Source organism: Carcharodon carcharias, chromosome 31 (assembly GCF_017639515.1).
Source record: "Carcharodon carcharias isolate sCarCar2 chromosome 31, sCarCar2.pri, whole genome shotgun sequence".
In the NCBI taxonomy this organism is placed as follows: domain Eukaryota; kingdom Metazoa; phylum Chordata; class Chondrichthyes; order Lamniformes; family Lamnidae; genus Carcharodon; species Carcharodon carcharias.
The window spans coordinates 14,145,356-14,208,482 of record NC_054497.1 but is presented as its reverse complement, the minus strand read 5'-3'; the positions used below and the strand labels follow the sequence as shown (position 1 = coordinate 14,208,482).

At 44.6% G+C, this 63,127-nt stretch overlaps 1 protein-coding gene and 1 long non-coding RNA gene across 2 annotated transcripts in view; one reads left to right on the top strand and one right to left on the bottom strand.

Annotated features, from left to right (window-relative positions):
• Positions 1 to 3,925: 3,925 nt before the first annotated feature.
• Positions 3,926 to 25,477, bottom strand: sox10 (SRY-box transcription factor 10). Its single transcript, XM_041177887.1, has 3 exons — positions 24,646 to 25,477; positions 9,370 to 9,626; positions 3,926 to 7,105 (listed from the first exon to the last, which is right to left on the bottom strand). The coding sequence occupies exons 1-3, from the start codon at positions 25,032 to 25,034 to the stop codon at positions 6,393 to 6,395; spliced, it is 1,359 nt and encodes a 452-aa protein (XP_041033821.1). The 5' UTR covers positions 25,035 to 25,477; the 3' UTR covers positions 3,926 to 6,392.
• A 9,898-nt stretch (positions 25,478 to 35,375) lies between these two features.
• Positions 35,376 to 63,127, top strand: part of LOC121271542 — an 84,675-nt gene continuing 56,923 nt past the window's right edge. Inside the window, exon 1 of the long non-coding RNA XR_005941734.1 lies at positions 35,376 to 35,615. This is a non-coding gene — a long non-coding RNA (uncharacterized LOC121271542). The remainder of the gene's footprint in view (positions 35,616 to 63,127) is intronic.

The window sequence follows — 63,127 nt, the reverse complement described above, 5'->3', positions numbered from 1 at the left end:
AAAAAACTCAGCGTTTCCGCCATTTGGTCAGAGCTGAAAAGCTAGAGAGATCCCTGCTGGAGGGCAAAGCAGAAAGAGCGGTCGACCAAGGTGTAGTTGGATGACAGATGTCACAGAGCAGTTGCAGATGAGCTACAGTGGATGTGAGAGGATTCATAAGGCAGATGAGTGTCACATACCATGACAGCAGATCCCTTGGTAGGAGTAGCTACAAGCAGCAGCCTACAACACACAGACACCGACACGCCAAGGAAAACCTGTGAAAGGATTTATATAAGAAACACGTAAGCTGGCATATCCATTTTTACACTTTTATTTTGTCAAAAGCACAGTTACATTATAATAAACTAGTTGTAACAAAATGGAAAGCTATGGAACTCACAAAGTGTAAATATACTATAATACAATTTCAGACCTGCACAACAGGGTATATAAATACTCCAGTTCACATCATTACTAGCAACTGAGAGTGGGGAATGGGAGAGTCAGATTGGACTGGGCATGAGTTATAAGTTATGAGTCGTGAGCTACAACACTTCATACTCCCGGCAAGCACCTGCCCCTCCCTCACCAGCTGCCTTAGGCAAATAAGCCGAGATCCATTAATAGGGGGAGCCGGGCTCTCCTCCAGCCTTCTGATCACGAAACATTGGAAAAACACGAGAGCCCCATCTTTTTTCCCAGTTTAATCCAGGATCATGGGCATCGAGGTCAGAAATCCGTGAGGAAGAATAATATTTCCCAACTTGCTCATGGATTGAGGGAGTGCAGTTTGTGGGAGGTGGGGTGGTGGTGGTGGGGGGGGGGGGGGGGGGGGGGGGGGGGGGGGGGGGGGGGGGGGTGGTGGGGGGGTGGGGGGGGTGGGTGGGGGATTGATTTTCAAACAATTGAGCCTACCAAAAATATTAACAAACTACCCGGACCAGCCCCCCAGCCCCACTGCCGCCCAAACTCCCACCAAATAAACTCTGAAAAAGCACAACCGTTTTCTATCATCTGACAGACACTGTGGTTACTCAAACTGTAATAAATAATGTGCTAGAAATGGCATAACACCATGAACCTCCTTCCCTCCCTTTCCCCTCCCCCCACTCCCAGGACCCTCTCTCAGATCCCCCCTCCCTCCATCAGGAACCCAGGGAACCCCATTTTGACTGGGAGGAGGAAGCAACCTCGCAATGCGTTGTGTTTGCTTCAAAAGATAGAGAGGGGCAGAAAATTTTTGCAGTGTAAAACCGAGTTGTTCAAAATCAAATGGGATTCAGCTGGGGGCCTGAGAAAGGAAATGGAGAACAACGCCAGCCACACCGATGGAAAAGGGTTTTGCTGAAACATGATTTCATGGTTCAGATGAGGAGATATGCCCGTATCAAGATCTCTCCCAATTTAACCAATACACACATACGCTGATTCCGCTATTTTCTCCACACATGCCCTTCTCCCCAACACGTTGACTCTTGCTCTGGAGCTCACCCAAGTGGACATTAGCCCTGGCGGTGAATGTCAGAGGGCTATACAACTGCAGCAGCATCACAGTAGAACCCATCCTGGGGATTACCACTGACCAGAAACCAAATGGGGCCAGTCATATACTATGGCTACAAGAACAAGTCAGAGGCTGGGAATCCTGTGGTGAGTAACTCACCTCCTGACTCCCTAAAGCCTGTCCACCACCTACAAGTCAGGAGTGTGATGGAATACTCTCCACTTACCTGGATGAGTGCAGCTCCAACAACAATCAAGAAGCTCAACACCATCCAGGACAAAGCAGCACCCCTTGATTGGCACCCCACTGACGCACAGTAGCAGCAGTGTGTACCATCTACAAGATGCACTGCAGCAATTCACCAAGGCTCCTTAGACAGCACCTTCCAAACCCATGACTGCTCCCATCTAGAAGGACAAGGGCAGCAGATAGATGGGAAAACCACCACCTGGACGTTCCCCTCCAATCTACTCACTATCCTGACTTGGAAATATATCACCGTTCCTTCACTGTCGCTGGGCCAAAATCCTGGAACTCCCTCCCTAACACCACTGTGGGTGTACCTACACCACATGGACTGCAGCGGCTCAAGAAGGCGGCTCACCACCACCTTCTCAAGGGCAATTAGGGATGGACTGACCTTGCAAGTGGCACTCGCATCCCGTAAATGAGTAAAAGAAATTCAGTTTGCAACTAAAGTTGCCAGTGTGTCACTAAGTGGTGGCTGGGAGAGCCCTGATTCTTTATGATAAAGGGCTTCCATTAGTTGGAGATTGTTCCTCTTAGGATCGAGGAGTTTAAAAAGGGGGAATTGATAGAGGCATTCAAAATCATGAGGGGTTTTGAAGGAGTAAATAAGGAGAAACTATTCCCACTGGCAGGAAGGTCAGTAATCAGAGGGACACAGATTTAAGATAAAGGACAAAACTAACCAGAGAGGAGAAACGTTTTCACACAGCAAGTTGTTGTGATCCGAAGTAAGCAGTGGAAGCAGATTGAGCAATAACTGTCAAAAGGAATTTTAATAAATATTTGAAAAAAGACAAATTTGCAAGTCTACGGGGAAAAGAGTGAGGTCAATTGGATAATTCTTACAAAGAGCTGGCACTGGCATGATGGGCCGAATGACCTTCCCGTGTGCTGCATCGTTCTCTATCATTTAAGTTCTCATGTCCTGAACACCTTACTCTGCTGGAGTCACCCAGCTTCATACAGTCTAGAGATTGTTTCTGGATTCATCCCTGGACCGATTGAGGGGTGTCCGTACCTGCCTGGTGATTAATCCCATTTCTAGCTGCAGTCAGGAATCCAGATCGGTCAGAAAATGCCCACCAAAATCCTACACTCTGCCTGCCTGGCAGGTTCAAAATGGTGGTTGAGGTGCAGGTGTTGGGAACCCAGCCATCAAAAAATAGGATTATTAAATATTAATAACAAAAGAAGCGATGGAATTCCTTAACACTATAAAATAAATATATCTTTATCACAACTGCCAGCAATTCCGCTGTTGTACCATGTTCCCATAGCAACGCTGATTTGACCACATTCCCTTCAGGAGAGATCTGAGCAACAATCAGACATTCGGTTCGGTGTCACTCTCATGCTCTCTCCATTATCTTGCAATCATAAGTTCAGAACCGTTGAAAGGACCTTCCCCATCTTCCCCCCCCCCCCGCCACCCCCCCCCCCCCCCCCCCACCCTCCCCCACCCTCCCCATCCCACCCCACCAATAGAAAAACAGGTTTGCTCTCTTTACAGGAATACCATTTCCCCATAAGTTTATTTCTGAAACAAATGGGTACAAATTTCCCCTGAGGGAGTTGCGGTTGGAGGAGGAGAACCGATTAATCTGGTTTCATTTCATTGATTCTGCTTTGTTTTAATTTTGCAAGTGACATCGGGGTAGGTAACTTTTTGATTAAAACCTGCTTGAGAAAAAAGGATGGGAGTATTGGATGATTAAATGATTTAACCAGGTTGGCAGTGAACAGGTAGTATGACCAAGCCTGGGTTAAGCGACCTTGAGCTGATTGGGTGTGTGTGTGTGTGTGGGGCGGGGGGTGGGGGGGGGTCTATATAGCTATAATCCTTAACATTTATTCTCACTAGCATTTAATGCCCATGCCTAGTTGCCCATTACTGATCCAACTAAATGTATTTTGTGGGAGATGGTACCGTAATGGTAATGTCACTGGACTATTAATCCAGAGGCCCAGGCTAACGTTTTAGGGACACGGGTTCAAATCCCACCACAGCAGCTGGTGGAATTTAAATTCAGTGAATAAATCCGAAATATAAACCAGTCTCAGTAACGGTGACCCTGAAACTAACATTGATTGTTATAAAAACCCCACCTGGTTCACTAGGGGGTGGGAAACCTGCCATCCTTACCCGGTCTGGCCTACACGTGACTCCAGGACTGCAGCAACGTGGTTGGCTCTTAACTGCCCCTCTGAAATGGTGCGGTGAGCCACAAGGGCAGTTAGGGATGGGCAACAAATGCCAGCAACACCCACATCCCATGAAAGAATAAGTTTTAAAGTATTTCAGGGGGGTGGTTATGAGGTAACCGTGTTGGTGTCAGACTGGAGTCACATGTAGGCCAGGCCGGGTAAGGAAGGCAGATTTCCTTCCCTAAAGGTCACTAACTTCACGGTCACTATCACTGATCCCGGCTAATTGTTTTTAAATTCTCAAAACTGCCATGGTGATAATTGAATTCATGTTCTCTGCATTATGAAGCTCTGGGTTACTGATTCAGTGACGTAACCACTATGTTAGCGTATACACATGTGAAAGGTCGTTGAATAAATTAAGTACTTTGATGATCTTTAAGGATCCCACTCACTTTTCTGCTCTTGTTTGTACCGTCCCCTCCCACTTAGAGGACCTGAGAACCGTTACTGCTGCTGTGAAAAGATGATTGTAGCTGGGCGAACACAGCAAACCTCCCTCTGCCTCAAGCCTCACCACCAGGCCTAGAGACTCAGGCCTAAACTGCAAGGCTGTAGAGTTGGCCAACACTGGTTGGACATATTCCTGGAGGCTTTATCACATGATCCTCCGGGTGCTCTTGCCAATGGTTGTCCAACACATCCATCCTCACAGATTCCTATCTTCTCACAGCCAATCGCAAAGCAAATTGACTGTCTCTTGGCTCTGCTGGATGAATCTTGACTATCAGTCAAACTGCCTCCCTGCCAATGCCCCCAAGTCCTGATTTCCCCCTCCGTCCCATCTCCAATACTGGTCTCAACTAATTAAACAAAACAACCGCTTGTTTTTTGTCACCTGACTTTGCTCCTGGAAGCTTTATCTGGGAGGTCAACCTGCAGTTCCCGGGGACTCTAGGGTAATCCTGGAGGGTTGGCAACCCCTAATTTGGCCGCCAGCTTGAAGGTAAAAAGGCCATAACCCCACCAATGGACCCTCACTGAGGCGAAACTAATAGACACAAAAAGCTACTTATTGTACACCTACACCTAATTAAAATATACGGGTCAAAACTCCTCCCTCGCTAACTTTAACAATAGCTGGTGAGAACACGATGAAGTGAATCAGGAGGAATCTTCTCCCTCCAGACTCCACGACGAATCTCATTTTATACCACGGCAGGAGCTGGCAGGATTTGACGCAGCACAAATACGAAACAGAGAGAGAGGGCAAAAGGATTCTTCCAAAGCCAAAAAAAACTTCCAATTTCCTTACAAAATATGTACACATTTCTGTGTTTCAGATGAGATGTCTAACTGCAGGGTTCCGTCTGCTCTCTCAGATGGATGTAAAAGATCCCACCACCACTAGTTCGAAGTCAGGGGAGATCCCCCTGGTGTGCTGGGGCCAATATTTATCCTTCAAATCAACAGCACTAAAAGAAAAAAAAAATCATCTGGTCATTATCATGTTGCTGTTTTGTGGGATCTTGCTGTGCGTAAATTGCCTGCTCCCTTTCCTACATTAAAGCAGTGACCACACTTCAAAAAAGTGCTTAACTGGCTGTGAAGCGCTTCAGAACTGTCCTGAGTCCATGAAAGACCCTACAGAAATGCGAGTCTATCTTTCTTTCTCTCCTGCTCTCCCACACCCTCCCCAACCCCCCCAGCACTTTTTCTGTACAAATATCTGGCTCGCACGTAGAATGTTAGCAATGCTCTAGTAAGATGGCCCTGGTCAAACCAAACCACAGCCTGCGAGAGTTAAGCAGATTAAAACAAAATAAAAGAAATGTTACTTGCAACTGAAGCAAAGCAGGTTTAACAATTTGACAAAGTACAGGACGTTGGCAATCAAGGGCTCACTTTGCTTTTGGGCTTGAGTCCTGCTTATTTTAATATCAGTATTTTAAAGAGTTCTTTTTTTTAAACGACTTCAATCAGTCGAATGCCACTTGGACGTGACGTCTTGCTGGGCTGATTGAAAACTTCAGTTCCAGCAACAAGGTTGATGTCTCCGGTCGCTTCACCCGGGGTTGGGAGATGGAGGCTGCGTACTTGTGGTTCTGCGGCATTAAAGGCAGCGCTGTAGGCACGAGAGATTTACAGAGAGTTTTCTTTTTCCAGAAGCTTTGTTTATTGTTTTGCGTCACTTCGTAATGGGGGCATAACCTCGCTGCGTAGATAGGCAGGAGGCAGCGGGATAAGTTTGAGTTTCTTGTCTAGTGCCAGTATCTTCGCTCAACTGCTTGGACCAGTCTGTCGTGACTTTTTTTTTGCTTTGTCCCTCGCTGTCTTAGCCGGTAGGCGAGAAACTTCAGTTCGACCCTGACAATGGGAATAATTGAGGCGCTCGTTAACAGGGTCGATCTTTAGAACCGTACGTGTAGATTGTTTTTTGTGATTTCTTTTGGTTTTAAAAAAAAAACCAAGTCCCATTTGGTCCTCAACTTGGCAAGAGAGGGTGGGGATCCTATGGTCGAGTGAGTGTTGTGTAGACTGGTTGCTCCCAATGGGTGGGGCTGCGAGACTGAGGCACGGAGGATGGGTCACTGATAGACGTGTAGAGCGGGCGCTGAGATGCTCCCATGTAGGAGAAGGCTGTGTAGAGTCCGGAGGCCTGGCCAGAGGGGCTGTAGTAAGATCCCGAAGGTTGGTGGTCAGGGTAGTCGAATTGGGACCTGGTGATGCTTGGGAATGCCGACCCATAGTGTGGAAGGCTGAGGGAGGTGTAGGTGATCTGAGCAGAGGAGTGCTGTTGGTCAGTGTAATGACTTGGGTGAGCTTGCTCCGTCTTGATCTGAGCTTTGGACTCAGATGGACCAGTCGCTGAGGCAGAGGATGATGAACTCCCGCCATGTTGCTTGGCGATCCACGAAGAATGTCCACCCGATCCGGCCAGCGTGCCCCCCAGCCCATAATTTCCAACGTACGTTCCACCTCCTAAGGTTTGCCCGTGGCCTGGGTGCCCATTAGGGGGCAAGTACTGGTCAAACTCATGGACATCAAAGGTTTCCATGTTGGACATGACGTCATGGCTGAGGTCGCCAATGTCCATGTTGCCGAAATCGATGTGCGGCTTCCCTCCTTCCACTAGTGGGCGCCCCTCCCGTTTCCCCTCTGCTTTTCCAGGCTGTATCTCTGTCTTGGGGGTGGTGGGGGGAGTCGGAGGGCCGTGGTTCTGGCCTATACAAGAGAGAATAAAAAGACAAGAACGAACTTTCAGATGCCAGCACAGAGGGAATAACATCAAGTTTGTCAACGGTACCAAGTCAGCTGAGGAAGAAGGGGGAAGGAACTGCAGTGGGGTGTGCACAAGTGGGCAAATACGTGGCAAATGCAGTTGAACAACAACCTGCACTTATATGGCATCTTCAACATAGGCACTCCAAGACGCTTCATAGATTAAATCAACCATAAATAGTGAAATAAATTCAAAGCTCTGCATCTATAGGAATGAAAGACAGAAATACAGGGTTCAGTTTTCATTGGCGTGGAGGAACAGAGATCTAGGTGTACAGATACACACATCACAAAAGCACATACACAGTTCTTCAAAACAAGAAAAAGTTTGATATACACGTGCAAAAGTCTGGGTTAAATGGCGCTGTAGTGGGTAATGTTGCTGGACTAGTAACCCAGAGGCCCAGGTTATTGCTCTTGGGGTGGGGGGAAGAGCAGGGCCAAATCCCACCACTGCAGCTGGTAGAATTTAAACTTAATTAATAAAATCTGGAACATAAGGCTCGTCTCAGGAATGGAGAGCATGAAACTATCATCGCTTGTTGTAAAAACCCGTCTGGTTCACTAATGCCCTTTAGGGAAGGAAATCTGCTGTCCTTACCCGGTCCGGCCTACTCCAGACCCACAGCCATGGGGTTGAGTGGTAGCAAGCCACTCCGTTCAAGGGGAGCTAAGGATGGACAGTGATGCCCACATCCCACGAGAGACTAAAGAAAGAAAAGAGGGTGGTGAATCTGTGCGACATTCTGGTTAATGCACACAGCTGGAAAAACACACAGTCTGCATCTTTGGCCAACGCATTTATGTGAAGGATATTGGAGCCCACAGAAAAGGTGCAATGTGGATTCACTGGGATCCTAGCAAAGATTGGAATAAAAAGTTAAAAACAACTCGTGCTGTATTCAGAAACAGTTAAAGGGGACCTGATATTGGTGTTCAGCATTCTGAAAGGGTAGGTAACAGCAAAATGGACTGAGGCAGAAAGGAGGCGTTACATAATTCTTAGTATCAGGAAAATTAGCTGTATTTGAGAGGGAATTTAATAAACATTATGGGGAGGTGGTGGCAGTGGTATTGTCACTGGACTAATATTCCAGAGACCCAGGGTAATGCTCTGGGGACCCAGGTTCGAATTCCACCACAGCAGATGATGAAATTTGAATTCAATAAAAATCTGGAATTAAAAGTCTAATGATGACCATGAAACCATTGTCAATTGTTGTAAAAACCCATCTGGTTCACTAATGCCCTTTAGGGAAGGAAATCTGCCCTCCTTACCTGGTCTGGCCTACATGTGACTCCAGACCTACAGCAATGTGGTTGACTCTTAAAATGCTCTCTGAACAAGGGCAGTTAGGGATGGGTGATAAATGCCGGCCTAGCCAGCGACACCCACAAAAAAAATTGAAGATCAATCTTTTGAGGATAGAGCAGAGAAATCAAGGCGGAAAGTTCCAGAATGGAGCGAGGTGGGTGGGTCGAATGTTCTCCGATTGGACTGTATGGAATTTTATGAAGATAAGGAACCACATTAGAGAGAGTTCAACAGAGTTTCAGTGAAGAGACCAACGTTAAATTGGCACTTTAATCTTTCAATCATGGAGTAAATGTTGGCAAGTTCCTGAAAATTCCACCAACTCTCCCTTTGACAAACCACCTAATTTTCCCACCGATGCATCTCGAGAGCTTCCATGTTGAAGGCTCCAAAGTAATGCAAGTTGTTGTTGTAGTGGACTGGGGGCACTTCCTGGCACTTCAACCCTTGGTGAAGTCCAAGGGGTCAGCTCCAGTGAGTCCCTCAGTCCTTCCCTTACTAGTACACGTGGACAAGGATTGACCAGCTCCCTGGAGGGGTTGAGGTGTGAGGTGGGTGCGGGGGTTGTGGGGGGGTGGGGTGGGGGCAGGGAGTCAGGTGGAGGCTGGTCAGTTGGCAGCAAGAACGGGCATTGGGGATGTTCACTCTTGCCTGCCACCTTAACTGGTTCCCAGTCACCGATTGACTGGCTGAATATAACTCCAGTAGCGGGAAAAGATTAAATGTCGGTCACGCTACTGATAGAGCGGCTGAGGCCATGGGGAGAAGAACGTCAACCTCAGTCCTCGGAACGCCTCCTGGTGCTGACAGAGTTGGGTTTGGCAAAGTCCGAATACCGGAGAAATTGGGAGCGGGAGACTTGGGCGAAGGGCGGAAAGGCGTGATTGGTCACCTGTGTGCTCGCCGTGCCCCTCCGAGAGCGGGGAGCTTCCTGCCCCACGGCCACGGTCCTGAGGCACGGCCTTGTAGTGGGGCTGCACCGTGGAGATGTGGCTGTCCTCCGGATGGGCCTCGGCGTCAGCCTGGCCGGGTTTCATGTTCTTCCGGCGCCGGGGCTGGTACTTGTAGTCGGGATGGTCCTTCTTGTGCTGCGAGCGCAGTCTCTCCGCCTCCTCCACAAACGGTCGCTTGTCGTTCTCATTCAGTAACCTGCAGCAAAGCAAAATAATCCCGCACGTTTGAAATTCTTCCCAACTTGAGTTCGTGCGATCAGAGAATGATACAGCACTTTAGGAGGCTATCTGGCCCATCGTGCCCATGTTAGCTCTTTGATAGCGTTATCCAATTAGCCCCACTCTCCTGCTCTTTTCCCCATAGCCCAAGTATTTATCCAATTCCCTTTTAAGCAACACATTCACTGTTTGCATCGTATGCTCTGACCTCCTGTATTGGCTGCCTTTGCAGACGCAGGACATATTAAGGGTTTCATTTAATATACTCCAATTACATGGAGAATCTGGGGTTTATTCTCCTTCGGTCAGAGAAGGTCAAGGGGAGATTTGATAGAGATCTTGAAAATCATGAATGGAGTAAATAGGGAGAAACTGTTTCCAGTGGCAGAAGGTATGGATAAACAGAGGGGGACACAGATTTAAGGTAATTGGCAAAAGAACCAGAGGGGGAGACGAGGAAACATTTTTAAAATATAAACACAGTGAGTTGTTGTGATCTGAAATGCGCTGCCTAAAAGGGGGTTGGAAGCAGATTCAATAGGAACTTTCAAAAGGGAACTGGATAAAAATTTGCAAGGACACAGGGAAAGGGCAGGGGAATGTGTCTAATTGGATAGCTCTTTCAAAGAGCCAGCACAGACACACAGGGCTGATTGGCCTCCTTCTGTGGTATATCATTCTATGATTCCATGATAGTCTGCCCTAATGATGCTGCTCCGCTCCTCTCTGTCCACTGGTCTGCAGGTACAGGTAACTCTTTCGAGTACAAACCCGTTTCCATCTGTTTCAGATGAAGTTACATTGTTTCATAGTTTGCCATTGTGAGATTTCAATTCTTGATTGTTTCATAGTTTACCATTGTGAGATTTGAACTCTTGATCTCAGGGTTATAAACCCAGTACCATAACCACTTGGCTATTTAGGCCAAGCACAGGTCCAGTTATAGTGCCCTCACTTGTCTGATGTACAGCAATTAGAAACAGCTGCAAGATCATCAAACTCATTTCACACAACACCCTGTTGGGCCCATGGCATTATTTCGGAGACGGGCAGGGGAGTTTCCCACAGTAGTCTGGGCCAACAGATTATCTGGTCATTATCTCAATGCTGCTTGTGGGATCTTGCTATGCACAAATGGCTGCTGCATTTCCTACATTACAACAGTGATTACACTTCAAAAAGTATTTCATTGGTTGTAAAGTGCTCTGAGACATCCTCCTAGCCCAGGCTTATCAGGCAGCTCAGGATTACTTAAACACATTTAAACTAACCACATTAAAGCTTTGAATATAGCCAAGCTTCAGGGAGATATTTGTACACTGACTGGTGTCTCTCACTCCCTTCCCCTCAGGGAGATATCTGTACACTGACTGGTGTCTCTCAGTCCCCTCTCTCTCAGGGAGATATCTGTACACTGACTGGTGTCTCTCAGTCCCCCTCTCTCTCAGGGAGATATCTGTACACTGACTGGTGTCTCTCAGTCCCCTCTCTCTCAGGGAGATATCTGTACACTGACTGGTGTCTCTCAGTCCCCTCTCTCTCAGGGAGATATCTGTACACTGACTGGTGTCTCTCAGTCCCCTCTCTCTCAGGGAGATACCTGTACACTGACTGGTGTCTCTCAGTCCCCTCTCTCTCAGGGAGATATCTGTACACTGACTGGTGTCTCTCAGTCCCCTCTCTCAGGGAGATACCTGTACACTGACTGGTGTCTCTCAGTCCCCCTCTCTCTCAGGGAGATATCTGTGCACTGACTGGTGTCTCTCAGTCCCCCTCTCTCTCAGGGAGATATCTGTACACTGACTGGTGTCTCTCAGTCCCCTTCTCTCTCAGGGAGATATCTGTACACTGACTGGTGTCTCTCAGTCCCCTTCTCTCTCAGGGAGATATCTGTACACTGACTGGTGTCTCTCAGTCCCCTTCTCTCTCAGGGAGATATCTGTACACTGACTGGTGTCTCTCAGTCCCCCTCTCTCTCAGGGAGATATCTGTACACTGACTAGTGTCTCTCAGTCCCTTCCCCTCAGGGAGATATCTGTACACTGACTGGTGTCTCTCAGTCCCTCTCTCTCAGGGAGATATCTGTACACTGACTGGTGTCTCTCGGTCCCCTCTCTCTCAGGGAGATATCTGTACGCTGACTGGTGTCTCTCAGTCCCCTTCTCTCTCAGGGAGATATCTGTACACTGACTGGTGTCTCTCAGTCCCCTTCTCTCTCAGGGAGATATCTGTACACTGACTGGTGTCTCTCAGTTCCCCCCTCTCTCAGGGACATATCTGTACACTGACTGGTGTCTCTCAGTCCCTCTCTCTCTCAGGGAGATATCTGTACACTGACTGGTGTCTCTCAGTCCCCTCTCTCTCAGGGAGATATCTGTACACTGACTGGTGTCTCTCAGTCCCTCTCTCTCTCAGGGAGATATCTGTGCACTGACTGGTGTCTCTCAGTCCCCCTCTCTCTCAGGGAGATATCTGTGCACTGATGGGTGTCTCCCAGTCCCCCTCTCTCTCAGGGAGATATCTGTACACTGACTGGTGTCTCTCAGTCCCCCTCTCTCTCAGGGAGATATCTGTACACTGACTAGTGTCTCTCAGTCCCTTCCCCTCAGGGAGATATCTGTACACTGACTGGTGTCTCTCAGTCCCTCTCTCTCAGGGAGATATCTGTACACTGACTGGTGTCTCTCGGTCCCCTCTTTCTCAGGGAGATATCTGTACACTGACTGGTGTCTCTCAGTCCCTTCCCCTCAGGGAGATATCTGTACACTGACTGGTGTCTCTCAGTCCCCTCTCTCTCAGGGAGATACCTGTACACTGACTGGTGTCTCTCAGTCCCTCTCTTTCATGGAGACATCTGTATATTGACTGATGTCTCTCTATCCTTCTCCCTCTCTCTCAGGGAGATACCGGTACACTGACTGGTGCCTCTGTCCCTCTCTCAGGGGGATATCTGTACACTGACTGGTGTCTCGCAGTCCCTCACTTTCATGGAGATATCTGTATATTGACTGATGTCTCTCTATCCTTCTCCCTCTCTCTCAGGGGGATATTTGTACACTGACTGGTGCCTCTCCATCTCTCACTCTCTCAGGGAGATATCTGTACACTGCTATTTAGATCTTTACTAATAACAGCAATCGCATACAGTGGTCAGATTATCAACAATTTATATCTTTATGAGGTCCAGCATGGTAAAGACCCAGACAGTCCACACACACCTAAGGGAGCAGGGGAAGAGCTCATGGCGTTGACTGAAACCAAGAACAGTTTTGAGAAGGATTTTGAAGGTATGTAAAGAGAGTGTGAGGAACTACAGATGAGAGAGAAAGTTCTGGAGTGTTAGATGGTGGTGAATGTAACCTCTGGCACCAAAAGTAAAACAGCAGAGGAGAGCACACCAGGAATCTCAGAGTTGTTAGGTCATGCAGTATAACTGTGATTATATTTCAAAAGTATTCTATTGGCTATAAAACACTTTGGGATGTCGTGAGGTGGTGTAACACAGTATCACAGAATCTTTACAGTGCAGAAGGAGGCCATTCAGCCCATTGAGTCTGCACTGGCAATCTGAAAGAGCATTCCACCTAATTCCACTCCCCTGCCTTACGCCATAACCTTACACATTCTCTCTTTTCAGGTAGTATTCCAGTTTCCTTTGGAATACCTCGATCGATCCTGCCTCCACCACCCTCTCAGGAAGTTTGTTCCAGACTCCAAACACCCCCTGGGAGCAAAAATTTTTCCTCGCATCACATTTACTCCTTCTGCCAATTATTTTGAATCTGTGCCCTCTAGTTCTTGATGTTCTCTTGAGTGGGAACAGTTTCTCACTATTTACCCTGTCCACACCCCTCAGGATCTTGAATCCCTCTATCAAATCTCCTCTCAGCCTTCTTTTCTCCAAGGAAAACAGTCCCAACCTCTCCATCTATCCTCATAGCTACAGTTCTTCATCCCCTGAATCATTGGGAATCTCCTCTGTACTCTCTCCAGTGCCTTCACATCCTTCCTTAAGTATGGCGCCCAGAACTGGATGCAGTACTCCAGGTGAGGCCTAACTAGTGTCCTATACGATTGGTGCTATAGAAATGCAAGCTCCTTTTAAGATTACAAGATGCTTCTGAAAAAAGATGATCATGTTGGAACTTTATGATCACTGGCTATGCCTCAGATAGAAACCCCACTTCAGGAAAGATGCAATGGTATTAGAGAGGAGATTTACCAGGATGTTCTCAGGGAAGAGAGGCTTCGGTTATGAGGAGGAGTTGGAAAAGTTCAGACTGTTCCCCTCAGAATGGAGGCGGTTAAGAGGTGACTTAATCAAGGTTTTCAAGATGAGAGGTTTTGATGGAGTAAAGAGAGAAAAACTAAACCCTCTGGTGAGCGGGTCAATAGCTGGAGGTTGGAGATTTAAAATCATTGGTAAAAGATCGAGAAGGGAAAATGGGGAGAAACGTTTTCACTCGGGTAGTTGTCAGGATCTGATGCAATTGACCCGAAAAGGTGGCAGGAGCTGATTTGATAAATAATTCAAAATGGGAGTTGACAGGTGCTCGAGGAACATTTAGGGTCACAGACGAAAAGTGGGGAAGCCAGGACTAAGCATGACTGCTCTTTCAAAGAGCCAGCATGGACACAATAGGCCAAATGGCCTTCTTCTGTGTTTTAAATTTCTACAGTTCCATGATACTAACAGGCTTCCTACAGTGAGCTAATTTTTAAATTTCCCTGCTATTTCTACTTCTGCGGTCAATGGCAGTGACTGCCTCTGTGAAGAAATAAGGAAACACACACTGCTAACCATATAGATGTTGGCGAAACGCGAATATTACTCTTTGATGCTGACTTAACTAAAGCAGAAGGAACAGGAATCACACCCATCTCAAGTTGTGGAATTAAAGCTTAGAAGTTTCTACATCTCCAACAAGAGACATTTAACCATCGCCCCTTGACATTCAATGGCATTAACATCGCTGAATCTCCCACTATCAATATCCTGGGGGGGTTACCATTGACTAGAAACTGAACTGGACCAGTCATATAAATACTGTGGCTACAAGAGCAGGACAGGGGCTAGGAATTCTGCAGCGAGTAACTCACCTCCTGACTCCCCAGAGCCTGTCCGCCATCTACAAGGCACAAGTCAGGAGTGTGATGGAATACTCCCCACTTGCCTGGATGAGTGCAGCCCCAACAACATTCAAGAGGCTTGACACCATCCAGCCACTTGATTGGCACCCCATCCACAAACATTCACTCCCTCCACTGACGCACAGTAGCAGCAGTGTGTGTACCATCTCCAAGATGCACTGCAGGAATTCACCAAGGCTCCTTAGACAGCACCTTCCAAACCCGTGACCACTACCTTCTAGAAGGACAAGGGCAGCAGATACATGGGAACACCACCACCTGGAAGTTCCCCTCCAAGTCACTCACCACCCTGACTTGGAAATATATCAGCCGTTCCTTCACTGTCGCTGGGTCAAAATCCTGGAACTCCCTCCCTAACAGAACTGTGGGTGTACCTACACCACATGAACTGCAGCTGTTAAAGGAGGCAGCTCACCACCACCTTCTCAAGGGCAATTAAGTTTGGGAATAAATGCTGGCCCAGCCAGCGACACCCACATCCCGTGAAAGAATAAAAAAAGCTCCCGCCTGCTCCCTGTACACTGGGAGGTCTGTTGGCCCCGAGGCAGATGGTAAGCCTCTCTACAGCTTACTGCTCCAAAGACTGAGTGCAAAACTCATCACAACTTAATGCACCACAAACACTGACTCATACCACAGGCTGGTCAGCTCGCTAACACTCAGAGCTTCAGATTTTCTTCCCTGTGCTAGGACTTTCAAAAGCAATTGTAAAAGTTGCAGAATAGCACAGAGCAGAAGGTAGCCATTCAGCCCATCGGGTGTGCACCTATCTGAAACTGAATCCTAACTTGTTTGAATATCGTGTTCAGTGAAGTAGGACTTGAAGAGGAAACATTTGCAGAGCTATGGGGAAAGGGCAGCAGGTGGGAGGTAGGGACTACCTGTGCAGCTTTTTCAAAGAGCCAGCAAAGGCGTGATGGGCCGAATGGTCATCCTCTGAGCAGCATCGTTCTATGAGATCTCCCAGAATGGTCCAGAGTGATGCACAGCTATGAGTCTGACTCCTGTTCCTCATGAAGGCATGGGAAGTATTTGGGTTTCAAGGTTGCACTGTTCTTACCCCCTCCTTAAGTTTGGCGGGGGGAGGGGTGGGGGGGTGGGTGGTGCGGTAGGGGTATGACTATGAGTCCCGAACATCAGGAATCCCTGCTTCTCCACATCAAGGGGCGCAGAGTGTGATGTGGAAGTGAAAACTCCGCGTGTGGGTGGAAATAAAAGCACCAAGAAAAGAACTTGCATTTACATAGCACCTTTCACAACCCTTCAGGAATTCCCAGAGAGCTTTACTGCCGATGAAACAGTTTTGTTGCCATTGTCGTAAAAACCTGAAAAAGCAAAGCAAGATCCCACAAGCAGCAATGTAATAATGATCGCTGATTGAAGGGTGAATATTCTCCCAAAAACTGGGGAGAGAATTCCCCTGCTCTTCTTCGAAACTGGCCTTGGGAAATTTTTACATCTACCTGAGAGGGCAGGTCAGGCCTCAGTTTAGCTTCTCATCCAAAAGTTGGAACCTCTGACAGTGCGCACTCTCTCAGCACTGACCCTCCCACAGCGCGGCGCTCCCTCAGCACTGACCCTCCGACAGCGCGACGCTCCCTCAGCACTGACCCTCCCACAGCGCAGCGCTCCCTCAGCACTGACCCTCCCACAGCGCGGCGCTCCCTCAGCACTGACCCTCCCACAGCGCGGCGCTCCCTCAGCACTGACCCTCCCACAGCGCGGTGCTCCCTCAGCACTGACCCTCCCACAGCGCGGTGCTCCCTCAGCACTGACCCTCCCACAGCGCGGTGCTCCCTCAGCACTGACCCTCCCACAGCGCGGCGCCTCCTCAGCACTGACCCTCCCACAGCACGGTGCTCCCTCAGCACTGACCCTCCCACAGTGCGGCGCTCCCTCAGCACTGACCCTCCCACAGTGCAGCACTCTCCTAGCACTGACCCTCCGACTGTGCAGCACTCCCTCAGCACTGACCCTCCGACAGTGCAGCACTCCCTCAGCACTGTCCCTCCGACAGTGCAGCACCCCCTCAGCACTGACCCTCTGACAGTGCAGCACTCCCTCAGCACTAACCCTCTGACAGTGCAGCACTCCCTCAGCACTGACCCTCTGACAGTGCAGTGCAAACGAGTGCCGCACTGGGAGAATCAACCTGGATTTAATGCTTAAATCTCAGGCAGCTTATGCAAAATCCAAGATGCTTGGGGTTGAAGGGAGGGTCGGTGTGCTGAGTGGGGTTAAACTGGACAATTCCCTCAGCAAAGGTCAGGCTTATCCGCTCTCCTGGGAGCCAATTATCAACAATTTCCTTTTCGATGTAGCAAAACGCTTCACAGGCACATTATCAAACAAGACACACAAAGAGATATCAGGATCGCCAACAGTGTAGAAAGAGCTTTACTCTGTATCTAACCCCGTGTTGTACCTGTCCTGGGAGTGTTTGATGGGGACAGTGTAGAGGGAGCTTTACTCTGTATCTAACCCCGTGTTGTACCTGTCCTGGGAGTGTTTGATGGGGACTCTGTAGAGGGAGCTTTATTCTGTATCTAACCCTGTGCTGTACCTGTCCTGGGAGTGTTTGATGGAGACTCTGTAGAGGGAGCTTTACTCTGTATCTAACCTCATGTTATACCTGCCCTGGGAGTGTTTGATGGGGACAGTGTAGAGGGAGCTTTACTCTGTATCTAACCCCGTGCTGTACCTGTCTTGGGAGTGTTTGATGGGGACAGTGTAGAGGGAGCTTTACTCTGTATCTAACCCTGTGCTGTACCTGTCCTGGGAGTGTTTGATGGGGACAGTGTAGAGGGAACTTTACTCTGTATCTAACCCCGTGCTGTACCTGTCCTGGGAGTGTTGATAGGGGTAAAAGTGCAGCCTGAACCTCTAACAACAGCCAACGCAGCAGCTGGTGCCCTTCGAAAGAGGGGACGAGGGAGATCATATTAAAAATGTGTAAAGCCGTTTTTAAAATAAACTTTAAATGTTGACTTTAGGTGTGATGTGAGCAGGGCAGATCAGGAGTATCAGCATCCTGAAAGGGACAAAGGGTGAAAGCTACTGGGCTGAATTTGCTGAGTTTGTTCTGTTTCCATTGCCCGGCATGTGGAGCGCAGGGAATTTCCCCTCATCTCCGCTTCTGTTCACCTTTCCTGTTATCGGCCTCCAATCTCCCTGTTCCTCATTCACACCCATAGAGTCTCCGTGTGACCCCCAGCCTCTCAAGCGGTGACCCCGATTCCCCAAGTTCACTTGGGCGTCTCCCAGTGTGGATCAAGTGACTCGTAGCTCTGAAGCATTTTATTGCAGTTGGCATTGCCTCAGTATCCCTGTGTTCGTGCGCACATGATGTATTCCTTCCCCTGACAACAATTAACAGACGGGAGATAAAATGTCAGCGTTTTATTTGAAAGCTGTGCCTGCAGAGGTGGCGTGGAGGGGGGGGTTGCTGGGAGCAGGGGCGGAGGATGTCACAACTGTGACCCTGAACTCAACCCAGAGTCTGTCGGGAATTCTCATCCCACCACTCCTACACTCCGCTTCTCTGTAAATTAATCTGAGCAAAAGTAGCAAGTTATTGAAAAACGCAAATTTTTCTGACAATAAAACGCCGACCATTAACCCTTTACTGCCTGCTGAAAGTTAGAATGGGGTGGGGTGGTCTGAGGTGGGCAGCACTGTCCCTACATCTCCCTCACCCTCACGTACAAATGTGTAGTCGGTTATGCTACTGGTCTTGTAATGCGGAGAACATGAGTCCAGATCCCACTAAGGGGAGTTCATGAAGTTGGATGCCCTTCAGGGGAGAAATCCTGCCCATCCTTGCCCGGTCTGTCATCCTTGGCCTATATGTGACTCCAGTCCCACGCCAACCAATCTTAAGTTTAAGCGCCCTCTAAAGTGGCGATTTGGTTTTGTCAAACCACTTGAGAAAATGATAAGAATAAAAACAGACGGACCACTCAGCTCAGGCCTTACAGCACTGTGGGAGCATCTTCCCCTACACGGTGCATGGCTCATCATTAGCTTTTCAAGGTGCAACTAGGGATGGGCAATAATAAAATACTGGCCTTGCCATTGATGCCCACATCCTGAGAATAAATAATAATAAATTGTGGACAAGCGGCTAACTATCATCCAAAGACAACTTAGCAAACACGCAGATTGAAGGCTAGGGGGTGTTAGTCACTATGTACCCTACACCCCTGCAACTGTGGATTCATGGAGCTAATGGAATTCATGTCACTTTTAACCGCAGACTTGCATTAAGCAATGGAGATGGAATAACAGCCTGGCCTCAGCATACTGCTGTCTCCTGGTTTACAGACCCACCCAATGTGGGGCTGAGCTGGCAAATTCATCCACTGATCCCATGACTTACGGGCAAGGCAGGCACCCACACCAGTCATGGGGAGGTGGGGGGGTGGGGTGGGGGGGGGGGTGCGCAGGTGGTGGAGTGCTCAGCAAGTATGAAAGGCTGAGACATGGTGGCACCGCTACCAGCGACTGCAACACTGAAGTGCGCAAACACCCCTGAGGCTCACTCGGGTGAATCGGAAACACATCAGCAACAAATTTCATTTATATAGGGCCTTTAGCACAGTGAACCATCCCATGGTGCTTCACTGCAGGGTCATCTGACAATACTGATGGCTGAGCCACATAAGGATGTATCAGGACAGTTGACCAAAGGCTTGGTCAAAGAGTAGGTTTTAAGGAGTGTTTTAAAGGAGGAGGGAGGTAGAGAGGTGAAGCGATTTAGGGAGAGAATTCCAGAGCTTAGGGTCCAAGCAGCTGAACGCATGGCCGCCATTGACAAAGTGAAGGAAATTGGAGATGCGGAAGAGACCAGAATTGGAAGAGCACAGAGGGTTGTGGGGCTGGAAGTGATTCCGGAGATAGGGAGGGGTGAGGAGGAGATAGGGAGGGGTGAGGAGGAGATAGGGAGGGGTGAGCAGGAGATAGGGAGGGGTGAGGAGGAGATAGGGAGAGGTGAGGAGATAGGGAGGGGTGAGGAGGAGATAGGGAGGGGTGAGGAGATAGGGAGGGGTGAGGAGGAGATAGGGAGGGGTGAGGAGGAGATAGGGAGGGGTGAGGAGGAGATAGGGAGGGGTGAGCAGGAGCTAGGGAGGGGTGAGGAGGAGATAGGGAGGGGTGAGAAGATAGGGAGGGTTGAGAAGATAGGGAGGGGTGAGGAGGAGATAGGGAGGGGTGAGGAGATAGGGAGGGGTGAGGAGGAGATAGGGAGGGGTGAGGAGGAGATAGGGAGGGGTGAGGAGGAGATAGGGAGGGGTGAGGAGATAGGGAGGGGTGAGGAGGAGATAGGGAGAGGTGAGGAGATAGGGAGGGGTGAGGAGGAGATAGGGAGGGGTGAGGAGGAGATAAGGAGGGGTGAGGAGGAGATAGGGAGGGGTGAGGAGATAGGGAGGGGTGAGGAGGAGATAGGGAGGGGTGAGGAGGAGATAGGGAGGGGTGAGGAGATAGGGAGGGGTGAGGAGGAGATAGGGAGGGGTGAGGAGGAGATAGGGAGGGGTGAGGAGGAGATAGGGAGGGGTGAGGAGGAGATAGGGAGGGGTGAGGCAACAGAGGAATCGAAACCATGGATGAGAATTTTAAAATCAAAATGGTGCTTGACCGGGAGCCGATGTAGATTGGCGAGCACAGGTGACAGATGAAAAGGAGTTGGCGTGAGTTAGGATACAGGGCAAAAAGAATTCCAAAGTGCTGAGGCTTATGAAGGGTGGAAGGGGGAGGCTGACCAGGGCCATATTGGGATGGTTGAGTCTGGAGGTGACACAAGCCTCCTCTTTGATCCACTTACAGCTGTGAGGGAATACTAGGCAGAATTGGATCCTGTAGAATTGCTGATAAGAATCCCCTCGACTATAGATGAAAAAAGAATCTTTGCCAAAGCTGGATCGGGCCACGGATTATACTGCACCAACATGTTGCACTGAGCCTAATCCAGCAGCTGAGAAACCCACCCTCCCCTCGCTCCCAGTCAAATCAATCTCGTTCCCAATTCCAAATGCAATTCCCAAAAGGAAGAGGCTGGGAAGGAATTTTCGGAGCTGGATTGATGCAAGTGGAAACCCTCTCTTCCCTGCCCCTCCACCCCTCCCCATCCTTCCCCAAACTCTCTTCCGTGCCACACTTATCTCATCGCGTACACATGGCACACCCTTAGCCACGAGTTACAAGGCAATAATTCAACCTCCAGGGCCACTGAATGGCATCAGCAACCGCGAAAGGTTTTAGGCAACGTCAGCACAGCCCTGAGCTCGGATTTCTGTCTCCAGCTCACTGCCGGATGCCAGTTACTCTCCTTATTATAAATAGCCTATAGTTTATTTTTGAAAAGTCAGTTTAATTTCACTGGTGAGTAGTTCGGATTCCAACCTGACCAGCCCATGCTGATTTTTTCACGACTGTTGTTTTCACCTTGAGCCAGGAAGCTGAGCGGGCATCCTGCTCATACCCCCCCCTCCCTGAGCGGGCATCCTGCCCGTAGCACTGCTCCCTGCACTTGCCAGCACTGCTGTCTTGCCCAGCTGTGAGTAGGTGGGTCACACAGTGGTTGGGTGAAGTCTTGCAAATAGTCAACTCTCTGGCACTGTATCGCTCTACCAGAGGAAGACCCCTGGCCCTCTTCCCTTCTCACCCCCACCTCTTTTCCGAACCATGCTCTGAGTGTCACTGGTGATTTGGTGAGAGGGGGTAATGTGAGGGTGTGTGTTTGTTGGCAGGCCATGGGCCACTCATGATAGTGAGGGTGGGAACATCCCAAGGTGCTTCAGAGGAGCGATTATCAAACAAAGTTTGACACCGAGCCACATGAACCTCATGAGATGTTAGGACAGATGACCAAAAGGAGCATCTTAAGGGAGGACAGAGAGGTGATGAGATTTACGGACAGAATTCTAGAGCTCTGGCCCCAGGTGCCTGAAAGCACGGGCACCAATGGTGGAGTGAAGGAAATCAGGGATGCTCAAGAGGTTGGAATTGGAGTAGCGCAGAGATTTTGGAGGGCTGTGGGACCTGGACGAGATGATAGACATAGCGGGGAGGGGGAGGCCATGGAAGGATTTGAAAATTAGGATGGGGATCTTAAAATTTAAATGTTGCTTGACCAGGAGCCCATGCAAACCAGCGAGCATAAGGGTGGTAGGTGAATGGGACAGTACAAGTTAGGATATGGCAATGGAGGCCTGGATGAGCTGAAGTTTACAGAGGGTGGAATGTGAGAGGCTGGCAGGACAGTGATGGAATAGTCGATTGGGTGAAAGTGGAGGAGATCCACATCAGCATGAGAAGAGAGAAAAACCAGTTTCAGGTCTCAAATACAAAGCCAGCACTTGAACTGGAACACGTTAAAGCTTCTGCTGAATTACTGCTGCCTTTTATTTCTGGCTTCTGTTTTATTCTTTCTAATTGTGATCTAAATAAAAAAGGAGAGAATTTGCATTTTTATAGCACCTCCCATGGCTTCAGGACATTCCATGGTTCCTTACAGCTAATGAATTGTTTTTGAAGTGTAGTCACTGTTGAAATGTAGGAAGCGTATTTTCACACATCAAGTTCCCAGAAACAACAATCAGATACATGTATCTGCTTCAGCTGCTAGTTGAGGGATAACTATTGGCCAGTGCAGTGGGGAGAACTCCTCTGTTCTTTGTATTGTGGCTGTGGAACCACTTATGTCCACCTGAGAGGGCAAATAGGGTTTTGATTTAATGTCCCCTCCAAAAAAACAGCACCTCAGACAGCACAGCATTCCCTCTGTACTGCTCTGGGAGTGTCAGTCTGGATTTTTGTGCTCAAGTCTCTGGGGTGGGACTCAAACCCTTAAACTTCACAGGTGAGTGCGTTGCCCTCTGAGCCACTGCCGACACCCTGAGGACTATGTAGGGGGCAACAGCAGAGGGTATAGACTATTACATGATTACTCCAGTAATGATCACTTGATTCCTTTCCATCAATATGGACAATACACCACACAACAATTGTCAGAAACTCCCACCATTGGAGCTTATATAAATGGACTGTCCTCTTAGCTTCTTCCAGCAGCTCAGCTCCTTCAATGTCACCCAATTGGAACTCCCAGTTCAAAGATGCAGGCCTGTCCTTGGCATTGATGTGACAATCAGCTCTTCCAATACCCCCTACATGCATCACTCTCCTTCCCCGTGCTGAGGGACAGCGAGTGTGTTCATGGTCGCTTCCAGCAGACCAGTCAAACTTACCCAACCACACCCTCTTATTGTCTAGACAATGTTAATTCTATCACCGCCCCCCCCCCCCCCCCGCCCCCCCAGAGCTGGTATCTCCCTTGCCCCAAAGCTTACTCTACTCAGGACATTGCCCACTTGATAATTTGGTGTTGACACCATCAATCCCCCTGTGAGCTCAAGAGTAATTCGCACAAAGGCAGAAATGGAACTGATTGGTGATGATCACTATTTCTTCTGCTGCCAGTTGTCTTCACTCTTGTTTACACTCTTCTCTCCCTCTCTCTCTCTCTATGTTTTTGTTTCCCTGTGATTGTCGCTTCTACTCCCTCCTTCACCTTTTCTCTTTACCCCATTGCTTTTACCTGTGTGCTCCTCTCTCTCAAACACTTTGTCATTTATCTGCCCATCATCTCTATCTAGCTCTTTGTCTATCTGCCTGGATTATTCATCCATTTGTTTCGCTTTGTCTATTCTTTCCCTTCCTCTCAATTGCCATTTTATTCCCACCTTCTCTGTTTGCCTATCTATCTCTCTTTTATATCATCTCACTCTTTTTAGTATTCCTCCCTCTCTCCCATCTATTCCTCTGTCCATTTCCCTCTCACTTAGTCCATCTCGCACTCGCTGTGTCTATCTCACTCTCTTTTCTAACAGGTCATCTTTCTCCTCGCCCAGTCTCTCTTCCTCCTCCCAATATTCTCTCCACGCAGCTCATTTCTCTGAGTCTTTAACCATCTCACTCTCCTCTCCTCACTTGCTTTATCCATCTTTCTATCTTCCTGCTTTCATTTGTCCCTAATTTTCTGTTAGGATAAAGTTGATGAAAACTTATTTTTTCTTCTCCCTTAAATCAGACAGTTTGGAGATTGAAGAATCACAACAGAAAGTCCTCTCATTGCAATCCCTCCTGATCCAATACCTCTAAGGCATTTTACCCCAATTTTCAGTCCCATTTCAGTAAATTTTTTTCCGATTAGGAATCAACAGAAAAAAACATTTGAAGAGAGAATCTTCAGAGGTTGAAAAGCACTTTCATCAACGACTTGCAGTAATTCCTGCCTTAAAACTAGCGATTCAAATTAACTTCGCATAATGTAACTAATTTCAATGAATAGTAATTAAGTTAATGGCAAACTAGTCGAAACCTGTAAAAGTAGCAAATAAACGTCGCCGAAAAAGATATAAATAAACACAGAAAATGCTGGAAACATTCTGCAGTTCACATTTTCTGGGTGTGCAGGTTTATATTTATTGTAGGAGCAGAAAATGTAACTGGCGAAGAGACGCAAAATCTGGATAAAAGGGACTTTGCTAACTATTTATATCAGATTTTGGATGCAGCCTGCTACTGTCTCCAAACATGATTTTCACAGGTTGTGCAAGTCCTAACAATATAGCTGCTGAAAAGCCGACACTTCAAACCCAGGATTAAAACCCAATTTGCAGAGAAAACATCTGAAATCTCACGGCAATAAACAAGAGTCTGATTTACATCTGAGAGCTCATTAAGGGAGGGAGGGAGGGGAGGGGGTGTTGAATGTGTTAGGTGGACTGAAATTCACAGAGGCGAAAGGATAATTATTTGGTTTTCGTTGCATTTTACACTCAAGAACTCACCTCCAGAGTTTGCCCAAAGTTTTGCTGAGCTCCGCATTGTGTAGATGTGGGTACTGGTCTGCTAACTTTCTCCGTGCCGCCTGTGCCCAGACCATAAAGGCATTCATAGGTCTTTTCACATGGGGCTTGTTCTTGGAGGATCCGTTGACCCTGACAGGCATGGGCACCAATGTCCAGTCGTAGCCCTCCAGGACTTGACTCACAGCCTCTCTGATACACAGGGGAAACTTATCGTCCTCGTTCTCTCGTTTCCCACTCCCTTCATCGATGCTGGGCTGAAGCTGGGACTTGTCTTCATCAGCAGCAAAAGAGGAACTTGGCGACACAACCGAGTCACTCTCAGACCCTCCTGGGCTGGCCACGTCTGACACACTTCGATCATCCGTCATTTTCCTTCTCACTCTCTTTCTCTCTCTCTCTCTCCCCCTCTCAAAACAAAAACAACAACAAAATCCCAGCTATGTTATCGCTGATGATTGGCAAAAATAATGGCGATTTCCGTCTTTGGGAAGCCGAGAGATTCAGAACAAGTCCCGCTGCACACACATACAGAGAGAGAGAGAGAGAGAGAAGGGGGGTAAAAAGTTCCTGAGGTTGTCAAACTTGTTTTGCCAGTTAAGATTTGTCAATGTCAGGTACGTATCCAGCGTTTGAGAAACTCAAAAAAAAAGATTTTTTTTAAAAAAACTTATTTTTACACAATTTCTTGCTGAATTAAAAGATCACCGAGTTTGTTTGTCGAAAAGTTTAATGAAATAAAACAGTGCAAATCATCCGACTGCACTAAATGCCCTCTCGGTTGTGGCTCTTGGGGATGCTCACACGCGCAGAATTATTTTTTTTTAAAAAAAGAGTAAGGCTGCAGTCTCCAACTCACATGAAACTTTTAAAAAAGAAACTTTAGAGAGCTCGGCTCCGTAGCTTTAAATATGATGCCCGACCCCCATTGGTCACTCTCTTTGCCATTAGCCAGACCGCCCCCCCCCCCCCCCGATGGACCTCCACAACAATTGGCGATTTTTTCAGGAGTAGGTGGGAACAATGTTGGACTCCTCCCAGAGGCAAGCAGTTCGGATTATGAGACTGGGAAGGATGTTTTAAGGTAGCCTCGAGATTTTGAACGAAATAAAAGCCCCTACGCAAACACCGGTGGCAATTCGGTATTTAAAAATTTTCTATCTGCAAATATTCGAACTGTTAAACCAACAACTAGTCGGAGTTGGGAAGATCTTCCCGCCACTGGACTCATGTCTCACGTCCCCGAGTACTTCACAGTCTTTGGTTCTTCCGAGCCAGATGCTGTCAATGATTCACCTTCATCCCTTCTGCGCTGCAATGTGCGTTGGTGCTGAAGGACATCAATGCCTTCAGTGCCCATTGTCAGTTGGATGGTCCCCAGTGTACCACTGACCGCTCCGCTGATGATGGAGTTGGTGGCTGGTGACCAATGCTGGCATCTCACCTTCATCCAGTTTTCTAAGTCTCAAGGCTCCTGTCCCTATGAAGTCTTTGTGAAAGTGGAAAAGAAAAATTGCGCTGCCCACCCAAAATCACCGCCAAGGACCCAAACACTTCACTCTGGGCCTCAGTCGTGGTTCAGCATGCTGCACCCTCACCCTCCTGAAACAGAAAGTCATGGCTTTGAGCCCCATTTTACCTAGAAACTTGAACCCAAAAGTCAAGGATGACATTCAAGTGCACTACTGAAGGAGTGCTGAGCTGCCTTTCACATGACATGTTAAACTCTTAGGCCCCCATTAAACAAAAGTGGTGCTATTTTGAAGAAGAGCCAGCCAGTTCTCTCTGGTGTCTCAGGCATCTTTATCTCCCAATCAATATTGCTAGAAACAGTTTGTTATAATGCTGTTGCTGTGTTGCATTTCCTACATTACAATAGTAACTACACTTTCATCTAAAGTACTTTGAGATATCCTGTGTTCAGGAAAGGGGCTATAGAAATGCAATTTTTTTTAGACCTTTCAGAAACCACAACTGCACACTCTCCCACCCAACTCGCATATCAGGGAGCACACTACTGGAACCTGGTCATCATTCTCAATGTTACATCATGAGGAATCGGATGCCAACCTAATAGTCTAGTGTCAAGTGAAAACAATCAATTTCATAGTCCATGTGCACAGACGGCAACAGTCAACCTCCAGACAGAAGGGCAGAAAGTTTTACTCTGTATCTAACCCCGTGCTGCACCTGCCCTGGGAGTGTTTGATGGGGACAGTGTAGAGGGAGCTTTACTCTGTATCTAACCCCGTGCTGTACCTGCCCTGGGAGTGTTTGATGGGGACAGTGTAGAGGGAGCTTTACTCTGTATCTAACCCCGTGCTGTGCCTGTCCTGGGAGGGTTTGATGGGGACAGTGTAGAGGGAGCTTTACTCTGTATCTAACCCCATGTTGTACCTGTCCTGGGAGTGTTTGATGGGACAGTGTAGAGGGAGCTTTACTCAGTATCTAAGGCTGTGCTGTACCTGTCCTGGGAGTGTTTGATGGGGACAGTGTAGAGGGAGATTTACTCTGTATCTAACCCTGTGCTGTACCTGTCCTGGGAGTATTTGATGGGGACAGTGTAGAGGGAGCTTTACTCTGTATCTAACCCCGTGCTGTACCTGTCCTGGGAGTGTTTGATGGGGACAGTGTAGAGGGAGCTTTACTCTGTATCTAACCCCGTGCTGTACCTGCCCTGGGAGTGTTTGATGGGACAGTGTAGAGGGAGCTCTTGAAGTTAACAGTGTTATGGGAATGCCATAAGCAGCCTGAGTTGGGCATGTAATGTCATTCCTTCATTGTCATTGGGTCAATATCCTGGAGCTCATTAGCCAGTAACAGCCTGGGAGCCTCTCCTCTGCACAAAATGCAGCAGTTCAGGAAGACAGCTCACCACCACCTTCTCAAGGGGCAACTAATGATGGACAATAAATGCCTTCCTCAGCAACAAAGCCAACATATTGAGATTAAATAACAACAGAACACACAAAAAAAGGCTGGAACCGAATTATTTCTTGTTAAACATACAAGCCCTGTTTCCCACGATGTTATATGGAACCAATTTAATATTTCTCATGAATTAATATGTAAGTCAGTGAGGGGGCTGAGGACCTATTCATTCACAACCCATTGCTCACAGCTACTCACTAATCAATCGCTCCATCCTAATACCGTGTCTCTTTTGAAAAAGACACTCAATTTTTTCTTTCAAAACATCTAGTTGCTTGATAGTACAGAACCTATTGCTGAAAAGGGAGACATGTTGCTGAAGTTTTTCAACTTGCACTCATCAGGACAAATACAAGAATGCCAAATTTCAAATGATCACAGCAATTTATATTGCAGGAAATCAGGTTGTTGATTGGTTGGCAAGCCAACTCTGATTGGCCAAAACATTGTTTTGGAGAAAACAATGGGAAACTATAGGCTCCCGGGTAATGCAAAAAAGATGCAAGGTTTGAATATATCCCTTTGTTTGCAGAGAACAGTTTCCTATGAATTTATATATGTTGCTTCTAGCAGGTGTAAATGAGCCACATTATAAGCTCGACTGATTATCTTAACTTGGTTGTTAGTGTAGTTATTAGCACACTCAGGATTGTTCAGCAAGTGGTGCCCTAATCCAGAATCACATCTAACAGTAGTTTTTTTTTGGGGGGGGGGGGGTGGTGGGTGGGGGGAGGTGGCTTTGCAAGCTCGGACTGGCTGAGTACGGTCTGTACTCTGCCTTTTGCAAATAACTGAAGGAACATGTTGTTTGATTTGATCAGCCAATCACTGGACATATGGCCTATGTACCTGGCATTGCATTGGCATGGAAATTCATTCAATATTCATTCATAGAACATCTTTCACCTGATGAGGCTGTGGTGTACTGTCACTGATGATTCAGAGAGGAACTAGGAAGCTCCTTGCTCTGTACTAAACTTGGTGCTTCAAGCACAGACAGTGAAAGTGTTACGATTTTCCCTCCTGCTCACGGGTTTTGGAAAAAAAAAGGGAACGCAGCCTAGGGTCCCACTGCTGCCGAGCGATCCCCTGATATACGTTTGGACACCGGCTGCAGAGGAGAGGATCAGGAGTCGCTGTGACAACCTCTCAGCATTACCCACACTGCTGATATTCACAGTGAACACTTGAGCAAACTGCAGTTGGTGCTTGTGTAGCCTCCCTCTATCAGCTTTTGAGGAGAATGAGCAGAGCATTGGGGCAATTTAGAGAAAAGCAACTGAAAGCTTCACACTCTGTCAAAGAAATGGGCAGATCGATTTCAGGAAAACCCTCCACTTAGGTGACAACAGCTCATTAATGCAACTATAGACAAGGACTCGAGGCAATGTATAATTAGAACAAGTCATTTGCCTCAAAATCCTGCCCTGCATTAGGACCTGCTGGCCCATCATTGTCACTCCTCTTGCCATTCACCTGTGACTCACTGGGCAACACTTTCACCTCTGAGTCAAAAGGTCAGAGATTGAAATCCTGAGACTTGAGCGCAGAATCCAGGCTGACTCTCCAGGTGCAGGACTGAGGGAGTGCTGCACTCTCAGAGGTGCTTTCTTCAGGTTGAGAATAAGCCGGGGCCCCATCTGCTCTCTCAGATGGACATAAAAGATGCCTTAGTCCCTATTTCAAAGAAGAGAAGGGGAGTTCCACCTTGATGTCCTAGTCAATATTTACTCCTTAACCATAATCGCAAAAATATCTGGTTATTAACACATTGCTGCTTGTGGGATCCTGTGGTGTGCAAATTGGCTGCTGCGTTTCTTCCATTATAACAGTGACTACACTTCAAAGGCACTTCACTGGGTGGGATGTCCTGAGGCTGTAATAGTTCAAGTTTTTTTTTCTTGTTTTCTTAATTGATGCTGGATTCGTGGATTCCCATTCCGAACGCACACAATTTTAAATCCACATCCTCAACTTCAAATCCCGACATCATCTCAGCCACCCCCTTATCTCCATAACTCCCACTCCAGCATTATAACCTCTCCGCTACCCTTCAGCCCTCTAACTCTGGCTTTTTGTGTATCCCTCCACCCCATTGTTCTGGTGATGGAATTTAGCAGCCGAGTCAGCCTGACTCTCTGGAATTTATTTCTTAACTCCTCTCATCTCTCTCAACTTTGATAAGTTGCACATTCCCGATGCTTTTGACTTTTGGTCACCTCTTTCTTTGGCTTGAATTCCCATCTGCAGCCACATGTGAAATACCATGAGATTGTTTAAATATATTTACATGTACAAATGGAACTTGCTATTATGTAATCCACAGAGCAATCACCATCAGCAATAGGGACTCATTCTCTGAACTCTGAACTCTGGAGATTGATGACTAGATCTCTTCACATCCTCTTGCTCTACAAAGATACAAAGCTAGAAGATAGGCTTGGATGACAAGCCATTTCATCGTCCTTTCAAAGATACAACCCTCCTGACCTCCTGTTACAGCATCCAGCTGTTTCCTGTGTCCTGGGCTCTTCCTACAAACTGTTCAAGCTGTTGCTTGTCCTCTGTGTAAAGGAATGCTTTCTGGCATCTGTTCTAAACTTTCCCTCTTTGGATCTGATTGCATCAGCTCTCAATCTTAGCCGTGCCCCTCCCATTATCTCATCTTGTCATGTCATCTTTCCCTGCTACCATCAACTATTTGGACAATGATGTACTCTCAATACCTCATGCTTCACAGAATAGAGAGGATTATTACTTCCCACATCCCTTGTACTGGTTCTAACATCCTCTCTGATGGTTGGCTTTATTGGACAACTAAATTTTGAACATATGTCTGTTGCTTCCATTTTGAAGCCAAATAGAATTGTACCCAGCCTATCTCATCTCGTGAGGAATATCACCACAGAGTCTCCCCATGCTCCGCACCCAGGATAAAACAGAACAGACTCCCCCATTAAATCTCTTATCCTGTATTGTACATTCTTCACTGGCTGTCATCCTTGATGTTTGAATGGACTCAGCTGTTTAGGAAGAGTTAAGAACAGCACTCAGGTCATAGTGTTTGAAGGTAGTGTCTAGGCATCTAAAGATTCACACTAGCTTCTATAGGCTAGTCAGAAGACCAGCAACTTAAATTCTCATTCAGGATTGTGTGTGTCAGATTCCCACCATTTTATTTTGGGCTATTATGTTTGACGTCACTCTCCCAGTGTGGATACAGCACGGGGTTAGATACAGGGTAAAGCTCCCTCTACACTGTCCCCATCAAACATTCCCAGGACAGGTACAGCACGGGGTTAGATACAGGGTAAAGCTCCCTCTACACTGTCCCCATCAGACACTCCCAGGGCAGGTACAGCACGGGGTTAGATACAGAGTAAAGCTCCCTCTACACTGTCCCCATCAAACACTCCCAGGACAGGTACAGCACGGGGTTAGATACAGAGTAAAGCTCCCTCTACACTGTCCCCATCAAACACTCCCAGGACAGGTACAGCACGGGGTTAGATACAGAGTAAAGCTCCCTCTACACTGTCCCCATCAAACACTCCCAGGACAGGTACAGCACGGGGTTAGATACAGGGTAAAGCTCCCTCTACACTGTCCACATCAGACACTCCCAGGACAGGTACAGCATGGGGTTAGATACAGAGTAAAGCTCCCTCTACACTGTCCCCATCAAACACTCCCAGGGCAGGTACAGCACGGGGTTAGATACAGGGTAAAGCTCCCTCTACACTGTCCCCATCAAACATTCCCAGGACAGGTACAGCACGGGGTTAGATACAGGGTAAAGCTCCCTCTACACTGTCCCCATCAGACACTCCCAGGGCAGGTACAGCACGGGGTTAGATACAGAGTAAAGCTCCCTCTACACTGTCCCCATCAAACACTCCCAGGACAGGTACAGCACGGGGTTAGATACAGAGTAAAGCTCCCTCTACACTGTCCCCATCAAACACTCCCAGGACAGGTACAGCACGGGGTTAGATACAGAGTAAAGGTCCCTCTACACTGTCCCCATCAAACACTCCCAGGACAGGTACAGCACGGGGTTAGATACAGAGTAAAGCTCCCTCCCTCTACACTGTCCCCATCAAACACTCCCAGGACAGGTACAGCACGGGGTTAGATACAGAGTAAAGCTCCCTCTACACTGTCCACATCAGACACTCCCAGGACAGGTACAGCATGGGGTTAGATACAGAGTAAAACTCCCTCTACACTGTCCCCATCAAACACTCCCAGGGCAGGTACAGCACGGGGTTAGATACAGAGTAAATCTCCCTCTACACTGTCCCCATCAGACACTCCCAGGGCAGGTACAGCACAGGGTTAGATGCAGGGTAAAGCTCCCCCTATGCTGTCCCAAAGTCACATTGTCCAGAAAAAAACTGGCCAGGTGGAATTCCTTTAAGCTAATGAGTGACAATGTAATGTGGTGATGGTAAAATCTTTGACATTATTTAAGAACCAATTGGATGTAGAAAAAGGAAGAGGAAAGGTTCAAATCTCTCCAGTTGAATTAAGATGGCTTTTCTCATTTGTTGATGATGGAACCATTGATTGGATGGGGATCATTGGAGAGAGTGAAATTAGAAGGGAAGGATTTGTAAGGTTGGTCTTTAATAATAATACACCATTGAACGTGAATGAATCAGCAGTCACTTCACACTCCACTAGGGTTTATTTTCATTGGCCTGCACCATGTGCAACTGACCAAGAGCAATTTCAAATACATCACCCTTAACCCTGCTCCTCCCACCCCTCAGCCCTGCTGCCCCCATCCCTCAACCCTGCTCCCCTCACCCCAAAACCCTGCTCACTCCCACCCCAAAACCCTGCTCACTCCCACCCCAAAACCCTGCTCACCCCCACCCCAAAACCCTGCTCACCCCCACCCCACCCACCCCAACTCTGCTCAAACTCCAGCCCTGCTCACCCCCACCCCAACTCTGCTCAAACCCCAACCCTGCTCAACCCGACCCCAACCCTGCTCACCCCACCCTTGCTCACTCCCACCCCTCACCCCTGCTCCTTGCCACCCCTCAACCCTGCTCACCCCATCCCTCAAACCTGCTCTCTCACCACAAAACCCTGCTCACCCCCACCTTGAAACCCTGCTCACCCCACCCCAACTCTTCTCACCTTTACTCCTGAACCCTGCTCACCCCCACCCTCACCCCTGCTCACCCCCACCTCAAACCTGCTCACCCCCATCCCTCAACCCTGCTCACCCCCACCCCACCCCTTCTCACCCCCACCCCACCCCTGCTCACCCCCACTCCTGCTCATCCGTGCCCCAAAACCCTGCTCACCCCCACCCCAAAACCCTGCTCACCCCCTCCCTGAAACCCTGCTCACCCCCACCCCTCAACCCTATTCACACCCCACCCTAACCCACTCCCAACCCAACACCCCCACCCCTCACCCCTGCTCACCCCCGCTCACCCCCACCCCTCAACCCTGTTCACCCCCCCACCCCAACCCACTCCCAACCCAACTCACACTCACCCCTCAACCCTGCTCACCCCCCACCCCCACCCTGCTCACCCCTACTCCTCAACTCTGCTCACCTTCACCCCTCAACCCTGCTCAACCCCACCCTCACCCCTCATTACCCTCACCCCTTAATCCTGCTCAACCCCCACCTCCACCCCGACCCTGCTCACCCCTACTCACCCCTACTCCTCAACCCTGCTCACCCTCACCCCTCAACCCTGCTCCCCCACCTCCCCAACCCTGCTCATCCCCACACCCAACCCTGCTCATCCCCAAACCCAACCCTACTCATCCTCACCCCCACCCCTGCTCACCCCCACCCCTGCTCACTCTCCACCCCTCAACCCTGATCACCCCCACCCCAAAGCTAAATTCACAAACTAGAAGCAAATGAACAGTCACTGTCTTAATGGAGAGGGGGCAGGGGTGGGTGGTGTGGTTAAAGGCAGATTTGTAAAGCATTCCTTTCTTTAGACACCATGCCGTTGTGGTCCCATAGGCGCCAATAAACTTTGACAAGCTCCAACAACCCTTCCCACCTTCTCCAGTCCCAGCCACCCCCTCCTCTCCAAGAGCCTATCCTGGGAATTGGTGGATATTCCCTTTAAAAGAGGAGGTGCCAGGTGTCAGTGAGGGCAGCCAACTCCTAAACACAGGGAAGCAGTGAAGCCACTTGCTTGCTGGTTCCACATCCCCCATCTCCTGCTCTTCGCAACCCCCCCCCCCCACTCCATGCAGTGCTGATGAAAAGGGATCATTAGAGGGGCTTGCCCCAGGAGTGGGCGGATCAGTGGGAAGGACGTGATAAAGAGCTACAGTCGAGTCCTTTGTTCAAGGCTCATTCCCACATTAGCACAATCAGCAGGGTAATGGCCAAGTTACGGCTGGAGTCATTATAGGCCGAAGCCTGTCAGGATTAGGAGATGAATTGTAACCACCCCGAATTTCAGCATTAACCCCCACCAACCCAGGTCGTCAAAACCCTCCTCGTGTCCGAGATTTTTGAAGCAAAGGGAAAACTCGTTTGGTTCCAAATTCTTTAACTTCTGCAATTCATCAAGTCCCCTTGCCCATAAATGTTCATAAATCCATTTTACTGGGATTATCGTTTGATAAATACGACATGGTGTTTTTTGTATTTACTGAGATTTTGAAATAAAGGAAACCAGAAATTTCACACCCAGGAGATTATGAGGTGATCTAATTGAGTCATTTAAGATGATCAAATGAGCTGATAGAGTAATTAGGAAGGATACAAAATAAGGGGACAAAACTTTACAATTAGAGCCAGACCATTCAGGGGGTGAGTTCAGGAAGCACCTCTTCACACAAGAGGGCCATGGAAATCCCTCCCTTCAAAAAAAGGCTGTGTGTACTGGGGGAGGGAATTAGAGTTTTCGCTACTGATGATGGATTTTTGGGTTAGGCTATCAAGGTGAATGGAGGGTAGGTGAGCAGACGGGGTTGAATTAGCCATGATCCAACTGAACAGGCTCAAGGGGCTGAATGGCCTCCTCCTGTCTCTAATGTTCCTACCTCACTGTGATGGGACCTATTACTAGTTTGAAAGGAATGAGGTGAAAGCCAATCGTTATTGTGCGCGGAGCTGAAACGAAATGGCAGGATCAAAATCCAAATTCTTCCCATTTTTGCTCCTGTATCTACAGTTGTAATTATTCAAAATTTTCAATGGGTTTTCGAAAGGAAATCGTCTCTTCGCCTGCTCCTGCCTGTTTTTTTTTCTATTTGCACTTTGAGGAGAAGGTAGCAGTAATGCAGGTAAACGCTAATGGTATAAACGGATAGAAAACGTGCTTAAATAAACACAATCACGTTGCCATTGAAGGAAGCCAGCAGAGTGTTGGCGTTCAGTGAGGTGCTGTTAAATTAAATTCAGACCTTCTACCTGAACAGCTGAGGGAATGTTCGCTAAACAGCACCCCACTCCCCAGCAACGCCCTTCCCCCCACCCCCCACCGCCAACCTCATACCTGGGGCAGCCCCACCACACCAATTCCTCACACAGGGCAGCCTTTATATACGGCCAGTGGTCTGATATAAGACCAGTATTGTGCTGGTCTGGCGTGGTTTTCAGCTTATTGTGGCAACAATGAATTTAATGTACAGTGAGGTCTTTTAGAAGCAACAGAGGACCAGAACAATTCGGCTTGTGTTTCCAATTTTGCAGTATGAATGGTAAGTTAGATAAGACTTTGGGGCCTAGCTGTGTGTCCTCTTTGTTCAGGGCCCAGGTGAACTGGAACCATGTGATCAAATGTAAAAACTTGTTAAAATGAATAGCTGAAGGGACAGAGTCACAGAACGACAACATGTTTTCAGTCTGGTTGCTGTCCGTCTCCTTTTGAATGCGGTGAAAATGCCAGAAGCGACCAAATTTACCTCACGTAGTAGTTGGATTTTTGGGCCTACACAACTGCCAGTCAAGTGGAATCCACGGCCGGCGTGGTTTGAGGTGGGGGAGAAATAACATCCCGATTTTTTTTTGGACCCGCAAGGTTTGTGAAACTGTCTTGTGCATTTTGACAATGGAGATAATAGTTTTAGCTTTTTTTTAAAAAAAAAATAACAAGTTATATTTTGCTTAACAATCCATTGGGTTATGGAGGAATAGCAAAAAAAAAACCAAATGTAAGGCCTAGCTTGTTACTCGGGACCAGGACCCTGACGGTTAAACTGAAGCTCAGGGAAGAAAAAGTTTGAGTCAGGTTGTCACCACAGCTCAACCCGGGTGTGGCAAATATAGGCAGGCATTAGAAAAATGGTGAATGTTATAAGGGGGTATGCGGGGCAAACTCTTACCCATCTTCCTATGGTGAACACTTTCCACTTAATATTGCTTGAGGGAGTTTCCTCATTTTTTTTGCTGGCCACCCTCGCCCCTCACTCCCACTAAGGACTTTTTGTAATAGCTTAATGAAAGCAAACATTCTCACCATGTGGCTGACCTCAACACGACTCAGGTGATCGTGCAAGTCTCTCGGTGGGGACATTGTTGCCACAACTTTGTTGGGGAGGGAAGGTGAGCGGGAGTCAGCTGTGGATAGCGCTCTCTCATCTCTGAGTCAGAAAGTTGAGGGTTCAGGTCTCAACTCCAGGGATTTAAGCCCATAATCCAGGTTGACACTCCAGTGCGGTACTGCGGGAGTACCGCACTGTTGGATGTGCCAACTTTTTGACAAGACATTAAACCGAGGCCCTGGTCTGTCATTTGAGGCGGATGGGAGGGGAGTTCTTCCCCGTGTCCTGGCCCAATGTATATCCTTCAAACAACATCACTAAAACGAAAGGTTATCTGGGTGATTATAATATTGCTGTTTGTGGGAGCTTGCTGTGCGCGAATTGGCTGTTGCCTAATCCAACATGTGACTGCACTTCAGAAAAAGTTTTTCACTGCGCTTAAAATGCTTTTGCAACTTTCTGACGTTGTGAAAGGCACAATAGAAATGAAAAGGTCTTGAAGTTGTCATAAAGATAAATCATGAGATTATTTTAAGCACGGGGTATGCTTAATGTAGAGGATTTTCAAATGGAGTGGGGGGGGGGGCGGATGCAGGGCAACAGGAAGGGGTAAGGTACCCTAAAATCAGGGGACTGCCAAGGCTGTAAGAAAGGAGAGGAGACGAGAATCAAATGGCTGTGGGTTACTGATGCTAGGTTTATGATCTTAAAGACTGGAGGAGGGGAACAAACTGAGGAAGACGAAGGGATGAAACTCCAAACTCACTTTTGAAAGTTTGTGACGCTTTTTTGCTAAACAGTGACACACTCTAAATTCTGAATGTTGCTCTTTAATCTGTGAGTTAGCAGAATGGTTTGACAGAGTTCCCTGACCGTTACATTTCCAGGTAATCAGTTGTACACTGTTACTCGATGTGCTTCCCCAGCTCACATCAGTTGTGAACACACCCACATATCAATAGTACAGACCTCACAGTCCACAACGGGGGCAGATTGACAGGAGATTTCATGAGAAACTCGGAACCATGAATGTCATGTAACCTCAGACTCCAGCCTGTAACTCACTCCCGGGTAACTGTTATTCGATATATAAACCACTCTGAACCCCTTGATTAGATTCCAGCCTGAAACTTCTCCGACCTATCTGTTATTCTATATATAAACCCCACTGAACCCATTGATTTGATTGCAGTCTGCATCTTACTCTCTGGTGTCTGCTATTTTATATATAATGACCCAAAATGCCTCAATTAGATTCCAGCCTGTAACTCACTCCTGGGTATCCTTTGTTCTATATATAAAACCCCTCAAACCCTCCCGATTAGTTTCCAGACAGTAGCTCAATAATGTAATAGGAACAGAGAATACAAGGGGTGATGAGAAAGACAGTGGTGGGCTAGTGGTGGAAGCAAGGAGTGACAAAGAGTCCGGTGTTGCATTGATAGATGAAGTGAGGAGTGTGTTAGTGGGAGTAACACTGTATATATTATATAATAACAAACTTTGTGCTACTAGGTATAACACTGTATATATTATATAATAACCTGTGTGTTACTGGGTATAACACTGTATATATTAGATAATAACAAACTGTGTGCTATGGGGTATAACAGTATATATTATATAATAACACACTGTGTGCTACTGGGTATAACACTATATATTATATAATAACACACTGTGTGCTACTGGGTATAACACTGTATATATTATATAATAAACTGTGTGCTACTGGGTATAACACTGTATATATTATATGATAATACACTGTGTGCTATGGGGTATAACAGTATATATTATATAATAACACACTGTGTGCTACTGGGTATAACACTATATATTATATAATAACACACTGTGTGCTACTGGGTATAACACTGTATATATTATATAATAAACTGTGTGCTACTGGGTATAACACTGTATATATTATATGATAATACACTGTGTGCTACTGGGTATAACACCATATATTATATAATAATAAACTGTGTGCTACTGGGTATAACACCATATATTATATAATAACAAACCCTGTGCTACTGGGTATAACACTGTATATATTATATAAAAAACTGTGTGCCACTGGGTATAACACTTTATATATTATATAATAAACTGTGTGCTACTGGGTATAACACTGTATATATTATATAATAACCTGTGTGTTACTGGGTACAATACTGTATATATTATATAATAACCTGTGTGTTACTGGGTATAATACTGTGTATATTATATAATAAACTGTGTGCTACTGGGTATAACACTGTATATATTATATAATAAACTGTGTGCTACTGGGTATAACACGTTATATATTATATAATAAACTGTGTGTTATTGGGTATAACACTTTATATATTATATAATAAACAGTGTGCTACTGGGTATAACATTGTATATATTATATAATAAACTGTGTGCTACTGGGTATAACATTGTATATATTATATAATAAACTGTGTGCTATTGGGTATAACATTGTATATATTATATAATAAACTGTGTGCTACTGGGTATAACACTGTATATATTATATAATAAACTGTGTGCTACTGGGTATAACACTATATTATATAATAACACACTGTGTGCTACTGGGTATAACACTGTATATATTATATAATAACACACTGTGTGTTTGGGGAGATGATGATGTAATGGTATTCTCACAGGGCTAATGATCCAGAGACCCAGGGTAATTCTCTGGCGACCCGGATTTGAGTCCTGCCCACAGCAGATGGTGGAATTTAAACTCAATAAAAATCAGGGATAAAAGTCTAATGATGACCATGAAATGATTGTTGTAAATCTGGTTCACTAATGTCCTTTAAGGAAGGAAACCTGTTTTCCTTACCTGATCCGGCCTATGTGTGACTCCAGACCCACAGCAATGCCCTCTGAAATGGCTTAAGAAGCCACTCAGTTGTAACAAACTGCTACATAGTCACAAAAAAGGAATGAAACTGGATAGCACCACCACCATCTCAAGGGCAATTAGGGATGGGCAATAAATGCTGGCCCAGCCAGTGACACCCATGTCCCGTAAATGAATTTTTAAAGAACTGGGTATAATGCTATATATATTAAATAATAATGCATTTTGTGTCACTGATTTTAACAGAGTATATATTTTTTTATTCATTCATGGGATGTGGGTGTCGCGGGCTGGGCCAGCATTTATTGCCTATCCCTAGTTGCCCCTTGAGAAGGTGGTGGGTGAGCTGCCTTCTTGAACCGCTGCAGTCCACATGGTGTAGGTACACCCACAGTGCTGTTATGGAGGGAGTTCCAGGATTTTGACCCAGCGACAGTGAAGGAACGGTGATATATTTCCAAGTCAGGATGGTGAGTGACTTGGAGGGGAACTTCCAGCTGGTGGTGTTCCCATCTATCTGCTGCCCTTGTCCTTCTAGATGGTAGTGATTATGGGTTTGGAAGGTGCTGTCGAAGGAGCCTTGGTGAGTTCCTGCAGTGCATCTTGTAGATGGTACATACTACTGCTACTGTGTGTTGGTGGTGGAGGGAGTGAAAGTTTGTGGATGAGCTGCCAATCAAGCAGGCTGCTTTGTCCTGGATGGTGTCAAGCTTCTTGACTGTTGTTGGAGTTGCACTCATCCAGACAACTAGAGAGTATTCCATCACACTCCTGACTTGTGCCTTGTTGCTGGTGGACAGGCTTTGGGGAGTCAGGAGGTGAGTTACTCTCTGCAGGATTCCCAGCCTCTGACCTGCTGTTGTAGCCACAGTATTTATATGGCTAGTCCAGTTCAGTTTCTGACCAATGGTAACTTGCAGGATGTTGATAGTGGGAAATTTAGCGACGTTTATGCCATTGAATGTCAAATAGAGATGGTGAGATTCTTTCTTGTTGGAGATAGTCATTGCCTGGCACTTGTGTGGTGTGAATGTTACTTGCCGCTTGTCATCCCAAGCCTGGATATTGTCCAGGTTCTTGCTGCATTTGGACATCGACTGCTTCAGTATCTGAGGAGACGCGAATGGTGCTGAACATTGTGCAATCATCAGCAAACATCCCCACTTCTGACCTTATTATGGAGGGAAGGTCATTGATGAAGCAGCTGAAGATGGTTGGGGCCAAGGACACTACCCTGAGGAACTCCTGCAGTGAAGTCCTGGAGCTGAGATGACTGACCTCCAACAACCTCAAACATCTTCCTTTGTGCTAGGTACGACTCCAACCAGTGGAGAGTTTTCCCCCGATTCCCATTGACTCCAGTTTTGCTGGGGCTCCTTGATGCCACACTCAGTCAAATGCTGCCTTGATGTTAAGGGCAGTCACTCTCACCTCACCTCTGGAGTTGAGCTCTTTTGTTCATGTTTGAACCAAGGCTGTAATGAGGTCAGGAGCTGAATGGCCCTGGCAGAACCCAAACTGAGCGTCAATGAGCAGATTGTTACTAAGCAAGTGCCACTTGAGAGCACTGTTGATGACACCTTCCAACACTTTACTGATGATGGAGAGTAGACTAATGGGGCGGTAATTGGCTGGGTACAGGATATATCTGGGCAATTTTCCACATAGCCGGGTAGATGCAAGTGTTGTAGCTGAATAGAACAACTTGGCTAGGGGTGTGGCAAGTTCTAGAGCACAAGTCTTCAGTACTATTGCCGGAATATTGTCAGGGCCCATAGCCTTTGCAGTATCCAGTGCCTTCAGCCATTTCTTGATATCACGTGGAGTGAATCAAATTGGCTGAAGACTGGTGTCTGTGATGCTGTGGACCTCTGGAGGAGGCCAAGATGGATCATTCACTTGGCACTTCTGGCTGAAGATTGTAGCAAGTGCTTCAGCCTTATCTTTTGCATTGCTGTGCTGGGCTCCTCCATCATTGAGGATGGGGATATTTGTAGAGCCTCCTCCTCCAGTGAGTTCTCTAATTGTCCACCACAATTCAAGGCTGGATGTGGCAGGACTGCAGAGCTTAGATCTGATCCGTTGGTTGTGGAATTGCTTAGATCTGTCAATCATTTGCCTCTTATGCTGTTTGTCATGCAAGTAGTCCTGTGTTGTAGCTTCACCAGATTGGCACCTCATTGTCAGGTATGCCTGGTGCTGCTCCTGGCATGTCCTCCTGCACTCTTCATAACACACCATGTGTTACTGTATATAACACTGTACATATTACATAATAACATGGTGCTTAACTGGGTTTAGCACCGTACACTTATATAATAACACACAGTGGGTTACTGGTATAGCACTGTACATATTATATAATACACTGTGTGATACTAGTATAGCACTGTACATATTATATAATACACGGTGCGTTACTGGGTATAGCACTGTATATATTATATAATACACAGTGCGTTACTGGGTATAGCATTGTATATATTATATAATACACCGTGCATTACTGGGTATAGCACTGTATATATTATATAATACACCGTGCGTTACTGGGTATAGCACTGTATATATTATACAATAACACACTGTGCATTATTGGGTATAGCGCTGTATATATTATACAATAACACACTGTGCGTTATTGGGTATAGCGCTGTATATATTATACAATAACACACTGTGCGTTATTGGGTATAGCGCTGTGTATATTATACAGTAACACACTGTGTGTTACTGGGTATAACGCTGTATATATTATACAATAACACACTGTGCATTACTGGGTATAGCGCTGTATATATTATACAATAACACACTGTGCGTTATTGGGTATAGCGCTGTGTATATTATACAGTAACACACTGTGCGTTATTGGGTATAGCGCTGTATATATTATACAATAACACACCGTGTGTTATTGGGTATAGCGCTGTATATATTATACAATAACACACTGTGCGTTATTGGGTATAGCGCTGTATATATTATACAATAACACACTGTGCGTTATTGGGTATAGCGCTGTGTATATTATACAGTAACACACTGTGTGTTACTGGGTACAAAGCTGTATATATTATACAATAACACACCGTGTGTTACTGGGTATAACGCTGTATATATTATACAATAACACACCGTGCGTTATTGGGTATAACGCTGTATATATTATACAGTAACACACTGTGTGTTACTGGGTATAACGCTGTATATATTATACAATAACACACCGTGTGTTACTGGGTATAACGCTGTATAGATTATACAATAACACACCGTCCGTTATTGGGTATAGCGCTGTATATATTATACAATAACACACCGTGCGTTAGTGGGTATAGCGCTGTATATATTATACAGTAACACACCCTGCGTTACTGGGTATAGTGCTGTATATATTATACAATAATACACCGTGCGTTATTGGGTATAGCGCTGTATATATTATACAATAACACACCGTGTGTTATTGGGTATAGTGCTGTATATATTATACAACAGCACACCGTGTGTTATTGGGTATAGCACTGTCTATATTATACAATAACACACCGTCCGTTATTGGGTATAGCACTGTATATATTATACAATATCACACCGTGCGTTATTGGGTATAGCACTGTCTATATTATACAATAACACACCGTCCGTTATTGGGTATAGCACTGTATATATTATACAATAACACACCGTGCGTTATTGGGTATAGCACTGTATATACTATACAATAACACACCGTGTGTTACTGGCTTTAGCGCTGTATATATTATACAATAACACACCGTGCGTTACTGGGTATAGCGCTGTATATATTATACAGTAACACACCGTGTGTTACTGGGTATAGCACTGTATATATTATACAATAACACACTGTGCGTTATTGGGTATAGCGCTGTATATATTATATAATAACACACCATGTGTTACTGGGTATAGTGCTGTATCTATAATACAGTAACACACCCTGCGTTACTGGGTATAGCGCTGTATATATTATACAATAACACACCTTGCATTACTGGGTATAGCGCTGTATATATTATACAGTAACACACTGTGCGTTACTGGGTATAGCACTGTATATATTATACAATAACACACTGTGCGTTATTGGGTATAGCGCTGTATATATTATATAATAACACACCGTGTGTTACTGGGTATAGTGCTGTATCTATAATACAATAACACACTCTGCGTAACTGGGTATAGCGCTGTATATATTATACAGTAACACAATGTGCGTTATTGGGTATAGTGCTGTATATATTATACAATAACACACCGTACATTACTGGGTATAGCGCTGTATATATTATACAGTAACACACTGTGCGTTATTGGGTATAGCGCTGTATATATTATATAATAACACACCGTGTGTTATTGGGTATAGCGCTGTATATATTATACAATAACACACTGTGCGTTATTGGGTATAGCGCTGTATATATTATACAATAACACACCGTGCGTTATTGGGTATAGCGCTGTATATATTATACAATAACACACCGTGCGTTATTGGGTATAGCGCTGTATATATTATACAATAACACACCGTGCGTTACTGGGTATAGCGCTGTATATATTATACAATAACACACCGTGCGTTATTGGGTATAGTACTGTATATATTATACAGTAACACACCGTGCGTTACTGAGTATAGCGCCATATATATTATACAATAACACACCGTGCGTTATTGGGTATAGTGCTGTATATATTATACAATAACACACCGTGTGTTATTGGGTATAGTGCTGTATATATTATACAATAACACACCGTGTGTTACTGAGTAAAGCGCTGTATCTATTATATAACAACACACCATGCGTTATTGGGTATAGCGCTGTATATATTATACAATAACACATCGTGCGTTATTGGGTATAGCGCTGTATATATTATACAATAACACACCGTGCGTTATTGGGTATAGCGCTGTACATATTATACAATAACACACCGTGCGTTATTGGGTATAGCGCTGTATATATTATACAATAACACACAGTGCGTTACTGGGCATAGTGCTGTATATATTATACAGTAACACACCGTGCGTTACTGGGCATAGTGCTGTATATATTATACAATAACACACCGTGCGTTACTGGGCATAGTGCTGTATATATTATACAGTAACACACCGTGCGTTAGTGGGTATAGCACTGTATATATTATACAATGACACACTGTCCGTTATTGGGTATAGCGCTGTATATATTATACAATAACACACCGTCCGTTATTGGGTATAGCATTGTATATATTATACAATAACGCACCGTCCGTTATTGGGTATAGTGCTGTATATATTATACAATAACACACCGTGCGTTACTGGGTATAGCGCTGTATATATTATACAACAGCACACCGTGCGTTAGTGGGTATAGCACTGTATATATTATATAATAACACCGTGCGTTACTGGGTATAGCGCTGTATATATTATACAATAACACACAGTGCGTTATTGGGTATAGCGCTGTATATATTATACAATAACACACTGTGTGTTACTGGGTATAGTGCTGTATCTATAATACAATAACACACTCTGCGTAACTGGGTATAGCGCTGTATATATTATACAGTAACACACTGTGCGTTATTGGGTATAGTGCTGTATATATTATACAATAACACACCGTACATTACTGGGTATAGCGCTGTATATATTATACAGTAACACACTGTGCGTTATTGGGTATAGCGCTGTATATATTATATAATAACACACCGTGTGTTATTGGGTATAGCGCTGTATATATTATACAATAACACACTGTGCGTTATTGGGTATAGCGCAGTATATATTATACAATAACACACCGTGCGTTATTGGGTATAGCGCTGTATATATTATACAATAACACACCGTGCGTTATTGGGTATAGCGCTGTATATATTATACAATAACACACCGTGCGTTACTGGGTATAGCGCTGTATATATTATACAATAACACACCGTGCGTTATTGGGTATAGTACTGTATATATTATACAGTAACACACCGTGCGTTACTGAGTATAGCGCCATATATATTATACAATAACACACCGTGCGTTATTGGGTATAGTGCTGTATATATTATACAATAACACACCGTGTGTTATTGGGTATAGTGCTGTATATATTATACAATAACACACCGTGTGTTACTGAGTAAAGCGCTGTATCTATTATATAATAACACACCGTGCGTTATTGGGTATAGCGCTGTATATATTATACAATAACACATCGTGCGTTATTGGGTATAGCGCTGTATATATTATACAATAACACACCGTGCGTTATTGGGTATAGCGCTGTACATATTATACAATAACACACCGTGCGTTATTGGGTATAGCGCTGTATATATTATACAATAACACACAGTGCGTTACTGGGCATAGTGCTGTATATATTATACAGTAACACACCGTGCGTTACTGGGCATAGTGCTGTATATATTATACAATAACACACCGTGCGTTACTGGGCATAGTGCTGTATATATTATACAGTAACACACCGTGCGTTAGTGGGTATAGCACTGTATATATTATACAATAACACACTGTCCGTTATTGGGTATAGCGCTGTATATATTATACAATAACACACCGTCCGTTATTGGGTATAGCATTGTATATATTATACAATAACGCACCGTCCGTTATTGGGTATAGTGCTGTATATATTATACAATAACACACCGTGCGTTACTGGGTATAGCGCTGTATATATTATACAACAGCACACCGTGCGTTAGTGGGTATAGCACTGTATATATTATATAATAACACACCGTGCGTTACTGGGTATAGCGCTGTATATATTATACAATAACACACAGTGCGTTATTGGGTATAGCGCTGTATATATTATACAATAACACACTGTGTGTTACTGGGTATAGCGCTGTATATATTATACAGTAACACACCGTGTGTTACTGGGTATAGCGCTGTATATATTATACAGTAACACACCGTGCGTTACTGGGTATAGTGCTGTATATATTATAAAATAACACACCATGCGTTACTGGGTATAGCGCTGTATATATTATACAGTAACACACCGTGTGTTATTGGGTATAATGCTGTATATATTATACAATAACACACCGTGTGTTAGTGGGTATAGCGCTGTATATATTATACAGTAACACACTGTGTGTTACTGGGTATAGCGCTGTATATATTATACAGTAACACACCATGCATTATTGGGTATAACGCTGTATATATTATACAATAACACACCGTGTGTTACTGAGTAAAGCGCTGTATCTATTATATAATAACACACCGTGCGTTATTGGGTATAGCGCTGTATATATTATACAATAACACACCGTGCGTTACTGGGTATAGTGCTGTATATATTATACAATAACACACCGTGTGTTACTGAGTAAAGCGCTGTATCTATTATATAATAACACACCGTGCGTTATTGGGTATAGCGCTGTATATATTATACAATAACACACCATGCATTATTGGGTATAACGCTGTATATATTATACAATAACACACCGTGTGTTACTGAGTAAAGCGCTGTATCTATTATATAATAGCACACCGTGCGTTATTGGGTATAGCGCTGTATATATTATACAATAACACACCGTGTGTTAGTGGGTATAGCGCTGTATATATTATACAGTAACACACCGTGCATTACTGGGTATAGCACTGTATATATTATACAATAACACACCATGCATTATTGGGTATAACGCTGTATATATTATACAATAACACACCGTGTGTTACTGAGTAAAGCGCTGTATCTATTATATAATAACACACCGTGCGTTATTGGGTATAGCGCTGTATATATTATACAATAACACACCGTGCGTTACTGGGTATAGTGCTGTATATATTATACAATAACACACCGTGTGTTACTGAGTAAAGCGCTGTATCTATTATATAATAACACACCATGCGTTATTGGTATAGCGCTGTATATATTATACAATAACACACTGTGCGTTACTGGGTATAGTGCTGTATATATTATACAACAGCACACCGTGCGTTAGTGGGCATAGCGCTGTATATATTATACAATAACACACCGTGCGTTACTGGGTATAGTGCTGTATATATTATACAATAACACACCATGTGTTACTGGGTATAGCACTGTATATATTATACAATAACACACTGTGCGTTATTGGGTATAGCGCTGTATATATTATACAATAACACACCGTGCGTTATTGGGTATAGCGCTGTATATATTATACAATAACACACCGTGCGTTATTGGGTATAGCGCTGTATATATTATACAATAACACACCGTGCGTTACTGGGTATAGCGCTGTATATATTATACAATAACACACCGTGCGTTATTGGGTATAGTACTGTATATATTATACAGTAACACACCGTGCGTTACTGAGTATAGCGCCATATATATTATACAATAACACACCGTGCGTTATTGGGTATAGTGCTGTATATATTATACAATAACACACCGTGTGTTATTGGGTATAGTGCTGTATATATTATACAATAACACACCGTGTGTTACTGAGTAAAGCGCTGTATCTATTATATAATAACACACCGTGCGTTATTGGGTATAGCGCTGTATATATTATACAATAACACATCGTGCGTTATTGGGTATAGCGCTGTATATATTATACAATAACACACCGTGCGTTATTGGGTATAGCGCTGTACATATTATACAATAACACACCGTGCGTTATTGGGTATAGCGCTGTATATATTATACAATAACACACAGTGCGTTACTGGGCATAGTGCTGCATATATTATACAGTAACACACCGTGCGTTACTGGGCATAGTGCTGTATATATTATACAATAACACACCGTGCGTTACTGGGCATAGTGCTGTATATATTATACAGTAACACACCGTGCGTTAGTGGGTATAGCACTGTATATATTATACAATAACACACTGTCCGTTATTGGGTATAGCGCTGTATATATTATACAATAACACACCGTCCGTTATTGGGTATAGCATTGTATATATTATACAATAACGCACTGTCCGTTATTGGGTATAGTGCTGTATATATTATACAATAACACACCGTGCGTTACTGGGTATAGCGCTGTATATATTATACAACAGCACACCGTGCGTTAGTGGGTATAGCACTGTATATATTATATAATAACACACCGTGCGTTACTGGGTATAGCGCTGTATATATTATACAATAACACACAGTGCGTTATTGGGTATAGCGCTGTATATATTATACAATAACACACTGTGTGTTACTGGGTATAGTGCTGTATCTATAATACAATAACACACTCTGCGTAACTGGGTATAGCGCTGTATATATTATACAGTAACACACTGTGCGTTATTGGGTATAGTGCTGTATATATTATACAATAACACACCGTACATTACTGGGTATAGCGCTGTATATATTATACAGTAACACACTGCGTTATTGGGTATAGCGCTGTATATATTATATAATAACACACCGTGTGTTATTGGGTATAGCGCTGTATATATTATACAATAACACACTGTGCGTTATTGGGTATAGCGCAGTATATATTATACAATAACACACCGTGCGTTATTGGGTATAGCGCTGTATATATTATACAATAACACACCGTGCGTTATTGGGTATAGCGCTGTATATATTATACAATAACACACCGTGCGTTACTGGGTATAGCGCTGTATATATTATACAATAACACACCGTGCGTTATTGGGTATAGTACTGTATATATTATACAGTAACACACCGTGCGTTACTGAGTATAGCGCCATATATATTATACAATAACACACCGTGCGTTATTGGGTATAGTGCTGTATATATTATACAATAACACACCGTGTGTTATTGGGTATAGTGCTGTATATATTATACAATAACACACCGTGTGTTACTGAGTAAAGCGCTGTATCTATTATATAATAACACACCGTGCGTTATTGGGTATAGCGCTGTATATATTATACAATAACACATCGTGCGTTATTGGGTATAGCGCTGTATATATTATACAATAACACACCGTGCGTTATTGGGTATAGCGCTGTACATATTATACAATAACACACCGTGCGTTATTGGGTATAGCGCTGTATATATTATACAATAACACACAGTGCGTTACTGGGCATAGTGCTGTATATATTATACAGTAACACACCGTGCGTTACTGGGCATAGTGCTGTATATATTATACAATAACACACCGTGCGTTACTGGGCATAGTGCTGTATATATTATACAGTAACACACCGTGCGTTAGTGGGTATAGCACTGTATATATTATACAATAACACACTGTCCGTTATTGGGTATAGCGCTGTATATATTATACAATAACACACCGTCCGTTATTGGGTATAGCATTGTATATATTATACAATAACGCACCGTCCGTTATTGGGTATAGTGCTGTATATATTATACAATAACACACCGTGCGTTACTGGGTATAGCGCTGTATATATTATACAACAGCACACCGTGCGTTAGTGGGTATAGCACTGTATATATTATATAATAACACACCGTGCGTTACTGGGTATAGCGCTGTATATATTATACAATAACACACAGTGCGTTATTGGGTATAGCGCTGTATATATTATACAATAACACACTGTGTGTTACTGGGTATAGCGCTGTATATATTATACAGTAACACACCGTGTGTTACTGGGTATAGCGCTGTATATATTATACAGTAACACACCGTGCGTTACTGGGTATAGTGCTGTATATATTATAAAATAACACACCATGCGTTACTGGGTATAGCGCTGTATATATTATACAGTAACACACCGTGTGTTATTGGGTATAATGCTGTATATATTATACAATAACACACCGTGTGTTAGTGGGTATAGCGCTGTATATATTATACAGTAACACACTGTGTGTTACTGGGTATAGCGCTGTATATATTATACAGTAACACACCATGCATTATTGGGTATAACGCTGTATATATTATACAATAACACACCGTGTGTTACTGAGTAAAGCGCTGTATCTATTATATAATAACACACCGTGCGTTATTGGGTATAGCGCTGTATATATTATACAATAACACACCGTGCGTTACTGGGTATAGTGCTGTATATATTATACAATAACACACCGTGTGTTACTGAGTAAAGCGCTGTATCTATTATATAATAACACACCGTGCGTTATTGGGTATAGCGCTGTATATATTATACAATAACACACCGTGCGTTACTGGGTATAGTGCTGTATATATTATACAATAACACACCGTGTGTTACTGAGTAAAGCGCTGTATCTATTATATAATAGCACACCGTGCGTTATTGGGTATAGCGCTGTATATATTATACAATAACACACCGTGTGTTAGTGGGTATAGCGCTGTATATATTATACAGTAACACACCGTGCATTACTGGGTATAGCACTGTATATATTATACAATAACACACCATGCATTATTGGGTATAACGCTGTATATATTATACAATAACACACCGTGTGTTACTGAGTAAAGCGCTGTATCTATTATATAATAACACACCGTGCGTTATTGGGTATAGCGCTGTATATATTATACAATAACACACCGTGCGTTACTGGGTATAGTGCTGTATATATTATACAATAACACACCGTGTGTTACTGAGTAAAGCGCTGTATCTATTATATAATAACACACCATGCGTTATTGGTATAGCGCTGTATATATTATACAGTAACACACTGCGTTATTGGGTATAGCGCTGTATATATTATATAATAACACACCGTGTGTTATTGGGTATAGCGCTGTATATATTATACAATAACACACTGTGCGTTATTGGGTATAGCGCAGTATATATTATACAATAACACACCGTGCGTTATTGGGTATAGCGCTGTATATATTATACAATAACACACCGTGCGTTATTGGGTATAGCGCTGTATATATTATACAATAACACACCGTGCGTTACTGGGTATAGCGCTGTATATATTATACAATAACACACCGTGCGTTATTGGGTATAGTACTGTATATATTTTACAGTAACACACCGTGCGTTACTGAGTATAGCGCCATATATATTATACAATAACACACCGTGCGTTATTGGGTATAGTGCTGTATATATTATACAATAACACACCGTGTGTTATTGGGTATAGTGCTGTATATATTATACAATAACACACCGTGTGTTACTGAGTAAAGCGCTGTATCTATTATATAATAACACACCGTGCGTTATTGGGTATAGCGCTGTATATATTATACAATAACACATCGTGCGTTATTGGGTATAGCGCTGTATATATTATACAATAACACACCGTGCGTTATTGGGTATAGCGCTGTACATATTATACAATAACACACCGTGCGTTATTGGGTATAGCGCTGTATATATTATACAATAACACACAGTGCGTTACTGGGCATAGTGCTGTATATATTATACAGTAACACACCGTGCGTTACTGGGCATAGTGCTGTATATATTATACAATAACACACCGTGCGTTACTGGGCATAGAGCTGTATATATTATACAGTAACACACCGTGCGTTAGTGGGTATAGCACTGTATATATTATACAATAACACACTGTCCGTTATTGGGTATAGCGCTGTATATATTATACAATAACACACCGTCCGTTATTGGGTATAGCATTGTATATATTATACAATAACGCACCGTCCGTTATTGGGTATAGTGCTGTATATATTATACAATAACACACCGTGCGTTACTGGGTATAGCGCTGTATATATTATACAACAGCACACCGTGCGTTAGTGGGTATAGCACTGTATATATTATATAATAACACACCGTGCGTTACTGGGTATAGCGCTGTATATATTATACAATAACACACAGTGCGTTATTGGGTATAGCGCTGTATATATTATACAATAACACACTGTGTGTTACTGGGTATAGCGCTGTATATATTATACAGTAACACACCGTGTGTTACTGGGTATAGCGCTGTATATATTATACAGTAACACACCGTGCGTTACTGGGTATAGTGCTGTATATATTATAAAATAACACACCATGCGTTACTGGGTATAGCGCTGTATATATTATACAGTAACACACCGTGTGTTAGTGGGTATAGCGCTGTATATATTATACAGTAACACACTGTGTGTTACTGGGTATAGCGCTGTATATATTATACAGTAACACACCATGCATTATTGGGTATAACGCTGTATATATTATACAATAACACACCGTGTGTTACTGAGTAAAGCGCTGTATCTATTATATAATAACACACCGTGCGTTATTGGGTATAGCGCTGTATATATTATACAATAACACACCGTGCGTTACTGGGTATAGTGCTGTATATATTATACAATAACACACCGTGTGTTACTGAGTAAAGCGCTGTATCTATTATATAATAACACACCGTGCGTTATTGGGTATAGCGCTGTATATATTATACAATAACACACCGTGCGTTACTGGGTATAGTGCTGTATATATTATACAATAACACACCGTGTGTTACTGAGTAAAGCGCTGTATCTATTATATAATAGCACACCGTGCGTTATTGGGTATAGCGCTGTATATATTATACAATAACACACCGTGTGTTAGTGGGTATAGCGCTGTATATATTATACAGTAACACACCGTGCATTACTGGGTATAGCACTGTATATATTATACAATAACACACCATGCATTATTGGGTATAACGCTGTATATATTATACAATAACACACCGTGTGTTACTGAGTAAAGCGCTGTATCTATTATATAATAACACACCGTGCGTTATTGGGTATAGCGCTGTATATATTATACAATAACACACCGTGCGTTACTGGGTATAGTGCTGTATATATTATACAATAACACACCGTGTGTTACTGAGTAAAGCGCTGTATCTATTATATAATAACACACCATGCGTTATTGGTATAGCGCTGTATATATTATACAATAACACACTGTGCGTTACTGGGTATAGTGCTGTATATATTATACAACAGCACACCGTGCGTTAGTGGGCATAGCGCTGTATATATTATACAATAACACACCATGTGTTACTGGGTATAGCGCTGTTTATATTATACAATAACACACCGTGCGTTACTGGGTATAGTGCTGTATATATTATACAATAACACACCATGTGTTACTGGGTATAGCGCTGTATATATTATACAATAACACACCATGTGTTACTGGGTATAGCGCTGTACATATTATACAATAACACACCATGTGTTACTGGGTATAGCGCTGTATATATTATACAGTAACACACCGTGCATTACTGGGTATAGCGTTGTATATATTATACAATAACACACCATGTGTTACTGGGTATAACGCTGTGTATATTATATAATAACACACCGTGCATTACTGGGTATAGCGCTGTATATATTATATAATAACACACCGTGTGTTACTGGGTATAGCGCTGTATATATATAATACTGTAACACACTCTGCGTTATTGGGTATAGCGCTGTATATATTATACAGTAACACACCGTGCGTTATTGGGTATAGCGCTGTATATATTATACAATAAAACATTGCATTACTGGGCATAGCGCTGTATATATTATACAATAAAACATTGCATTACTGGGTATAGCGCTGTATATATTATACAATAACACACAGTGTGTTATTGGGTATAGCGCTGTATATATTATACAACAGCACACCGTGCGTTATTGGGTATAGCACTGTATATATTATACAAGAACACACCGTGCATTAGTGGGTATAGCACTGTATATATTATACAAGAACACACTGTGCGTTAGTGGGTATAGCACTGTATATATTATACAAGAACACACCGTGCGTTAGTGGGTATAGCACTGTATATATTATACAAGAAGACACCGTGCGTTACTGGGTATAGCGCTGTATATATTATACAATAAAACACTGCGTTACTGGGCATAGCACTGTATATATTATACAATAACACAGTGTGTTATTGGGTATAGCGCTGTATATATTATACAACAGCACACCGTGCATTAGTGGGTATAGCGCTGTATATATTATATAATAACACACCGTGCGTTAGTGGGTATAGCACTGTATATATTATACAAGAACACACTGTGCCTTATTGGGTATAGCGCTGTATATATTATACAATAACACCCCGTGCGTTAGTGGGTATAGCGCTGTATATATTATATAATAACACACTGTGCGTTAGTGGGTATAGCACTGTATATATTATACAAGAACACACTGTGCCTTATTGGGTATAGCGCTGTATATATTATACAATAACACCCCGTGCGTTAGTGGGTATAGCACTGTATATATTATACAATAACACACCGTGCGTTAGTGGGTATAGCACTGTATATATTATACAAGAACACATCGTGCGTTACTGGGTATAGTGCTGTATACATTATACAATAACACACCGTGCGTTACTGAGTATAGAGCTGTATATATTATACAACAGCACACCATGCGTTAGTGGGTATAGCACTGTATATATTATACAATAACACACCGTGCGTTACTGGGTATAGCGCTGTGTATATTATACAATAACACACCGTGCGTTAGTGGGTATAGCGCTGTATATATTATACAACAGCACACCGTGCGTTAGTGGGTATAACGCTGTATATATTATATAATAACACACCGTGCATTAGTGGGTATAGCACTGTATATATTATACAAGAACACACTGTGCCTTATTGGGTATAGCGCTGTATATATTATACAATAACACCCCGTGCGTTAGTGGGTATAGCACTGTATATATTATACAAGAACACATCGTGCGTTACTGGGTATAGCGCTGTATATATTATACAATAACACACCGTGCGTTACTGAGTATAGAGCTGTATATATTATACAACAGCACACCATGCTTTAGTGGGTATAGCACTGTATATTTTATACAATAACACACCGTGCGTTACTGGGTATAGCGCTGTATATATTATACAATAACACACCGTGCGTTAGTGGGTATAGCGCTGTATATATTATACAACAGCACACCGTGCGTTAGTGGGTATAGCGCTGTATATATTATACAATAACACACCGTGCGTTACTGGGTATAGCGCTGTATATATTATACAGTAACACACCCTGCATTACTGGATATAGAACTGTATATATTATACAATAACACCCCGTGCGTTACTGGGTATAGCGCTGTATATATATAATACCGTAACACACCCTGCGTTACTGGGTATAGCACTGTATATATTATACAATAACACACCCTGCATTACTGGGTATAGCGCTGTATATATTATACAGTAAAACACCCTGCGTTACTGGGTATAGCGCTGTATATATTATACAGTAACACACCGTGCATTACTGGGTATAGCGCTGTATTTATAATACAGTAACACACCCTGCGTTACTGGGTATAGCGCTGTATATATTATACAATAACACACCCTGTGTTACTGGGTATAGCGCTGTATATATTATACAATAACACACCGTGCATTATTGGGTATAACGCTGTATATATTATACAATTACACACCCTGCGTTACTGGGTATAGCGCTGTATATATTATACAATAACACACCGTGTGTTATTGGGTATAGCGCTGTATATATTATACAGTAACACACTGTGCGTTACTGGGTATAGCGCTGTATATATATAATACTGTAACACACTCTGCGTTATTGGGTATAGCGCTGTATATATTATACAGTAACACACCCTGCATTACTGGGTATAGCGCTGTATGTATTATACAAGAACACACCGTGCGTTATTGGGTATAGCGCTGTATATATTATGCAGTAACACACCGTGCGTTATTGGGTATAGCGCTGTATGTATTATACAATAACACACCGCCCGTTATTGGGTATAGCACTGTATATATTATATAATAACACACTGTGCGTTACTGGGTATAGCACTGTATATATTATACAATAACACACCGTGTGTTATTGGGTATAGCGCTGTATATATTATACAGTAACACACTGTGCGTTACATGGGTATAGCACTGTATATATTATACAATAGCACACCGTGAGTTATTGGCTATAGCGCTGTATATATTATACAGTAACACACTGTGCGTTACCGGGTATAGCACTGTATATATTATACAATAACGCACCGTGGGTTACTGGGTATAGCGCTGTATATATTATACAATAACACACAGTGCGTTATTGGGTATAGCGCTGTATATATTATACAATAACACACCGTGCGTTACTGGGTATAGCGCTGTATATATTATACAATAACACACAGTGCGTTATTGGGTATAGCACTGTATATATTATACAGTAATACACTGTGCGTTACCGGGTATAGCGCTGTATGTATTATACAATAACACACCGTGCGTTATTGGCTATAGCGCTGTATATATTATACAATAACACACCGTGCGTTATTGGGTATAGCGCTGTATATATTATACAGTAACATACCCTGCGTTACGGGGTATAGCGCTGTATATATTATACAATAACACACCATGCGTTACTGGGTATAGCGCTGTATATATTATACAATAACACGCAGTGCGTTATTGGGTATAGCGCTGTATATATTATACAATAACACACCGTGCGTTACTGGGTATAGCGCTGTATATATTATACAATAACACACAGTGCGTTATTGGGTATAGCGTTGTATATATTATACAATAACACACCGTGCGTTATTGGGTATAGCGCTGTATATATTATACAGTAACATACCCTGCGTTACGGGGTATAGCGCTGTATATATTATACAATAACACACAGTGCGTTATTGGGTATAGGACTGTATATATTATACAGTAACACACTGTACGTTACCGGGTATAGCGCTGTATATATTATACAATAACACACCGTGCGTTATTGGCTATAGCGCTGTATATATTATACAATAACACACCGTGCGTTATTGGGTATAGCGCTGTATATATTATATAGTAACATACCCTGCGTTACGGGGTATAGCGCTGTATATATTATACAATAACACACCATGCGTTATTGGGTATAGCGCTGTATATATTATACAATAACACACCATGCGTTACTGGGTATAGCACTGTCTATATTATACAATAACACATTGGCTGGAATTGGTTGCTGTTGGATGTTGACAATTTGGCGAGAGGGTCAACAATGAGTTTCACACGGTCATGAATCCAGTTTGCGATTGTCCGCTCCACCTGTCGATGACGGGTCACGTTTCCCTCCGCCACGCATCGGGAACCTAATTTCAATACTTTAACATCGCATTATAAGCCCTGTTCACTGGAATCATGAACCCCGCCCCCCCCCCCACCCCCACACCGGATCATCCGGGCACATTGGCATGATTTTATGTTGGCGTGTTTCACAACTGTACATAAGCGACATGCACCTGGTGAGCTGCACTTCACTCGGGACTTTGAGGTTTGTTTGCTGACCTTGCTTCAGGCAGCACTCACAGGCATCAGCGCCAGGCTTCACAGGCAGCACCACATCACTCTTAGTGGGGCTCAGGGGCAGGTCTCTACCCACCAGACCAGCCGTAAGGTGGGGGTGGCTTTTCAATGGCTGCAGGGATAGGGCTTGCTTGGGGAAGGGGGAGAAATTGCCTCAGGCAAAGGAAGACGCTTCAGGGTGAGGGCAGTACTGGGGAAGGGGGGTGGTGTATCCCAGGGTGAGTGTGTGAGGCCACATGTTGATCTGTGCAAGTGGCCTCAAGATGGTGAGGGCTGAGGAGGCAGCCTCCAGAGGAGGTGAGGCTATATTGAGATGTGAGGATGTGTGTGTGAGAATGGGTGGTATGTCCCTTGAGCTGACAGTGAGTGAGATGCCAGTGAGTGTGTGATGGGTTTGAGTGTGTGTGAGTTTGGAGTGGTGAGATGGTTGCCTTACCCTGGTGGGTTGGATGAGATCATTCATCCTCTATCTGCACTGGATGGCCAACCTCTTCTGTGCAGCATTGGCACTGACGACCACTGCCATCACCTACCAAGCCGGAGTGGTAATGTTGCTACCCCTCCTGCGGCCAGAGCAGGGGGTGGAGGACATCGCATTGGGCATCCAAGAGGTGCTCGAAGGATGCAACACTAAAACTGGGGGCTTCAGCCTTCTCGCCTTTCGGGGCCATGTGCAGCAGTCCTGGGCTGGAAGCCCCGAGAGGTGTGCGCGCGGCTGCACTTTAAATATGGTGCCTGGCCTGATGAAGCAGCGAGGTGATGGGGTGGCAGGTGAATCGGAACCTGGCCTCCATGGAAACGGACTGTTTCCTGGGAACGTATAATTCATGTGGCGGTTTGGGACGATATAGCGTGAGAAGCTGCCATTAAGGCCAGCGAGTAAAACATCACAAAGTGCAAATGTGGGACAATTCCACCCACTGTTTGTTACTGGGTATAACACTGCATATATTATACAATAACACACTGTTTGTTACTGGGTATAACACTGTATATATTATACAATAACACACTGTTTGTTACAGGGTATAACACTGTATATATTATACAATAACACACTGTTTTTACTGGGTATAATGCTGTATTTATTATATAATAACACACCATGTGTTACTGCGTGTAACGCTGTATATTATAGCACACTGTTTGTAACTGGGTATATCGCTGTATGTAATATATAATACGCTGTTACTGGGCATAACACTATATATTATATGCTAATATACCGTGTGTTACTGCGTGTAATGCTGTATATATTACGTAATAACACACCGTGTGTTACTGGGTATAATAACACTATGTATTGTATTCTAATACACCTTGTGTTATGGGAATATCGCTGTATGTATTATGTAATAACACTGTGTGTTACTGGGCATAACACTCCTCTGTACTGTAAGTTGGGTAAGAGTTACCCAATGTACTAAATAATGTTGCGGCAAATTATTTTGAGTGGAATCAGCGAGTCAGGCATTTCTTGTATCCTCTGAGTTTGGCTCAATGTGATGTGATAATGGGACTGTCACTTGTGTAATTCCATCACTGGCTTTCTGTAGCATGTAGGAGGCAGAACACAAGGAAGCATTATTCAGAAAGTGTATTACTATTCATGGGCAATAAGACAGGGCTGACTGTGGTGGCTGTCCTCTTGTACTGCTTTGTATGCTTCTTTCTTCATTTTCTAAGGAAATAACCTTTTAAACATGCTGAACTCTGACCTTTCTGAATTGCAGAGGGTTTGAGTGGGGTTCAGCAGCTGCGCGACCTTGACAGCCTTCCCAGTGTTGAGGCGAATGAATCCCGTCTTTGTGTTCCTACTTGTTTTGGTTCCTGCGTCAGGATGGCAGGTTGCTGGCATAGACAGGGATGTGTTCAAGGCTCCAGAGAGGGAATTCCTTGTTCCACGAGTGTTGGGATGAAAAACTTGGGGAGGGAAGGCAGATTTTTTTTTATATATATATATATATATATATATCAGTGAGGCCTGAGAAAAAGCTTGCTCTAAGCATCGCCCGCCCATGCTGCATCAGGTGAATAATAGCAGCTTAAATTGGCTGTGAGTTGATAACTGACTAGGCTCAGTCCTCCACCTGTTAAAGAGGCCCAGTTTCCATGGAAAATTGCTGTGTGTGTGTGTTCTCCTGATGGGTTCTCCTCCCATAACACTCTGCGTTGAAAGGACACCTACCCCCACTTCAATGGAATTGCAATGACAATGTATTTAGAGCACAGAAACAGGCCATTCAGCCCATTAGGTCTACGCCGGTGATATACTTCACATGAGCCTCCTCCCACCCCTCTTCATCTAATCCTGGCAGCATAGCCTTCTATTCCTTTCTCTGTCTGGTGCTCCTCGAGTTGCCCCTTAAATGCCTCTGTACTTTTTATTCTTTCTTGGGATGTGGGCGTCGCTGGCTGGGCCCAGCATTTATTGCCCAGTCCTAACTGCCCTTGAGAAGGTGGTGGTGAGCCGCCTTCTTGAACCGCTGCAGTCGGGCGGGCACGGCAAGTGAGCCCAGGAACGGGCGCAAAGCTGCCCGCTGGCCACGATTGAGCCCCAAACGCAATTTCGCACCGGCTGGCCAATTAATGGCCTTCCAGTGTGAAAGCCTGCCAGGGTGGAGGCAGGAGGAGGGGTAGAGCGCAGACGTTTGAGCATGCGACGGGGTGGGGTGGGGCGCAGAGCTACCTCAGGGAGCTGAAGATTGTTGAAAACATAAATAAAGACTTTAGAAATGTCATTTAGTTATTACTTTAATGGCCTTAACAGGCCTGCAAATTGTTGGCGGGTGCGCTGCCAACTCCCCGCCCACGCCCACCGACCGAAATATCACCCGAGTGCGCGACGATGTCAGGATACTCACCCGATGTCATCACCCGTCATTTTACACCCGGGTGAGTTGGGCGCACTCCTGCCCACTCTGCTAAAATTCTGCCCCGTGTGTCTGCTGCCCTTGCCCTTCTAGATGGTTGTGGTTGGTGGTTCGGAAGGTGCTGTCGAAGGAGGCTTGGTGTGTCATATTGAGGAAGTCTTGTGGGTGCAGTGGGTAGTGACCCTGCCTCTGAGTCAGAAGCTCTAGGTTCTAGATTCATTCTAGGACTTGAGGACCCACAGAAGGTGTCTTCATATCACGGAGAGACAGGTTGATTATCACTGCCCCCCCCACAAGCCTTCTCTTTCCTAGAGAAAAGAACCTGAACTTCCCTCGTCAGTGTTACCTCTCAGTTCTGGTATCACTTTATTAAATCTTTTTGTACTGTACTCGCTCCAGTGCCACTCTGTATTTTTCATACCATGAGGCCCGAACTGTGCACAGTATTCCAAGTGAGGTCTAAATGAGGTTCTGTTCAAGTTCAACATAACCTCTGTGCTTTTCAATTCTCTCGCTCTATAAATGAAACCCAGTGCTTTGCCTTATTTTGTGCCCTTGTTAAGGTATGTGTGATTTATGTATCTGGAGCCCAAGGGTGCCAGGGTCATTTGAGACCTCAGCGGGTGGTTGTCCATTGCCCTTTTGCAAGTCGCCCCCAAACCCAGGTAAGGGTCCCATGTTGTTCATGGTTAGGTGCTATGGCCTGCAGTGGAACTAGTGAATTTTTGGTGGTGATGGTGGAGAGCTGGAACTTCGAAGGACAACGGCTGCTTACAGGCGGAGGAGGATCCTTTAGGAAGAAGACTCGTGTTTCCTTTAAGCACTGATGAGGAAGGTGATGGGAAACCATCTCAATCTACCCTTTTACACATCGGGAGACCAATTGAAGACTGGGTGACTGAACAAAGAACAAAGAGCAAAGAAAAGTACAGCACAGGAACAGGCCCTTCGGCCCTCCAAGCCTGCGCCGATCATATTGCCCATCAACTAAAACATTTTGCACTTCTGGGGTCCGTATCCCTCTATTCCCATACTATTTATGTATTTGTCAAGCTGCCTCTTAAACACCACTATCGTACCTGCTTCCACCACCTCCTCTGGCAGCGAATTCTAGACACGCACTAACCCCTGCATAAAAAACTCGCCCCACACATCTCCTTTATGGTTTTCTCCTCTCACCTTAAATCTATGTCTCCTAGTAATTGACTCTTCCACTCTGGAAAAAAGCTTCTGACTATCTACTCTGTCCACGCCACTCATAATTTTGTAAACTTCTATCAAGTCGCCCCTCAATCTCCGTCGCTCTAGTGAGAACAATCTGAGTTTCTCCAACCTCTCCTCATAGCTAATAACCTCCAGACCAGGCAGCATCCTGGTAAACCTCCTCTGCACCCTCTCCAATGCCTCCACATCCTTCTGGTAATGTGGTGATCAGAATTGCATGCAATATTCCAAGTGTGGCCTAACCAAGGTTCTATACAGCTGCAGCATGACTTCCCAGCTTTTATACTCAATACCCCCTGCCAATGAAGGCAAGCATGCCATATGCCTTCCTGACTACCTTATCCACCTGCATTGCCACTTTCAGTGACCTGTGGACCTGTACACCCAGATCCCTCTGCCCGTCGATGCACTTAAGGGTTCTGCCATTTACTGTGTAATTCCTGCCTGTATTAGACCTTCCAAAATGCATTACCTCGCATTTATCCGGATTAAACTCCATCTGCCATTTCTCTGCCCAAGTCTCCAACCGATCTATATCCCGTTGTATCCTTTGACAATCCTCTTCACTATCTGTAACTCCTCCAACCTTAGTGTCGTCTGCAAACATACTAATTAGCCCAGTTACATTTTCCTCCAAATCATTTATGTATGCTACAAACAGCAAAGGTCCCGGCTCTGATCCCTGCGGAACTCCACTAGTCACAGCTCTCCATTCAGAGAAGCACCCTTCCACTGCTACCCTCTGTCTTCTATGTATCTCTGTATCCATCCTGGCAGCTCACCACTGATCCCATGCGACTTTACCTCCTGTACCAGTCTGTCATGAGGGACCTTGTCAAAGGCCTTACTGAAATCCATGTATATAACATCCACTGCCCTTCCATCGTCAATCATCTTTGTCACTTCCTCGAAAAACTCGATCAAGTTAGTGAGACATGACCTCCCCTTCACAAAACCATGCTGCCTCTCACTAATATGCCCATTTGCTTCCAAATGGTAGTAAATCCTGTCACGAAGAATCTTCTCCAATAATTTTCCTACCACTAACGTAAGGCTCACCGGCCTGTAATTTGAGGACAGCTCTGTTCAGTGCTCAAGCATGACCTGAGCTTCCTGTCACCTGTCATTTCAATTCTCCACCTTGCTCCCACTCTGACCTCTCTGTCCTTGGCCTGCTGCAGTACTCCAATGAAGTTCAACGCAACCTCAGGGAACAGCACCTCATTTTTCAACTCGGCACTCTGCAGCCTTTTCAACTCTCACTTTTGACCTGAACAATTTTAGATCATAACCTCTGTCCCACTTTGTTTCCTTTTTTTTTTAGTTGGTTCATTTTGTTCCCATTTTATTCTTTATTCCTTCACGTTCGATTATCTTTTGTTTTTTTTTAATTTTAGTTTGGCTGTTTAATGGATAGAAAGCAGAGAGTGGGCATAAAGTGGCCGTAAATGTCAGTCGGAATGCAAAAGCAGGGCAGTGGGATGGAAACCTGTGGAAGGCAAGATGTTTACATTGGCCGTCTGAGACATAGGATGAATGCTTTC

Bases quoted from the DNA above. Each gene is read 5' to 3' on its own strand.
- sox10 (XM_041177887.1), bottom strand. From the start codon at position 25,034: ATGACGGATGATCGAAGTGTGTCAGACGTGGCCAGCCCAGGAGGGTCT. The intron at 9,627-24,645 runs GTGAGTTCTTGA...GCTTTGCTGCAG, and splicing joins ACTTTGGGCAAACTCTGGAG to GTTACTGAATGAGAACGACA. The intron at 7,106-9,369 runs GTGACCAATCAC...TCTCTTGTATAG, and splicing joins GGGGCACGGCGAGCACACAG to GCCAGAACCACGGCCCTCCG.